This window comes from Eumetopias jubatus, unplaced genomic scaffold, assembly GCF_037043125.1.
Source record: "Eumetopias jubatus isolate StellerSeaLion01/CBP00866 unplaced genomic scaffold, mEumJub1_p1.0 scaffold_14, whole genome shotgun sequence".
Classification (NCBI taxonomy): domain Eukaryota; kingdom Metazoa; phylum Chordata; class Mammalia; order Carnivora; family Otariidae; genus Eumetopias; species Eumetopias jubatus.
The window spans coordinates 86,478,070-86,539,017 of NW_028274820.1; the positions used below are offsets into that span (position 1 = coordinate 86,478,070).

A 60,948-nucleotide genomic window follows, 5' to 3' on the forward strand; every position below is an offset into this window, starting at 1 on the left:
CCACTCTCCTCCCACCGGGGGAGCGTGAGAGGCCAATCCAGAGCTGCTCGGGCCCTTCATCTCCCCTCCCTCTCTGCCCAGGCATCAGGTGCTCCGAATCTCTGCTACCGATGAAGCCCAGGTACAGAAGGTGAAGGAGCTGGAGGACCTGGAGCACCTGAAGGTCCGAAGAAGTGGGGAGCCTTCCCCGAGGCCCCAGGGTTCCTCTCAGGCTAGCTGGACCCACCCCAGGATGCCACCCTCCCCCGGGGCCACCTGGGGCCTGGGCCCTCTCTCCTCAGCCACCCAGAAAGGACCCAGGGGACTGATCCCTGTTAAGAAATGATTTAACTCCCACCGCCCCCCCCCAAGTCCCAGAATCTTGCTGCCTTCGAGCTTCTGAGCAAAGGCGGGGGGGGCTCCTTTCCGGCACTGCTCTCTCTCCCCTGTGCTTTCTTGAGCTCCTCCATACTGCCATTTCCCCGACCACAGTGAACTCTGTCCAATGGCCATGGTTTCCCCTTCGTCCCCGGCCCCTAGCAGCCATGCTGCGGCCGCAGTTGTAGGGGACACTCTGGCCTAACACCCCCTCCCGGGCTGGCCCCTTCCCAGCTCACGGGGACAGTGCCTGCTCTCGTCCTCCCCAGCTGGACTTCTGGAGGGGCCCTGCCCAGCCTGGTTCCCCCATCGACGTCCGAGTGCCCTTCCCCAGCACCCAGGCTGTCAAAATCTTCCTGGAGGCCCATGGCATCGGGTACACGACCATGATTGAGGATGTGCAGGCCCTGCTGGACGAGGAGCAGGAGCAGATGTTCGCCTTCCGGACCGGGGCCCTTTCCACGGACACCTTTAACTACGCCACCTACCACACCCTGGAGGAGGTGAGGGACCCCTGGGGTCACTCCGTGCAAGCACTAAGCTCCGCCTCAGGCTGGCAGAATGTGGCCGACCTGGGTGTGCGGGGCGCCTGCTCTGTCCCCTAGCGGCCTGGGGGGCCGGGGTCGCGGCTCCCCTGAATCTCAGCGCTTGCAGCCAGCGGGCGAATGGAGCTGCTCCGGAGGCATCGGGTGCCTGGCAGCCACTCCAGCCGGCCTCCCCTTCTCTCCCTTCCTCAGATCTATGGCTTCATGGATATCCTTGTGGCTGAGTACCCGCAGCTTGTCAGCAAGCTCCAGATTGGCAGCAGCTACGAAGGGCGTCCCATCTACGTGCTGAAGGTAACAGGCACCTGCGTGACGTGAGAACATACCCGGCGCATATGGGAGAACGGGCAGCCCCCTGTGTGTGTTGGGCCTCGGGGGCAAGCCCACGGTCGCAGAGAACACACCGTGACGTGAACGCCCCATGCTGACATTGGGGAAGGACAGAATCTCTATGCTGGTCCAGCTGTATGCATACCTGTACACACACAATTCTTAAATTTTTAAGTGACCCGGGTATTTTTTTAAAAGATTTTTTACTTATTTATTTGAGAGAGGGAGAGAGAGCGCGCATGAGAAGGGGGAGGGTCAGAGGGAGAAGCAGACTCCCTGCTGAGCAGGGAGCCCGATGCGGGACTTGATCCCGGGACTCCAGGGTCATGACCTGAGCCAAGGGCAGTCGCTTAACCAACTGAGCCACCCAGGTGCCCGACCCGGGTATTTTCAATCAAGTGTCACATTGTGGGAAGTATCCCAGAGTCGGTGGAGTCCAGAGAAAATGTTTTATTTGTGATGCCCCACAGAGAACTGTGTATGGGCAGCAGAAGAGGGCAGGGCCCAGAGTTCTGGCTGAGGCCCATTTGCCCCAAGGCCGTATGAAGGCCGGAGGCCACGTTCTGCTGGATTCCTGTCCGGACACCCCACTCCCCACCTCACCTGAGTGATGGCCCCACAAACGGAGCCTCAACCTGACATACCCGGGGAGAAGAAGGCCTCTGGGCCGGGGTAGGCTCCCCTTCAAGGAGCCAAGACAGGATGCTAGCTGGATCTCCCTGTTCTTCTTGTCCAGTTCAGCACTGGGGGAAACAGCCGTCCTGCCATCTGGATCGACACCGGCATCCATTCCCGGGAGTGGGTCACCCAGGCCAGCGGGGTCTGGTTTGCAAAGAAGGTAAGCCTGGGGCGGTGAGCAGGGCTCTTGCCTGGTGGGGCTGGAGGTCAAGGCCCACGGGAGCCCTGGCCTCCTCTGTCCACCCAGAAGCAGTGATGCAGAGGGAGCAGGTGCTCACTGCCTCAGTGTGGCGGACGGCTGGCCTGACCCCCTCTGCCTGTCCGTCCCCTAATTCCGCACCAGATCACACAGGACTATGGCCAGGAGCCCACACTCACCGCCATTCTTGACTCCATGGACATCTTCCTGGAGATTGTCACTAACCCTGACGGCTTTGCCTTCACCCACAACAAGGTATAGGCCTTCTCCCATTCTTTGGAGGTTTAAACAGGGTGGGTCTCTGAGCCCCACGAGCTAACTCACCCCTAATCTCAACCCCCAGAAGTTGAGGGAGGGGCAAATAGACCTGTCTTCCTAGACCAGGGTTCTCATCCTCGGCATTCTTGACATTTGGGGCAGAGAATTCTTTTTCTGGGGGGGGGGGCTGTCCTGTGCCTGCAGAGTGTTTAGCATCATCCTGACCTAATACTCAGGAAATGCCAGGAGCAACCCTCTCCCTTGAGAGAGCCAAAAATGTCTTCAGACTTTGCCAAATGTCCAGGTATCGTCCCCAGGGGAGACCCACTGCCCTGGACCTTATTTCCTAGCTTTATGTTACTTTTATGGCAGGTACAGCATGCTACCAAGCTAGTGTGTGTCGTGGAGGGGGGGGGGCACGTTGTGGAGGCACCTGGTGAAATGCCATCTACTGTTGCCTCTGTTCTCCTTTAACCAAGAGCCTCCTTTGCAGACCTTCCTGACAACCAGTTGAAAGTGGTTTCTGACCCTTGCTATGTCCAGCCCAGTGTTACAGATTGGGTGCTTCGTGTTGTTTATGGCCGCTCACAGCCCACCCTGCTGTCTGCAGGCTCTGGACGCCAGCCCGGCATGGTGACAGACAAGTGTCTTGATTCCTTCCCCAGAATCGCATGTGGCGCAAGACTCGGTCCCTCACGGAGGGCTCCTCCTGTGTTGGAGCGGACCCCAACCGGAACTGGGATGCTGGCTTTGGGAGTAAGGCCCAGTGTGATATGGAAGCAGGGATGGGAAACCCAGCATGGCTTCTTCCCTTCCTGGGTCCTGTTGCCCCCTCCCCTTTCCTGCCCCAGCGGTGAGGGCGGAGTGGGGGGGGTGGGTGTCAGTGTCTCCTCTGGGGCTCTTAGTGAGGTTTTCTTGTGCCGTGTCTGTAGAACAAATCTCCCCACAGTGGAATTAAGGTCTGAAATCTATGTAGGGGTTTTCGAGGGTAGCTTCAGCTCCTTCCCTCTGTGGTCCCTTCACTACAAGAATGGGTCTTGGGGACGCCTGGGTGGCTCAAAAGCATCTGCCTTTGGCTCGGCTCATGATCCCGGGGTCCTGGGAGCGAGCCCCATGTAGGTCGTGTCGGGCTCCCTGTTCAACAGGGAGCCTGCTTCTCGCTCTCCCCCTGCTGCTCCCCCTGTTTGTGCTTGTGCATGCTCTCGCTCTCTCTCTCTGTCAAATAAATAAGATCTTAAAAAAAAAAAAGAATGGGTCTTTCTTGAGACCCTCCTGGGGCATGTCCATCCATGTTGCCTACGCCTGGCTGGGGAGGGAGGCAGGACCCCCAGGTTATAAAAGGCCTTTGGCCTTTCCTTAATCCCAGGGTAGGGGTGAGCCCTCCTGCATTCCACCTCACCCCTGCTTCCATGCGAAGAACTTGAGGCTGTAGAAGCCACGCTGCTTGGGTGTAAGGAATGCCAACGATCCTTCTTCCTCTCCCACAGGGCCTGGAGCCAGCAGCAACCCATGCACAGAGACTTACCATGGCAAGTTTGCCAATTCTGAAGTGGAGGTCAAGTCCATTGTGGACTTTGTGAAGAACCACGGGAACATCAAGGCCTTCATCTCTATCCACAGCTACTCCCAGCTCCTCCTGTATCCCTATGGCTACAAAGCAGAGGTGGCCCCTGACCAGGCTGAGCTGGTATGTGCCCATCCCCCACTTGCCCTGTGGTGCCTAGCACCCCTTTCTCCCATGGAGCCCCGATGGCTTAGGAAGACCTGCAAGGCAGACTAGCCTCGATTTCTGCCTGGAAAACTGAGGCCCAGTTGGGTTGAGTCACTCCTGTCACATGACAGAGCAAGGGGCAGGGCTAGACTTGGAGCTGGTACCACAAGCTCAGTTTGGAACTGCAGTGTGACCAAAGGGCAGTGACCGAAGTGCCAGCCAGACATCCCATGGGGTTAGAGGACCACAGGGTCACTGAACTCCTGCTCTTTGCTGGGCTACTTCCCAGCTGGAAGTTGGGCTACCCTGGCCCTCCTGTTCTGGGGGGGTCTGCTGTTGCTGCCCATAACAGGTGGTACCGCTCGGCATTTTCTCCAGGACCAGGTGGCCAAGTCTGCTGTGACAGCCCTCTCCTCTCTGTATGGCACCAAGTTCAAGTATGGCAGCATCATCAAAGCAATTTGTAAGTGGGTGCATGGTCTCTGCAGGGGCACCGGGAGTAAGCTTAGCTGGCGTTTCCTGCCTGGGGTAGTGTCCCTCCTTGGGGCAAGTGCCCAGCGGTGCTTAGATCGGGGAACACAGACGAGGAGAACAGTTCTCGGCCGTGCCTCGGTGGGCAGCGGGGCCCTTTTCTGACCTGAACTCTGCCTTCTTTGATACCTTCCGATAAAGCGTATCAGCTCCTCTGAGAACTTTGGTCCCCTTGTCTTAGGTTAAGTCCGGCTTTATGGAGGGGCTGGAGGGTTCTGCTGGCATTTCTGTATCACCAAGAAATTCAACTTAAAAAAACACTCCTCCTCTGATGTCTTTCAGTTAGAGACTAGATCCTATCTATCATCCCCAGCTTAGTTGTCCCTGCCATGCCGCTGGGAGGAGCACTGCTACATCAAAACGGAATTCAGTCAGCAAATGTTTACTGAGCACCTACTATGCATCAGGCCTTGTTTTCCGTGCTTGGGAAACAGCTGGGAATAAGCAAAGATCAGGAACCATACATTCTAGTCGGGGAGAGTGACGATAACCATGAATTAGTAAATGATACCGTATGTTAGGTGATGAAAATTCGGGAGAAAAAGAAAAGCTAGAACAGAGTAAATGGAATCAAGGGTACTGGGCATGGAAGCTGGGGAGGTGGGTGGAAGGGTAGGCCTCAGTGAGTTGGTACTATCTGGGCAAGTGTTGAAGGAAAATGAGGAAGGGAGCCAAGAGGCTATCTGTCTGGGGAAGAGCCTTCTGGGCAGAGGAACCTTCTAGAACAAAGGCCCTACCATGTGATCTGGACTGGCATGTTGGGGGAATGGCAAAACAGTGTGGAGCCCCACGTGACGGCAGCCGGCGGGTGGGGGGGGAGAGTGCACAGGGTCATAGGGAACTAGTGGGGTGGGGGCAGATGCCATAGGGCCCTGAGGAATGCAACAGGTTTGCCGGCTGACAAGAGGCAGGGGACAGGGACAGAGGTGGGGGGTCTGCACATACCCCTCACGTACCTCGTGCCCAGAGTGCCAGGTGTTAGTAGGCGAGTGGGCCACAGTCTTAGCTACAGCTGGCCTTGTTTTGGATTCCAGGCCTGGTTTGGAAGTGGTTTCAAACTGCATCAAAGTTTTCTACTTCATTCAATGTTGTCAAATTACATTCTGATATGCAGCCGCCTCCCGCACCCCGGCCCGATTCAAAAGCAACTTCGTTACCCACTGTTAACTGCAAATCTGGGCCAAGTTTCCTCCAAAAAGACAGCCAAGGGGCTTTTACTTTGCCTCTGGCTCTTTGCGCTTTCTCCTGCAGACCAGAGCCCCAGGGGACAAATCCTGGTTACTCAAGTGGGTAACTCTGGTATATTTGGACCAAAGCAGCTGTTGGAGGGAGGCGGTTTTCAGTGGGGCTTTCGCAATTGCGAGAATGTTCTTGCATCCCCCTGTGATAGGAGAACCACAGCTGGTCCCTCTCTCTGGGCCTCTTGAGCTGAGACCTTTTGGGGGAGCTTCCTGGGAGGAAGCCAGGCTGCTTGGTCAACAGCGGGCCCTTAGCAGACGCGGCCTCCCGTGAACCCTGCATGAGGCTCCGGGCTTCGGACCATTGGCCCAGCCCACATTAATGTGTCAAGAGTGATTGACCTTTGCTCTCTGGCATCTGCTCCCGCCCCAGACCAAGCCAGTGGAAACACCATTGACTGGAGCTACAGCCAAGGCATCAAGTACTCCTTCACCTTCGAGCTCCGGGACACGGGGCGCTATGGCTTCCTGCTGCCGGCCTCCCAGATCATCCCCACGGCCCAGGAGACGTGGCTGGCGCTTTGCGCCATCATGGAACACACCCTGAATCACCCCTACTGAACTGGCCCTTCGGGACCCTCCTCTTCCCCCGCCCCCTCTGGCCCCAGCCAGGCAACCAAATAAAGTCTGAGTGTCCATGGAACAGAATCTGGGGGCTGGCATGGAGGAGTGCGTCTGCCTTTGCAAGCCGGGGCAGAAGTGGTTTAGTTCCTGCAGGCCTCCCTGGGAATGTGTGGGTGGCTGGACTAGATGACCCCTAAATTCCCCTGCATTCCAAGGTCCTCTGAAGTTGGATCCAAGTGGCGTCGGTTTTAATTAGAGCACCCCGCGCTCAGCTCATCAGTGCGGTGGTTCGTTCATACCTGAGTAGCCAGCGGCCGCCCGCTGCAGCTGCTAACCAAATGCCAGGCACCCTGCAGGGGTGAGGAATTCAGCCTGCACAATAGTAGAGCTAGTTGGGTCCGTTTATCTACAGGAGCAATCACTGAGTATGGACTAGAATAATCTTGGTGGCCGCTGCTGTCCCAAATAGACATTGCAGCAGGCAGAGCAAATTTAATTAAGTCGGAAGAAAACAACTGGGTTCAATGAAAAATTTACTGGAGATAAAGAACAAACACCAATCCCAGGACATTTTATTAACTGTAGTACACCACGAAGACTTTGCTTTTAGGGACAGAAGTAGCCTTATTTTCATATGCCACATCCTTTCTAGCATCCTTTGACACATGGTCTCCACTTCCTCTCCTGTTTTACCCACCACCACTCCCTTACCATTTGCAAAATTTCTCAAATATAAGGCCCTCCCTCTGATACTGTCCAGAGCTCCTAAAACTCACTGGCTTTCCTCCTTTGGCTCGGTGGTTCTGATGGCTGTGACAGAGCACGGAGCGCTAGCACCACAATACATTGGGCATCTCAGCTTTTTTCAAAGCAAGAATCTACCCGGTGTTTCTTCCAAATCTCTTCAGATGCAAACGTGGAGCAGGGGGTTATTCTCACAGCAGTCACTGGGAAGGGAGTGAGGGTGGATTGGTAGCTCCCCAAAGAGGGAAGCTGCGGGGTAAAGATGGCAGCTTTCCCCGTGTGAGCCAGGCGAGGTGTTACAGCACCTCCAGCTCCAAGGATGTAAAAGTCTTATCTTTTCCACGGGTCAAATGCTCTATTTTTGTTGTTTGTTTTGCTACCAAACATTCCAGAAAACAAAAAGTATGAGGCAGACTATACATACAGTATATATAAACTTACATATATGTAGGTTTATGAGGCCAGGTAAAATGGCATTTCAGTCTTTTTTAAAGATTTCATTTATTTGAGACAGAGAGCGAGAGCGTGTGCACACACACGTGCGTGACTGGAGGAGGAGGGAGAAGCAGACTGAGCGCAGAGCCTGATGCGGGGCTCGATCCCAGGACTCAGAGATCATGACCTGAGCCGGAGGCAGCCGTTTAACTGACTGAGCCACCCAGGCACCCCAATATTTCAGTCTTTCCAGAAAAATGACCTAAAGATTTTATAACACTTCCTTCAAGTTATCTTTTGGGAAACACTTCCATTCAATCTGTGTAGATGAGCTGAAACCCATTTTGATGGCTCAGTTTGGACAAGTGAAAAGCTGATCTTATTTTTTTGCTTAAGATGGATAAGCAAAAAAATATTAAGTTTGCAAGGACACTATATCTTACAAAATCGGATTACTTAGACTTCAAGGATAGAATTGCTTAATTTAAAATAATAGTGCTTCTGGATAGCAGGCACCACTTTGTTTGGCATTCAGTCTCCAAAACCACAAATAGTAGTTGACGTATAGATGCCCAACAAATATTTGTTGAGCGAATGTTCTCTAGGTTTGCTAATGAATGAACTCATGAATTTTGTAATCTGTACAGTGTAGGCTTGTGAGTTATTTTGAGTTCCCTGAGTTGTAGTTTAGAAAGTGAGGCTCTGAGCAAGTAAGAGTCTTAAGACACCTGACAAGATAAGGAACGAACCCCAGAATGAAAATTCCATGAGGGCAGAGTTTGCATTGTTTTTTCAACACGTAATCCCTACTGGTTGGCCAAATACATGGCACATAGTAGGCACTTAATAAATACTTGTTAAATGGAGACATGGAACTTGTTAATACTATTTTTTTTTTTTTGTATTTCCAAGTGTAGGAAGGGGTTTCCATCTTATTGGCAGATACATATTTTTACAAATCTGTATAAATTTTACTTTATAAATAAAAATATAAAGCAAAAAGGGAAATGATAATTTTAGAAAATAGTGCAGCATATATGAGAAAGTATTAAAAACCTTGAGGGGAAAAGAGTTCTTAGAAGTAAAAGGGGTTAAATAAAAAGGACTACCATTTCCAAAGAAAGATAAGCAATTCCCAAAAGAAGAAACAGAAAAAGCCAATAAATGTATGAGAGATACTGATCCTCTGAGTGATTTTTTTGTACATTAAAGAAAAGCAAAGGAATCATTTTTCTCCCATCAGATTGACAAAGAAAAAAAAAAAAGACTGACAACTCAGTGTTATCAAGGGTATGAAGAAATAAGACCTGTCATATACTACTGGTGTGAAGATAGATTTATGCCACCTTCCTGGGGGTGGCAGCGGGGAGGGGGGTGCAATATAAATCAAAATTTCAAATGTATTGTTGCTTTAACCCAGAAAGTGCACTTGGAGAAATTTATTTTATAAAAATATTCAGACAAGTTCAAAGATATGTATGTACAAGGCTGTAATAATACAAAATTAAATAAAAAGCTAAAGAACTACCTAGGTACCAGTATTGATACCCATATGACATGTTTAAACAATGGAGTATCGCGAGGCCAGTGCAGACCGTGTTGACATGGGGAAATGGGTCACAAAATACTAAGTGAAAGAAGCCAGCCACATAATGAAAATGTTCTAAAACAGGATTGTGGTAATGGTTGCACAACTCTGTAAATTTGCTGAACATCACTGAATTGTACACTTAAAAATGCGGATTTTAGAGGATGGAATTTATACTTCCATACAGCTGTTTAAAAATATAAGAAGTTGGTTACAAATTAGTATGTCGAGTATGAATCTCAGTTTTGTTTGAAACACACATACACATACTATGCCAGGAAGGGTATATTCCCCAGTAATAATGGAGGTCACCCTGGGTAGTGGTGGTGGTGGTTTTCCCTCTTTTCTGAATTTCTTGCAATAAGCTTGTAGAATCAGGAAAAAACACAACTATTTCAAACACACCAAATAACCTGTGGGTAAAGTATAATCTGGAATCAACTTAATATCAACATCAAACATTTCATGGCCATCTTAATTTGTGCCAGATTCTTTTTTATAATTTGCCTCAAATCTCTTCTGCTCTGGCATCCTATTTCACCATCTTGCCCAGAACAACGTATCTTATCTTTGGAAAAATTTATACTCCAGATAGAGCTGGAAGCAGTAGTGTTTCTACCCAGGGAAGGGGTTTCTCCCGCTCCCAGTTGGGAGCTTTTCCCTACGCAGTCTGCCATAGCTCACATGAAAATCCCCAAGAGCCCTTTCTGCTCACATTCGGTTTCTGTAGCAATCTGGGGAATTGATTATGCTCATGCCTATTCTCCAGGGCTTTTCAAAAATCTTTATTTTTAAATGAACTCATTTGGCTTTTTCCTTACACCATTATATATGGTTCTCAATGTGGCCTGTGGGTCATTGGTGGTCCGTGAGAATCCTTAGGGTGGCCTCTTGAATTAACACTCAGATATGCACGTGTAGCTTTTCTGGTTTTGGCTTGAAGTTAAATTTGAAATGTCACTGAATACAATCCAGATATGACCTCACTGGTCCCTCATCCAGTACAGTGGTATTCATCATCTCAGTGAGTGTTTTGCAAGGGCAAGTGGGGCCAGGTGGGTTTGAGGCTGCAGAAGGACTCTTGCTGTAAGGACTTTAAGGACAGAAACATCATTCTGCGAACATACTCAGACCCACGTGCCACTTACAGGAAACCGGTATGACCAGCCATCACATTCAAAGTGGCCACATGAAGGAAGAACTCTGAGAAAGAGGCACAGAGGACCCGTCAAATCTGAAAAACTGTCACAGGGTAATGAATTTTCCCCAAAGCTTTCAGGATCTGCACTAATGTGGCAACTCACATCGCGAGCATCACCTAACAACTGCAGAGACAGAGACTGCCAAATGTTTATGGCCAGACGCAAAGAAGAAAATGCAAAGTGTCCTGCTCCACCGCAGGAGTGGCATTCTGCTACATCTTGGGGAGACTGCAGGGGAGCAAATACTCCATGGACATGGATGGAGGCAGAGGTTTGCCCCTGCTTCCTCCCATGAGACCCAGGTCTGTGGCCAGGAGCCGATTCACGCAATTTATGTCTCAGCCTAAATCAAAGACATCACCCCAAAGGAAAGGAGAGACCGGACACAAATCCTATCAATATGGTTTATTAAATGAACAGTTCAATGTACGAAGACAGCTTACTTCTTTTCCAACAGTCAGGTTAGAAGTTGGTAACTCCTGTTCCTTCAGGGAGACCTCATTCGTGTTCTTTCGGACACAAAACAAATCTCAGAAAGCCTGGCGCACCTGCCCTCAGGACAGGTCGAGAGACCCAGACAGTGGATCTGTGGAAATACATGCTTCCGGGAGCAGATGTGCAGTCTCTGAATTCCTGTCGCCTTTCGTGCAGGCTGAGGAGGAGGGAAGGGAGGCCAGCACCCGAGGGAAAGTTACATTCAAGTTGGTAAATCGGGGGCGTCACCAAGGGAGAGCGTGGCTGCGCCCAGCCGGCGTGGGAAGCACAGAGCAGAGTGGAGGATGAACTTGATCGGAAGCCACGGTTCTCAGGCCGGCTCCCGGCTTCTCAACCTTTAGCTCAGTGGCTCAGGGGCTCCAGGCGAGTTGCTTGCTTAATTTCCACCTGCTCCTCCGTCTCCTCACCTGAGAATGGGGCACCCATCCCATGGGACCGTTGTGAGAACTGATGGGAGTCAAAACACATCTGGAAGAGTCTAGAACACTGTCGAACACAGAGTAAGCTCTTCACACATTTGCTAGGATCGCTATCTGGAGAGCTTCAAGATTTGGAACAAAAGAGAAAAAGAACCCACTCTCAGCTGGGGATGGTGTGCAACCTGTGTTTGATGAATTCTGAAGGCTACTTTGAGCCTGAGGGGACCATGAAAACAGGCGTGGCAGACTGCAGACAGCCGGGGTAATAACGCCCCTAACAGCTCCCAGGGTGCCCCCTGCAGCGGGTAATCTAAAAATCGCAGGCTTGTGAATGCCACTCCTACAAAAGCAGGATGTACACAGGGACAAAAGATTAACGAGCTTGCCGGGGTCTCCAGGACGGCAGGACAGCATTGAGCGGCGAGCGTCACGGGCACTGCATCTCAGATTGCAGTCATGACAGCTTCAATTCACTTACTCACGCATGCTTACTAAAGGTCACTGTCCTATCGCTGGTGATTTTCACCCTCTGGGAGCTTATAGTCAAAATAATGTCGAATAGAAGACGTATTTGCATCCTTTAAAAAAGGTAGTCCATCAGTTAGGAGCATTTAATATGTGGCCTCTGTTTGCCACGGGTTTTACCAGATGCCTCAAAATGTTACACAGGCGGAGAGAATTTGCTTCTACGTTCGGAACAAAGGAGGATCAGCATCAGAGAGTGAGACCGTCAGGGGATCGTGGCGTGACAAATACAATTTTGTAAACACACATAAAATCATGCACTGAATCCTGTTTTGTCAGAATTCAATTCTGACAAATGTCCATCTTTATATTTTCCGTGCTATCACTGACCTATGTATGAATTTAAGGACACCACAATAACAACGTCAATAGTTACCATAATTTCAGGAAGGTATTACTACCCAAATGTATTCTGAGCACTCTGGAAGCACAGGGTGTCTTATTTCCTGTTTTTTTTTTTTATAGGAAAAAATACATTTGTTAATAAAATTAGTTGACCTGCATATAAGCATATCATCATGCACACATTATTAAAAGGATGAATTATTACCTATGTTTCTGATGCTTCTTGTAAAAAAAAGGAAAAGTATTATGGGAATTGTGTCTTTGAAAGAATTGTGATGAATCTAAACTCACATGAAAGACACTGACAACGTTCTGTGACCGGGGAAAGGAAGGTTCTCAGTGATAATCATCGGGGTATGGCAAGAGTCGTGGATGTAAATCCAGGGGAACAGAAATTAATTATACCCCCCCACCAAAATGTCGGATAACATAAAGACAGAATCTATAACCAATATGTAACATGACAGAAACCAAAAGCAGCACAAGAAAAATTACCTACATCTTTCTTCCTAGCCGAGCACTCTGATTTCACTGATATTCCACCAGGGAATTAGGGAAAAGAAGGTTTTTGTTTTGTTCGGTTTTCTTGGTGAGTGGCCTAGAGTCTTAAGAATTTTTGTATAATCTCGATAGCTCCACAGGAAAAAAAAAATCCCTCAGCAACTAATGAACACTGCTATTCTCGTATAATTCAGATTTACACCAAGTCCAATATGACTGTGCTGATTCTGGTGTTCCACTAAAGGTAAAAAATAAAATTACTTTTAGACCATTTGCATCATTCTATACTTTTCAATAGATTAAACCTGGCATTATTACAGCCCAAGATGTGCTTTTCATTTTCGAGTGAGTAATGTAGCTCCCCTTCCTCCCCACTGCCCCTCACTTCTTTTCTTCCTTCTTTGCTTTTCTCCTTTCTTCCTTAAAGAAGACACACCTCTTTAAAGCACGAAACATATTATTGAGACTTTGGCCATCACCGCTCTCAGGTGGGGCTGCAATTGTCCATCATTAAAGCACCTGCCATTGCGGGGGGGCGGGGGGGGTCACATGTTCCCAGACAAGGGCAGCCATCAACCCCCCCCCAACACTGACAAGGAAGTCCTGCTGTGAGGTGCTTCAGGAACAATCAGTCCCTGCCTGAGCATGAGGAGAAACCCAGGCCTTCTGTCTAGAGAGCTAAGGTCCCTTATCCTGGTTGGAATGATGTCCTGATTTTCTTTACACAAAGAATATGTGCCAGGGCGCCTGGGTGGCTCAGTCGTTGGGCGTCTGCTTTCGGCTTGGGTCATGGTCCCAGGGTCCTGGGATCAGGCCCTGCGTCGGGCTCCCTGCTCCGCGGGAAGCCTGCTTCTCCCTCTCCCACTCCCCCTGCTTGTGTTCCCTCTTTCACTGTGTCTCTCCCTGTCAAATAAATAAATAACATCTTTAAAAAAAAACAAAAAACAAACAAAGAATATGTGCCTTCTTGGGAGATGCCACGAAAAGAGGTATGCTTTCAAATCACCTCAGTCTTGTGGCTCCCCCAGATCATCTCAACAGAGAGGAAGAGAGAAGTTGGCAGATCTCAGCATATGAATAGCAAACAACAAATTAATAACCATGTACTTTAATCTTCAGCATTCATAATTGCACAAAGTACCACTGATCACTTAAATAATACATGTCAGTTAATCCAATGAAGAAACTAGCAAAGTAGAATGTTTGAAGCAATAACTTGAGCATGTTAAAACCTGTCTGCGAGTGGACATTTAACACATAAAGAGCAGAATCAGAACAGGTCTTTGAGGAGCAGTGATTTAAAATCCTTTCCAACAGGCAAAGCACTATGGAGAAACACACATAAATATATTCAACCTGCCAGATGTCTCAGCTAAATGCACAGCGATTCCAAGAGGTTTGGCTACAGTGACTTTCCATATATATATGTATATATACACACACACACACATAGTAGGTTCTAACACTCTAGGGGTGTTTGGTGATCGGAATGCAGAGTAGGAACAAAGGGGGACTACCATTACTTTCAAAGTAGAATCGAGTGGGGAAATCGAAACTCCTGACTAGTCAACTTTAAAATGGCATAAACAGAACTTTGTTACAGAGAGAGATTTTTTTTCCCTTGAAAATGTATATGTGTCATAAATGGCTGAAAATCTTGTCCATGCTAGGGGAAAGTTGAGTGTGGAAAAATTTGCATTTTTTAAAATCTACACTGTAAAGAAAATAAAAAGCCAGAGCATTCTGGCATTAGCAAAAGGCTGAACTAAGTTCTCAGGCAATAAATTTATGGGGAAACATGACAGGCTCCTCATTAAAGCTATGTGTACATTGGCTGCATTTTATACAAGATTCTTGAATCTTGTGGAAAATTGGGCACGGCTTGACATCTGAACAATGTCCCTGGTTTGTTTGATTTCTAAAGCATCGGAATATGTTGCACTTTGGAAATCAAGTAGAGAAGAATAAACACACTAAAACAGAACTGGGCTGAATCTGAAAGTTATTTTTCCATATGTCTCTATGAGATATTTATTACCTTTCTCTTACAAACACAGCCGCCCCCTCCCCCCCCCCCCCCGGCCCCCACTAGAAATACTGCGGTACTTTTTCTTTTCTCTTTTTTTTTTTTTGGTGGCAAGAAAATAGTCCCGGTAAGGCAAATCTTACCCGGCAGCAGGAACCACCTAAGGATAGGCAATTTTCAGTTGGCTTTTCAGAAGCTGGTTGCCATGACAAAGAGCACAATTTATTCCTTGGTCCCTTATCACAGCTACAGATCACAGACCATAAAAATTAACAAGGCTCTCTCCCTTTGCCTGATGATTTCGGAGTCCCTCATCCTTACCTGAGGTCTTTTGTTCCCCCAATTAAATGGAATGAATGTCAGTCACCTAGCAATTCAGTTAATGCTGATTCAAAATTCTGGCCCAAACCAGAATCTATAATCACAACCTCCTAATCACAGCTCAGTCATGAGAATGAAAAGTAAGCAGGAAATTGCACTAATTACTCAATTAGACTAATACTGTATTTTTAAGCTAGGGCTTAAAGGGGCTGTCAGCCCTGACAAAGGACAGCGGAGCTGTCCTCACCTTGTGTGCCTGAGGTTGCCCAATTGAAGCTGCTTTTTCAAGTGGCCATAATTTCTATCCATCTAAGATGGACTGGCCCGAGCTGGGGAGTGGAAACTTATGAAGGAGAAACCGACCACCAATGGGGAGGCCGGTCGGGGTGGGCAGCGGGGGTGCGTCAGTGGCCCTTAACACAGGCCCCTACGGTGGCCAGGGCTTCTCTGCGAGGAGCCCTCAGGCCCCGGGGTGAAGGCAGCTGAGCGCACATCGTCACGGGGCTGGTTCCAGGAAAACATCCGGTGAGGAGGAACACTCAGGGAGCGCGAGGGTGGCTCTACCAAACCTTAAAACTGAGCACAGCTCCAGGTGCCAGCCTCCCAACTCCTGACGGAGCCTGCGGCGGGCGCTGGGCAGACAGCTCCTCGGCCAGTGGGCCCACGCCTGGGGGTGGCTGAGGGGTAAGAAGCATCCACCCCCCACTCCCGAGACGGCTGCTGCAGAGCCCACCTGGAGAACCTTAATGAAATCAAGACCAGTGAGTGAAAAGGAAGTGGCTGGGAAGAACATACCAGATGGGGCTGAAGAATTTACAAAACGATGCAGGATATGACCCAATACAAGCTGGACCTTATTTGAAAGAAAAAGGGGCCTCAAAAATTAGACTCTTTTTTCCTACTCAGTTTCAGAAACTGAAATATTCTGTAAACAATAGGGAGGACACTAGAGCCTGTCACGCCTCTGGTTTTTGTAACCCCCTCCCCACCCGCCTGCCCCGCCAGCTGGATGCAGGCGAGGAGCGGACCCCAGGCGGAGGGAAGAGGGCCTGTCACACATGGCAGGGTCTTTCCTCTGCAGCAGTTTCTGAAAATGACCAACTTGGGAACTGCTCAGGGGTTCCGAAAGGAGAAAAAGTATTTATTCGACTAAGACGGACAAAGTTTTTACTTCCAGGGTTTGCCTTGCAGGTGGCTGCTGCTGAGTGAGCGGGGGTTTGGGGGGCCAGCAGGGCCCCCGGCGGGCAGGTTCTGACTGCCGCGGGCGCCTGGAACCTTGGAGTCTCTTCCAGCGGCGTTCGCTTGGCTCAGCCGGCCTGAAGGGAGCGAGAAAGCAGGGAGCAGAGCTGTAAGAATGACTCCGGGCGCCATCTGCCAAGTATACTTTTAAGTTAATGAAGTCTTAGGGTACAACCACTTTTAAGCTAATGAAGTCCTATTCATTGTCTACTTTAGGCTAAAACCTACTCTTCATCCTTGAGATCAACTTGAAGATGGGGAAGGGGCAGGGACGAAAGGAAGCCCAGTGACCTTTTGTTTTCTTCCTCTCCGTTATCCCCAACCAACCTAGCCTGGCCTTCATTCCTTCTTGGGAGAAATGGGTACAGGAGGGATTAGGGGAAAGAGAAGAGAAAGTAGTGTGCTCAAGGGAAGGTTGAGCAGGGTTTCAAGGTGCCCAGAAGCCACAGAGGGAAACAAAACACATCGGAGAGGGAATCCTAGCGCCTCAGCTGAGCCCCTCCACTCCGCCTGAAATACATGTTATCTGACTGATAAATCCTTTCTCCTTCTCTGTCTATATGCAATGTCTAATTCTTCCCACAACCTGGGATCAGCACCCCTTGCCCCCCGCTTCCCCACACAGCACCCTTACACTCCCCATCCCCTACAGATATTTTAAGACTCTGAATATAAGAGATCACACTTTTCACACAATGAGGTCATTTTCAAAGCTCTACAGAAAACATGATCTCTAAAGGTCAAAGTAGCTTACTGGGATTGTCCGCAGGACCCTGATCCTCTTCCAGGTAATATTCTATCTTTTTTAAGTCTTCTGGGGTAAACCTCCATTTATTCTCAGCTGGTGGGGGCGGCACTTTGGGGCTGGATCGCTTCCGGGCAGAGCCAGGAGGAAGGGCCTGCTGGCAAGATGCTGGCAGGGAACCTGTAATCAGTCCTTCTGGGAATTTCTGAGCTAAGACTTTTAGACCTAGGTGTGGAAGAGCATCAGAAAAAGCAGCGTTAACATGGTGAGGCGACGGCAAGACCTGGAAAGGTGGCTGCATGTCTCCTAATCTGGCCTTCCAGTCTGAGCCAACACAAGGACATGACATCTTAATTGCTTCACCATGAAGCAAATTATACCAGAAAATGTCGGTGGTTAGGCGGGGGATTCTGAGAATTCCACCAGAAATCCTTTTGCTCCAGTCTTCAGCAGTAAGGCTTTCTCACAGAGCCTGAAAGCAACAGCGTTATTTCAGGAATTAAAAACAAGTGCTGACGGAGCTAACGGAAGTTTCACAGAACTCCTGACCCCTTGCAGCCAGCATGGTTCTCTCTCCTTCTTCCAGGATTCTAAATTCTGAACGTGGACAGGAAAAGGGTTGATAGGGGAGGGGCTGAAGGGTTGTGAGTCCCAGAGAGCTGTGTTTTCAGTCCCAAGCAGAGGCAGCCCACTCACCTCCGGAAAGCATGAAGAGGTTCTCAAAGCCCCGCTCGCACATGGTGGTGGCCGCCTGGCTGGCCAGCCTCTCGTCATCGTCGTACAGAATGATGACCTTGCCGTGGGCATTTTTCTAAGAGTCACAGGAGTTAAGGTTCGCCCGCACTGGAACTACTGAGAAACTCCCAGGGAACAAGGAACGGTCTAGGTTCACCTTCCTGAGCTGGTATTCTTTTTTTTTTTTTTTTAATAAATGAATATCACTGTGGTCCAAGACAGCACTAGCTCCACACCTTATACCCTTTAGCTCTTTTATCCTCATGGCCCTGAAAGGTCTGACAAACTCCATTTCACAGGTGAGGACATAGGAAACCTCTCTGTCCCATGTGTCCACTGCAGTCTTATTTATGATAGTAAAAAAATGGAGACCCACCTAAAGGCCCATTAGAGAGGAAGAGTTTTTAGTAAATCACAGTATAGTATATAGTAAGATGAGATAATGCACTGCATCAAAAATGGAATTTACAAAGAGCTTGTGTTAGCATGGAGAAATACACTGTACTATGAACTGAGGGCAAGTTAAAATACTAAATTATATCTACAGTATGATTTCTACTTTGTTAAAAAAGAATACAGAGAAGACAATTGGAAATAAAATATGCAAAAAACATAATCAGAGTCATTCAATTGTATGATTATCAATCTTTTTTACATTTTTCAGTGCTTAAATTATTTCCTATTTGTGTAATTTTTATGAGCCAAAAAAGAAAGATTTTAAGATGGAAAAAATTTAAAACAGAAAGAAAAAATTTACTCTTAGATTTCACTTGGGCAAGCTTTCTGGCGGGGAGAAAGGTCTTAGGACTAACTCTCAACAGATCACAGCCTTTAACCTAATGTTTTTTGGCCCACTGCAGGATGGCTTGGAAGCATCTGCCAAGATGGTCAGGATACTCAGCAACAGCGAAGAATCCAAATTCTAAAATATGCTAAGTAAGCTAATTAATATCAAAGGTCCTTACAGAGGTTTTTTCCCTAGGAGCATGATTCATGATAAGTTTGACTCTTACAGTCCTCAAACCACCCAACTCCTTAAAATGCAACAAAGGATACATATTCAAGAATGTCATTTGAATAAGGGTTCATCGTTCTAGACAGAGTTGCAATTGGGTAACTATAAGCTGCAAAGAGAAGAAAAAGCTTAAGAAGTTTGTGGCTGTCAGTACAACTTGGCCCCAAATTCCCAGCTGGCTTAAAGTCTAAAAGCTCAAAGAACCATATTTGCAAAATCAACGAGCCATAAACCTAAATACTTTTTTGAGAGAAGAGAAACAGGTCACTATGAACACAACAGGAAGTTTCATGTCACCATTTCGGACATTTAGCCCCGGGTCCCAGAGCCATCCGAGATTGTCATCAGCCTCTCTCAGAGCATTATGGCAGAGCCAACTTCCAGATTCCCATGATGGATCCAGTTAACAAAAAATTTCCTTAACTGCTGACCCTGGGGTGCGGCTCAAGCCTGCCTAGACTCCGGAACGGGCTCTGTTCTTGGGAGTGAGACACGAAAACGCCTTCACTCTCTTACCTCCAATAATGTGGCACTGCTGGTAAGAATCTCTGTCTCGCACATCTAGTAGCAGGAAGGGGCAGTCGGGATAAGGTTTGTCTTTGGTGTTGGACTCTGCTTTCTTCACTAGCCCTTTGTCTAGATCCAGTTCCCCAACACCACTGATGACGCTGCAAGTGAAAAGTAGGTCGGCAGAAACTAGTCAGGGGTGAATGGCTTCAAGGTCAAATGCGTTTCTTCAGAATAGCCAGAGAGGGCTCAGTGTCTTTTCAAAGGGCACTTCAAAGAAAAAGGAAAATGGACATGATGTCTCAGTTCTGCCTCTGAATGCACGACCGTATGGATTCCCATTCTATCACACTGGACCCTGAGGAAGGGACCCAACGTGTCCACCCATACTCAGCTTCAGAGAATGCATGTTAGGTCATTAGCATGGCTGAGGGGGCAGAAATCACAGGGCACGTTGCTGCCTCCAGCAACAAGGGCAGCGTTCAGAGAAAGAAAGGGGCCAACAGTTAATCTAAGGGAACTGTAAGAAGCGTAAGAAAGCAGACCAAAATGGGAAAGAATACGGTTGGTAGGACAGGAAAAATGAAGGCTTTCTATGTACATTAGATGTAACATAAACCAACATCGATTGAATGTATCTCATCTCCTTACACAGCGACCTATCCGATAGGTATTTTGAATCTTAATGTTTTCAAGAGCTATCTGTGCTTACTCCCAGTTTATAGGTGACAGTGTTGAGGTTGAAGAGGCTTTTAGATTTGGTGGCATTCAAATAATGAGACAGAGGAAACACTAGGATTAAATGAATGAGCTTGCTATTGACAGTTCTGTTTCTAAGGTCATAAAACTGGTCTCCATATTAAGATTACAGACAAAATGTGGTAAAAAATATGAATCAAAGGCTTAAGAGGAATGGCTGTTAGGAACAAAATGGCGAGGGGTGAAATATCTGTAGTGGAATGTAAGAGGACGCCTTTCGCAGGCGACTATGAAGACGTGTGTGCTGGACCACACACGAGTATGGCCTAATGGCTCCTCTCCCAGCGTGGCAAATCAAATCCTGCACTTAGACCCGATAAATGCTGTAACTAGATGCCACAGAGGGCATAGGAGAAGAAGAAAATCTATTTCCTATGAAACTGCATCCTCAATGGAAGTCTTATTGGTCTGTGTCGCTAATTCCAATTTTAGAGCTCTTGCTGAAAGTAGTTATAAAAAAGACAAGAGTAGTACTGGGGGCGCCTGGGTGGCTCAGTCGGTTAAGCGTCTGCCTTCCGCTCAGGTCATGGTCTCAGGGTCCTGGGATCCAGCCCCGGAGCCTGCTTCTCCCTCTGCCCCGCCCCTCCCCCCACTCGTGTGCGGGCGCGCGCGTTCTCCCTCCCTGGTAAATAAATAAAATCTTAAAAAAAGTAACAGTGGTACTGATGATAGCAATTCTTTTTCTAGCAGACCTAGTTTCTCTGGAACAACTGTTTTGCTAGTCGTGCGCCGAAAATCAGCACCATCTTATAATCAACACCTAATATCTGCGAGAAAGCGTTGCATCATAGTCTTCGCAGAAAGAAGGACCAGTCCCGTGCAGTTTGAGAACTGACTCCAAAGGCTGCTTTCATGCTCCTTTGCACCTGTGTTAATATCAGAGCACCGCGAGTGGCACTCTATTTTTCTTCTGATTGCAGACAGGGTAATTATAAGCTGCAGCAGACAGAAAAGGGGGCAGGAGTGGGAATCAAAAGATAGTAGTTGTAAAGCTAAGTCCTAATAGCAAACCTGCATCCAGGAAGGCTGTGAGAAGGATGGAATTCAGGAGTGAAAATTAATGCTCTCCTATCAATATACTCTTACCTTCACTAAGATGCTGTGAAAAGAGTCAGGCGGTGGCATTCATATCAAGAGAAAATTAGAAGAGCTGGGGTGAAAATGTGGGACTTGACTACTGCCAGTGTGTTTCTCCAGTGATTAAATCACCGAAACTGGTATCCAAAGGAGTATGAAGTAAAATTCAGGGAAAACATGGATCCGACGAGCGTACCTCTGCAGAGTGGAGCGATTGGAGTCCCCGGGTCCCGCGCTCGTTATGAACTGCATGGGGCTTGGCGACTGTTCCCCCGGGCTCCCCTTTCCGTTGGTCCTGGCACCGATCTCCCCATCGGGCTCTGAAGTCGTCGAAGAGCCATTGTCTAAGATTTGCAGAGGGATAAATAAGTAAAGTTGACCTCCGAGTTTATTCTCGGCAGTCCCATTGAAATTAGGTCAAGACGAGGAAATCCTATCACAATTATTAAACTGTCCTGGAAGTTCTACCACGTAGGACCCCAGGAGTCCCCGAGACCCTGTCAGGGGGACCCGCAAGGTCTCTTCTACTGTGTTGATATTTGCACGAATGGTGCCAAAGCAATGGGGGCTAAAACTGTGAGCGCCTGAGCAACAATTGGGGCAGAGGCCCCGAGTTTTATTAGTGAGCGTCGTATTTTTCACCAACATGAACGTGCTCGGTTAATAAATACGGCAGTCACGTTTTAAAAAGTCCCCAGTGGAGCCATAATCATAATTCTATTAAATCTCATCTTTAAGTACACACCTTTGGAATATTCTGTGTGATGATATAGGGAGTCCGCATATAGCAAGTCGGCTCCACACCAACATAGCATGGTTGTCTCAAGGGAAAGTATTAGTGTGATTAGGGCTGCTTTTGCCCTGAACACCATTTTTACTTGGAAGGAAAACTGACAGAGAAATTATAGTTACTTAGACTTGTGAATGTGGCAGACATTTTCTCAAAAATGATCTAAGCGAACTGTCATTTCAAGGAAAACAACTGATGGTATCTGTTGTAAAGATTCAATTTTGACCAAAAATCAGAATTTTAGAAATCGTGTTCTCCATCAGGAGCCTGACTGCCTCCTTGTACTTAATGACTTTTCCGATAAGATAGATGGTGAGATTAATAACTATGATTTTTTTTTGATATTGTGTAATGAATGAAATTTGTCAATGTTTGGAAGATCTTCATAACTCTGTGAATCGATCTTTTCCAAATGACCGATGAATGATGTTATAAAATCATGCATGGGTAAGAAGATTAATTCAAAGTGCAAGACAGACCAGTGGGTTTAATGGAACAGAGTACTAAACATGCATTGATATGGTTTCAGATTCCACATTACAACTAACCTTTAACTAACCTTTAAGAAGCTACCAGTCGTCAAGTTTTGGTATGGTGTCAAAGATATGTATCCGCAATTATCTGAAAGGGTTATTAAAAGAGTCTCCCTTTTTCAACTACAGGTCCGTGTGAGGCTAGATTTCCTTCATGTACTTCAACCCAAAGAGCATATTGCAACAGATTGAATGCAGAAGCCATGACAATCAGCTGTCTACTATTGAATCAGACACAGAGACTTAAAAAAAAAAAAAAAAGTAAAACAATGCCATGCTCAGTAAACTTTTTGTTTTGGAAATACAGCTATTTTGCATAAAAATGTTATTTATGTTTGCAATGGGTTCAGTATCACTGTTTGTAAAATGAAATGCTAAATAAATATTTTTAAGTTCTCAGTTAAAATTTTTAATATCCTAAATATTAATAGGTATAATGCACATAAACCAAAATTCTTTGAGGTCCTCAGTTTTAAGAGTGCGGAGGAGGACTGTACCAAAAAGTCTGGGAATTTGCTATTCTGACTAGTACAATGAGAGAAGAAATAGAAATAAGAAGCCTAGTTATTAAAGAGGACACTAATATTTATTTTGCATATGACATATATATACCTAGAAACTTCAGAAGAATCCTATGAGAATAAGGGAAATAAGTATGTGGTTAGCTTAAAAAAAGAAATACTAACAAACTACTTTTCTTATATGCCAATTAGAAAGGAATATGACGGGCATCTCATTTACAGTAACAACTGCAAATGTAAGATATGCTCTCCTCGAAAATAAGCCTATTAAGACATGTAAAGGGCCCACAAAAACTTACATCCTTTCTAGGTCTCCTAAAAATTTTACTTAAGAGACATTAAAAACAACCCGAATGAAGACAGTGATGTACTTTCACATTCCTGACTGGGTGACTAAAAGTGAAATGATGTTAATCCTTTCCAAACTTGATTTTTAGCCCTAAACCAATCCCAATGGGATTTTTGGAAAGCTTAAAAGGATTTTAAAGATGAGAATGAAAAAAATTTATATATATATAATATTGTATATGTATATAAATATTGTATATTTATATACACACACACAGACACACATACATACATATGGGTAATTTAGAAAATATGCCTTAGCGAATAGTAACATATATTGCAAAGATAAATGATCAAAACAGTGCTGAACCACAAACCAGAACAATGGAATATGAGAACACAGAAACAAATCCCAGAATATATATAAAAAGCTAATATAAATGTTAAAGGTAACATCACAAACCAGTGGGTAAAGGGAAAACGAGTGAATAAATGGTGGTGGGATATTGTGCCAACTATCTAGAAAAATCGAATTTAGAAAACCCCCTCACATCATATACCAAAATATTAACAAATAGATTGATGTAGGAAAACAAACAAACAAAAAACAAAACCACCAAGCAAGCTAATAGAAGAAAATATAGGTGAATAGTTTATCTTATTTTGGATTTTATGAGCCTAAGGCAATAAAAGAAAATACAACATGAAAGGCTAATAGATAAAATCTCGTAAAAATGCAAACCTTGTGTATGTCAAAAACCAACATGAAGAAAATTAAAAGGTGAGTAACAAATTAGGAAAAATATCTATGACCTAGATGCATGAGGAAAGGTTAATACACTTAATTCACAAAGCATTTTTTAATTAACTAGTGCTTTAATTGAAAAAAGATCCTGTGCACAAGGTAAAAATGCAAACAAGATAAAACTGTTAATACAGAAAGGAAGTCCCTTCCCACTGCAGACCCGTAGGCCCTCAGGCCACCTCTCCCAAGGGAACTACCTTCACAGATTTATATCTTCTTCCAGAAATAAAGCAACTACAGACTTTTGCATCTATTTTATTTCTTCCCCTTTTTACATATCAGGAGAATGCCATTCATACTGCTCTGCGCTTTGGTTTTTTGTTTTGTTGTTTTATTTTTACTTAATGATACAGCTTGAAAACTGTTCCAAATCATTAAGTAAAGCTTTTTCTCATTCATTTTCAAGGCTGTACTGGTTTCCAATGTTTAAAGATATCCTAATACACAGAACTTTTACAAATCAGTAAAAGATGAACATTCCATGAGGGAAAAAAAATGGGGAAGGACATGTAATGTTCTCAGAAGAAATAGGTATGACCAATAAACAGACACATACACAAAGCTCAATTTCATGATCAGAGAGATTCAAAGGAAAATTATTAGATACTACTTTTCATCTATCAAACTGGCAAATGTTTGCAAAAATGATAATTATTCAGCATTGCCTAGGATGAAGAGAAACAGGTCTTCTCATTTATTTGTTGGGAATGCAAACAGGAAGAACCATTCTGGAGATAATGTGGAATCAGCATCGAGCATCTTAAAATGGTTCCACCCTTCAACCATCTGCAGCAATTTATCTCCAGGGAATAATCAGACGCACACAAACGTTTATGTATTTACATTACAGCATTGTTTTATAAAAGTGAAAAATTAGAAAAACCGTAATGTCCAATAGGAGAATAATTAAGTAAATTATGGTAGAGCCACAGGACAGGCATTATATGACAAAACAACCTTCACAATTCAGCTTTTGAAGTCCATTTAATGACTTACGATAGTATGCATGATAAAATGTTAATTTGAAACAGCACAATTCAAAAGTATACACAAAGAGTACGGATTTGGGTGGGCAGTTAGGTAGGGGGAAGATAGAGCAAAATGTTAGCAGGGATTATTATTTTAATTTTCTTTATATATTTTTTTTGCAGTTTTCTAATTTTCTAGAAATACACTTTTAAGTCAGGAAAAAACAGTAAACGTTACAAAAGGAGATTTTTTATTCCTTCAAAAATAGCCAATATGCATACAATCTGTTCTACAGGCATTCCTGAGTGAGTTATTATTCTGTGTAGAGCACTAGAAAAACACTAATATTACTCACACATTATGGTGTCCTACTTTATAAGAGCCTATTTTGCTGTGCAAATTCATCGCAGAAGAGAAAATTGCATGTGCCCATATGTTCCGGTGCTGCAATTGCAATGAATTAAAGGACCAAATCCAGGTACTTATATAACCCGGTTAAAACTGGGAGTACTTCTATGAGGAGACTCAATTATCTCTGTTACAAAGAGCCCTTATTTCTCTGCCGTGAGAGGCATCTGTCAAAGATAAATTCCTGTCTTTGTCAGATGCTCTTTATCCTCCCTAACAAAAACAAGTCCGGGGAGATGACAGTTAAGTTGCACAAAACCAGGGCTTGGACTTCCTGAGAAACTTGTCTTGAAATCAGAAGTCAAAGTCCTGGCCTACATCAACCTTCACAGAACACATTTCCCTTCAGTAAACAGCCACACATTGATGGTTGAGTACCTCAGGATAAAATAAAGACTGTAACTCTGTGTATTCTTTTCATGACAGTACAACTAAGAGGTTTTATTTTCGACTCGGCATTTCAGAAAGGAAACCTGGAGCTAGAAGCCTATCTTCCTAGCCCTATCTCCAACCCAGCACCCATGCCTCCCCCAGACGGCTTGCCAGGCCGGATGACACATTCCTCAAACTCGCTCGGAGCTTCTCATTCTCCGCATGCCTTTGCTCAGGTTGCAAGAACCTCACCCTTAACTTGCACCTGTGAGATTCTACCCTCCTTTATGGCCCAGTTCAAAAGCTTTCAGAAAGTCTACCTCAGTTTTCTAACTGCAAAGTACGTTTCCTTCTTCAGAACTCCCACAGCAAAGACACTGGTTGTTACCAGACACTCGTAGATCGGTAACCCGCGCCCATTCCCTACTGGCTGTCTCACCTTAAGCAAGTAATTTAACCTCTGAGGCTTGGGCTTCTCATCTCTAAAGTGTACCCACCCCCTAGAGTTTTTGATAAGATTAAATAAGAAAACTTAAGTGAAGTACTTAGCAATATATATTCAACAAATGATGGCTTCTCCCCAGTCCTCCATCATGAATTTCTGCCACGTTTGTGATTTTGTGCTTCTGTTATCACTCTCCTCATCCAACACGCATACGAGTGTGCGCGTGCGCACATGTGGCTACCAACTCTTCGCAAGCAGAGCTGGGCGTTACCCATCTTTGTAGTCTCCTAGCACCTAATACTGAGACCTGTGCATATACAGACGGCACTAAAAATACTTGTGGGAAAAAAAGTAATTAGTATATTAAACACATCAAAAACTACAAATGTTAGAGCCAGAAAACCAGATGGCTTTTCAAAAGAAATAAGAATTAATAATTAAAGCACCAGGTACCATTTCTCAGAGAGTAACAGTCTGATTGCAAATAGATCCATCAAAGTCCCAGTTCCCTGTGAACACAACAGCAAAGGCAGACAGGGTGAGTACCTTAAGTCAAATGGTCAATCGTTTATTTGCCCCACATCCTCAATTCTCATTACCTTCTAGCCTTTGAATCTCTTCAGCTGTCACTTCCAGTGTTTGATCAGATAGGGAAGCAACTTGGATGACCTGAGAGAAGAAAGAATGAAATGTATAGATGCCTGTATGTTTGTCTTTAAACAGAGGCAATTCTGTCTTTTATAAAAGATGAGGAAACATCAAACATCAAAGATCTCTTGGTTTAAGGAACTGTCAAGTGTCCTCCACTGGAAACTAAATCTCAGGCCTCCTCATTTTGGGAATGGTAATCATACCGCAGATGATAGTTCCAGAAAAAAAAAAAAGATTCATTTAAAACATCACATAATAAACTTAAAAGACCAAAAGGACAATTTAGAACACGAAACGTGAATAAATAATCATATATATTTCAGTCTCAACACGCAGTACTTACAGTGACAGAATTGAATCAACAATTCTACATGCAACCAAGAAATAAATGTAACTATGAATATATGTATTACAACGCTGTATACCTACACACAGTTTTTAAAGCGCTTTTCACAGCTCAGCTCCTAAGACCCAAGATCCACCTTGAGGTACATCAATGAAACTCATGTTTGGGGGCCAGAGAGACACTTTGCCCCTAATTTTCAAATGAAAGAAGAAAGTGACTTTCCCAAAGTAACAAAATAGCCCATGGCAATCACCTGGTGTCAGGGAGAAAAATGTCCAAACAATCCAGAGACCAGAATTCTAGATTCTAAATATTAAGTTAAAGCGTGCAAGGAAAAAAATAAAACCTAAACCATAAGTGTGATGATTTAAAGGTGGAATGTACACTTTCCTTTATAAAATTCTTATCAAAGAAGACTTGAATGAACAAACACACCACGCATCAATCCTCCCATAGGTGAAATGTAAAGAATCAGAAGAAACCCTTCTGCAAACATTACTTAGCCGTGGAATTTAGAAATACTCACATAAACCAGCACAAATTAGAGTCTTGGCTCCAATGGAGGATCGTTCAACTTACCAGCTGGGCAAAAGTTGTAACTTTTAGTCTCTTGAAAAGCTCATCCTTTTTGTATCTATAATCTGAAAAGCAGGAGAGGACAAATAATTTTCTAGGTATGTTTTTCTTTCTTAGAGGTACTCATTCTTTCTATTCATCAAGTTATGTGGTATGATTTTCAAGTGATTTATATGCTTTTCCATATATTATCTCATATACGATCCTCATGGTATGGTCAAAATTGAGTGTGCCACACATTCTTATCACTCCTTTATTCCCCTTCCCCCCCACCCCGTGCTTTGGCTGGTAGGCAGCCTACAGTTGAATTTACAAGCCATCCTTTTGTGTCTTGTGACTTTACCCCTTGCATTTATTCTATCCGCTTACCCTTTTTCCCTTTTACTCTGCTTTCTTTTGACCACCATTTTTGTAAGCCACTTTAAATCCTTTTCAGAACAAAGCAGGGAATAAACGTCTGCATTTTGCAAATGAGGACAGAGACCCAGAGAAGCTCAGTTGCCCCAGGTCAAACAGCTGGTAGGGCATTCACACACTCTGCCCTGAAGGGAGACCGGTTCTGTTCCTGAGGTTACAAATTATGCTGGAGACATAGGACACTCCCCCCGCCCCGGGGTACCATGCTGGGCATAAAGTTAGGCCTGGTCCTGATAATCTATTCTATCAGTTTCTCCGCAACTTCACTTCAGTAAAAATCCACCTACTCAGTGTTCCAAGATGAAAAAGTTCCCGAGATCTGTTGTGCAGCAGTGTCACATTTAAAAATGGTGAAGATGGTAAATTTGATGTTACGGTTTTTTTTTTTTACCACAATTAAAAAAAATCATTCTGAAACATCAATATTTATTCAGCACTATCTTGACAGTCCTGAGACATGACTCAAATGGGGGCACTTCTACGCCTGTTTGTTATTAACAGTTCTTGATATCACATTGACCAGTCTTTTAAAATTTAGCCAATCTCACATGACCCAGTACCTGTCCCCCAGAGGCATGCTAAAAGTCAGCTTCCTTAAAATTTCCTGAAGATGACTGCCAATTCTGAGTTTTCAGCATCCAACCCCCACCCACCCTTAGCGCTTCCCTTCACTTCTACATTTTTATATTGGCGCCCATGATTCCTTAAGTACTTCCTCATTATTTCCGAATTACTAAAGGTTAGGTGGATAATTACTACGGCCTTCACAGCATAGAAGTCGCATAAACCGAGAATCCTAGCAACAAAGGAAAGGATTAAAGGTATTTAAAAGTATTTACCTGGTGTTCCTAATCACTTCCATGAATTTTCCAAAAACCAACACAGAACGAATCCTTTGGAGGATAACGTTAGCTTGGTTGACCAAACACCTTACGACTCAGAGTCAGGAAATAATAGTACTTTAAAAACTAGACTTGTCACTATATCGAGACTCCCGTTAACAATGAATTCAAGCTTCTCTGTTCTCCATGTCTCAAAGAGAGCCATCTGGCTAATAACTAACCATTACTTCTAGAAAATTCTCAGAATAGCTTCTTCTGGATACAACAAGGTAACAAACCTAAATGCAAAGGAGCTTCTAAGACCTGCCAGGATGCAGACCCAAGAGGCTGGGCAGAAGCTTTCAAAAGTACAGCTCAGCTGAATAACCACAGTCTCCTCTCAATTGCCACCAATCTGCCCACCAAAAGTCATTTATATAAATCACAATGGCAATAAATCAGCCAACAAAAAGAGTCAACAGCTTTCAAGTAGCTTGCACTGTGACATTTCTCCATTGATATTCTTTTGGTATAGTTACACAGTTTGAAATACTTCTCCACTTCTTCACATTCCCAGTACAAAATGTACACATTCAAATCCCCTTTGACTAAGTAGAAATGATCTCAAACGAAAAACAGGCTCTACTATATTCTACGGATTGGCATTTCTAGTATCCTCATAGGTGCTCGGCATCCCACTGCACATTGGAGCCTGAACTCTACATACCTGGTTCTTGTTTAGAAGGACAGCCATCCGTAGGACTTTCTGACATGATTACTCAGAGATAAAAGATCAAACTAGATGTTTTACTAGTAAGTTTTAAAGTTTATAAAAAAGGCTGACTTGGAAAGCTCTGTCGTTCTGTCCTTGCAAGGGCGAACAGAACTTTAAGGATGGAGCTTCTGCTACGGTTGCTTCTCCCAAACTCCGGGATGGAGACAAAAAAATCCTAGTTTCAGATACGTTATCAAGTGCTGCTTCTCCGGTAAGTCTGGAGTCTCAGAATGCCTCTCTCGAGTTACTGGAAGGACAGAGACCTGACTATCTAGGATGCTTCACACTGGGTCCAGCTAGTGTCATCTAACCACCAGAAGCCAAGAATAGGCTTTGTGAGCAGTCAATAGACACAGAGTGTCTATTTTCCCGAGACAGAGTAGAAAGAATATTCAGATTACAAAGGAATTCTGCGTTTTCAGGGTTCTGTTAAAACGCGTTACTAGCAAAGGGAAGTTGGGCTCACAGTGGAAGACAAATCAAAGGAAGTGACAGAACAAGGTTTGTGATTTCACAGAAAGACATGGCATCTAAGGTAATCCACGAAAAGTGATGGGTCTAGGGTGTCACGAAACAAGGCAATATTCTCCTCCCTTTTGACCCAAAAGAACATCTACAACAGAAAATAGGAAAAGAGAAGGAAATAGCTTCCAAAATGTAGATCTCAAATCAGAATCTGAAGTAATTCTAGTCAGGGAATCAGGACAAAGTGTGTGAAACAAGGTGAGAGGAGCCTCCTGTCTTACTAAAAGGAAGTCCAAAACTTCTAAAGAGGGAAGCAAACATTTTCAAGGACTCTATTCTAGAGGTATTTGGGGGGGGGGGCAGTGGAGGAGGGGAGACCAGTTCCATCTAGAATTCAGATATTAGAGAAATCACATTGTGCTTTTAAGAAATGTTTTAAAAGGGTTCAGCAATCTGGGTGGAACGGGACATTTTCAGGGGACAAATCTTGGTGTGGACATGTGAGCTTACACTAAGCTACGAATGGATAGGAGGCAAAAGGAGATTGCAAGCCCAACCAGAAGCAAGCCAGCTGAATTTTACCTGCTGTGGATGAACTAAGGATGACACAGTGAAGCACAGGTGAGTAAACGAGATTTTTTTCCAACAGTTTAAAACGGTAATATATACTTAAAGAATATATACTTAGGTAATGTAAAATATAATAAAGGCACAAAATCTGATATAAAGGATCGAAGAAGAAAAGGATGGTGTGACACTACCCATGAAAAAAACAAACGTCTGTAACATTAGCCCTTATAGCTGAACACGGTTAACTATCAAGAGTCAGCATAAAGCTATTCCTGAGTCCACACTATTGGCTGGGGTTTCTTAATACCGTGGCAATTCAAAAGAAGCAGAAACATTATCATTTAAATTAAAAGGCCTGTGTTATAAAAACAGAAGTTCTGGCGAATTCTGGGTTTGTAATATTCTCTTCCCGAAGGATGTGTATTACCAGAGTGAAGTTCTGAACTATGAACCGTCAGAGTGCCTCTTTACTACCATTAGCTAACTACTCCCCTGGCACTGGGTTCCTCTACTGAGGAGATGAACAAATCCATCTTAGGAAATAGATGTTCCCACTTCTTTAATTGTGGCCTTGGTGTGTACTCTTTCCATCCATTTTGGACACAGGTTGAGAAATTATGATTTTGTGCAAGGGCGACGCACTCGGTGACTAGTAGCTTATCTTTGAAGCAGATTAGTTTGTAAAAAGGACGTGCATGAAATATGATTTTTAATTAAAGGAAAGCAGACTGCAATGAATTCATAAGGCATAGCACCACTTTAAGCTTGTTCTCTCTTACGTCTTGATGTCTTTCATGAATAACTGACTAATTTATACGCAAAAGGAGGTTATGAAAGAAGAGATATTATTCCTATCTCGGGCATAGAGAAAACGAAGAAGGTAGGAAAGATCATGACCTTGAAAAAGGTTGTGGAGACTACAGTACAATGAAACCAGAAGCTCGGACTCTCGCTGCCTAACTAGAGAGCTCATTCTGCATTTTCAACACTGACATCTCTGGTGGGATGTCAGTTGGGCAGAACTCGGCCCTCAGGCGACAACCTCAGCAGCTGGCTGGGATGGTACACGGTGTTTCCCACATCCTCCTTGGCACCTGCCAGGCTCGCCCGCCTCCCATAGATCTCTGAGCCTGTCAGCTGTAGGATGGGGCTAAGGTTGTTAATAACCAACTTCTAGAACTTCAGGGCTCTATTTTCCCAAACCGTCAATAGCGTTACTCACTTTTTTTGATCTCTTCTAGCTTCTCAATGTATTTAGTCATACTGTTACCTAAAAAGAGAATATGATAGGCTTTTAATGGAAGAAAATGAGTTAACACTGTAAAAACAGAATGGAGTACAAGTACTCCCCAAGCCTTCCTATCTAGTTCTTATGGAATCATAGTAGGTAAATGGGCCTCATTAACACTCTTTTGGATTATACAGCCTCAATAAACGATGAGGAATCAAGGGGAAAGTATTGGCCAAATGTATTGAACGTGTACATACCCAATAAACACTAGGAAGCCCCAGGCCATACAGATGATCACTTTATATAATCTTTTTTTTTTTTTCCTTTTTGAGTCAAGGCTTTTCTCCTCCTTTTATTTCCCCATAATCTTTCTGTGGGGAAGATGTGCCAAGGAGAAAGAAAGAAGCAATGATCTCTGAATGTCTAAAATGTGCCGCTGTGGCTACCCAAGCAAGCCCTTGCTCTCTGCTTAGTCTTTGCGGTTTCCCTCACTTTCCTGAACATGGTCTTCAACTATTTGTGCTGATGCTGCAGCCCAAACTAGACCACACAGTCTGTGCGCTAGTATTCACCATGGATTCCCACCAGCGTGGAGAGCACCAAGCCCTCGTGTTCTGCAGCCTGGTTCTACAATACCAGGGGCTAGCCAAGGTGGTTTGGAGGGTTTCCATACACTAAAACGGGGCCAGGATCCTTTGGTTTCTGAACGAACTAAGGTCTAGTTCCCAAGCCACAGGCTATTATTTTTTACTGGGCATGCTTCAATTTGATTCAACACGGCAAGCTCTGCCTGGCATTCAAAAGATACAGCAAAAAAGGGGAAAACTGTTTCAAAGTTTCTCATTTCTAAAATTGTGCTCCTAACCTTTAAGCCTTGGGAGGAGCTAGTCAGATTCAGTCCCAACTTCAGATAAAAGAAATGCTTCCAATTAATGGCATGAACTGATGTTTTTTTAGGACTAGCCTGAGCTTTTCTTCATGTTTTAGGTCAGAAGTAGAGAGAGAAAATTCTTGCTCTGAAACCCAAAATACATTTTCCAAAACACAACTTACATCATGTTATTATTAAATCTTTACTTACGAATTCATCAGGGAATAAAATTCCACTGAGTCAAAAACATTTATTTTCTTCCACCTGAAGACACACACTCTCCGGATCAGGATGAGACAGTGGGACACAGTATAGGCCTAGAGCCAGACTGTGGCCTTCCAAAAGCTCAGAGAGACATGACAGCAGTCAGGGAGGCTGAAAGGCCTGAGCCTTCTCAGGAGAGACACTGAAAATGGCTAAGAGGTCCAAATAGCACCACAGACCAAGAGTAGAATCAAATATGATCTTTTCTAGGTTCTTCAGGCTGGAAGTGACCTGAGCTTCCTGACCTGACCTCCGGATCTCCGGAGCGGGAACCACGAATTCTTCCTCAGGGCACACCTTTCTCCCCTGCAACTCTGACCTCAGGCGGGAACCCACTGGCCAGTACAACGGGGGAAGAAGACAGGGCAAACACTGGGCTTGCTCTTCAGGGTCCTGCTGTCTTACTCTGAAGCTATTTTATATAATAGCTTTTGGTTACAAGTGTTCCTGAGTCCCCTATATTTGCATGTTGCTGACCCGGCAGTTTGCTTCTTTTGGCGGGGCAGCTTCGGGCAGTCTCGTCAGAAAGCTGAGGTACAAAAAGGATCACCGATTTGTTCACTGACACGGCAAATTAGTAACTAAGCCGGGCTGAATGTTCCCAACCTCCTGGTTTGTAACATGGCTCACAAAAACATACTTGTGCTGTTTTAAAAAACACAATTTCACTGTGAGGTAAATACGTAGGAAGTGTGACTTCCCTAATAGTAGCAGGTGGGACCCATTTTACGCTTCAAATTCCCCGAGGCACACCACACATGGAAGACAATAGCCAGCCTTATTATATGGTCTTTATTATTAAAAACATTGCATTTCCATTCTACAGCGGTTTCCACTAGCAAAGTGTCTGAAGCCCATTTCTTAATCAATCTTAATCAGCATTTTCCGAGTATTTACACAGCACTTCATCTTTGTACCAGCAGGGCCTCACACCAACCCTGTGAGGTAGGCCGGCGCTCCTACTGTCTGTTCCTCCCACTAAAGGAGAAAGGCAGGCAAGCGCAGTCTTTTGCAGAGGTATGCAAATACTTGGCAAAATTAAGCACAAATCTGAGAGGGCGACCGATAAGAAGGTCTTTTCATTATAGACATTCATTCTATCCAAGCAGGGGGGGAAAAGAGAAAATGGAGGATTTCTGCATTGTTTCAGCTGGAGAAAGACACTAGGAATAGCTGACACAAAAGATCCTTAAAAATGATTTTAGAAAGTATGAAATGTAGTATTGTACCCCACTTCATAGAACGCTTATATCTTAACTATGCAGCTTATCTTACTGGATCTAATTGCATCTGAAAATAGGCTTTTGACTACCTTTTTTAAAAAGACTAGAAATGAATCAATTCTATAATTGGCTTATTTATAAATGCAGCTTTGTTTCATACAAAAGGAGCTTAAAAGATTACCAGCAGACCAGTTTTTTTTTTAACTGAAATTACACATTACTGCTAGATAAATTTTCAGAGACTAGACTTTGATTAAAAAAAAAAAATGTCAGTGGCTCCCCATTGCTTCCTGACTAAAGTTTAAACTCCTTGTTCTAGAGCTGAAAGCGCCCAACGTCTTACCTGCCTCTTCAATCTTGCCTTAATTACTAAACTTGACAAACTCTCCGTTGGTCTTCTGTTCTCTAACATGTCATCTTGTCCATGTAATCATAATAGCTCACCCAGCTGGAAGTGACCTTTCCCTCCTCTGAACTTCGACAGCACTCAGCTCACCACTCACAAGGCATTTATCATTATACCGCCTTATTTGTGTGCCGGTCTTACCTACCTTCTGATACTGAAAGCCAAAGACTATTTACACACACACACACACACACACACACACACACACACACACACAGAATCTTTATCTCTTCCATTGTCTAGCATAAAAGGTACTTGGAATTATTTGCTAAGTGAAATATACTCTGAAGATCTACTATCTGAAGAATCCTTATAACAAATTATTTTATAACACAAATTATCATGCCCCAATTTGGCTTGAGTTTTTGGACACCTGATTTTCTTTAAACTATGCACGACTTGATTATTATTTCAGTATATGTCATAAACTACCTATGTAACACCCATATTATTTCAAGACCCGGGTAACCTCGAAATGTATAAGGTGGTATTTAGCTTCTACTTAGTTTATAATTTAAATTGCAAAAAAGATATATCTGTATATTTATTTATATATATACTTATATATATATATATATATATATAAAAGTTTTGCAATTAGAATCAAGAGAAAGAGACAACCCAACTCTATCAATAGTGCTATGCAAGAGAGAGCACAATCGATAAACAGAGTGACTCGTTCGTTAGATTTTTTTCCCTTTGTTTTCCTATAATTTAATAACATTATTTGCACTGAGCCAGTAAGGAAAGCAAGTGATTTTGAGCAGCAGTAATCTAAAGTGGGCAAGATTTATAAGGCACGAACAGAGTTGCTAAGAGACAACTCCATTGCTTTATTTTTGTTCAATATTTCCCTCCTCTACGGAGAAGTTCTTTTGGCTCAGAAGGAGCAGAAAGCGTGAAAAGAGGCACAGTGGTCCTTTGTTAATCTCAATAAGTTATATGAGTGTATAGTGCTTTCTGGTTTATAAAAGGCTTTCACATACATTTCTTCCTCTGACATAAAAAACAGAATTAAATATCAAATAAAAGTGAAGAGTACCTAGTCTGTAATGAGTTTGAGTGCTTAAGATCAAGGCTATTAGCAAATATTCAGACACAGTAGAGACTAAAGAAGAAAAAAGGACATGACTAGTTTGTGTGGCAATAACAAGAGTAATCTGAGTTTTTAAAAAATTAAAAGTAAGGCTAGAAGAGACGCAGTGGAGAAAAATCTACAGAATTTTAGAAAACTGGACATTTGAAATTAGATTGGATAGAGATTGAAATGAGAGGCTAATGCAGGCGATGAAAGAGTGCAGGACACTGACAAAGGGAGAGCCCTGTGGTTTGGAAAGTGTCCCTTCATCAGCCTGTGGTGCTACGGAGCGGAAACCCAGAGAGGGTGCTTGAGAATACGTAAGAACCCTGCGGTGGAGACCCAACAAAACGCCGTCAGGGATTTCGTCAGAAGCATAATCCATTCATGGCACAGTCTGGCAAGGCTGGGGAGCTGGTAAGGGACACCCAGGCACCTATGGAACAAAAGAAATATTTGAAGTTCAAATTGATTCTGGTATTTCTAGCTGTGGCTATACAGCAGTGTGTGAGTTTATGGGAGAAGTAGAGTCAGAAGCATAGAAATCAAAAATAATCTTTACCCAGGAAGAAGACAGCAGTCTTTGAAGAACTCAGGAGGTGATGTGGGTGAAGACTGGAGATACCACGCAATTCTTGATTTCTTGTGATTAACTCTGAATTGCTCACTGTTTGGTAAGAAAAGATTAAAGACCCATCTATTTAGCCTAGAAATGAGGAATGCTCACTCATACCTGTGCTTATTTTCACTGCTCTGACTGCAGAGCTTAAAAACAGACCATAGACAAGGGCTCCTTACTCTCACGGGGCTATAAGGTTACTCTTGTGCTCTCTTAACCAGGACTCCTCACCCTTTGCACCTGTTGGCACACATATAAATGATAATATTTGAACAAAATGCTGGTGTAAATGCTGGCTGCCCCAGGCCCCAATGGCTACCCAGAGACCTAACGGGACATGTATCCTGGCACATAACCAACAGGCCACGGCACACCAAGTGGAAACGTTCTCTGAATACACAGGGAGAGAAGTCACAAAAATGCATAGAAAAAAAAACATTAACATCCTCCCCCGAAATTGGGGCTCCTGGGTGGCTCAGTCGTTAGGCGTCTGCCTTTGGCTCAGGTCATGATCCCAGGGTCCTGGGATCGAGCCCCGCATCGGGCTCCCTGCTCAGCGGGAAGCCTGCTCCTCCCTCTCCCACTCCCCCTGCTTGTGTTCCCTCTCTCGCTGTGTCTCTCTCTCTCTGTCAAATAAATAAATAAAATCTTTAAAAAAAAAATCCTCCCCTGAAATTGACTTTAAAATAATTTCTAAGTTTTAAACAACAAAAAAAATCAAACACTAGGATAGCCCCACACTGACTTTAAAATAGTTTTAAGCAATGAAGTACACTTTGGCCCTTCCAAAAGCTATTATAAAACTAGTTTGGGAGACTTCTTACTCCAGGAAGATGAGGTAGATGTATTTTACTCCTCCAGCTAAGTACAACAAAAACACTGGACAACACACAAAATGGGAGAAAGTATTTGCAAATCATATTTCTGATAAGGGTCTAGTATCCAGTATATGTAAAAGAACTCTTATAACACAGCAATAGAAAAAAAAACAACAACAAGTACAAACTAGGCCAATGATTTGAATAGGTATTTCTCTATAGGAGATACACAAATGCCAATAAGCACATAAAAAGGTGCTCAACATCATTAGTCATTAGGAAAATGCAAATCAAAACCACAATGCGATACCACTTCATATCCGCAAAGATGACTATAATCAAAATGATGGACAGTAACAAGCATCATCAAGGATGTGGAGAAAAAGAGCCCTCCTACATTACTGGTGAGAATGCAAAGTAGTGCAGCTGCTTTGGAAAACAGTTTGGCAATTCCTCAAAAAATTAAACACAGAGTTACCACATACGGTCCTATATGACTCTTATGTATATAACCAAGAGAATTAAAAGCATATATTCACACAAAAATTTGTACATTAACGTTTATAGCAGCATTATGGCCAAAAAGTATAAACAACCCAAATGTCCATTAATTGATGAGTGGATAAACAAAATGTAGAATATATTTATACAATAGAATATTATTTGGCAGTAAAAAATAATGAAGTATTGATACATGTTGCAACATAGACAGACCTGGGACCCATTATGGGAAGTGAAAGAAGCCAGACACAAAAGGCCACATATTACATGATTCCATTTATGTGAAATGTTCAGAATAGGCAAACTCACAGAGACAGAAAGTAGGTTAGTGGTTATCAGGGGCTGAAAAAAGTAAGGGATGGGAAGTGATCACTCTTGGATACTGGCTTTCTTTTGGGGATGACAAAAATGCTCTGCAATTAGAATGATGATGGTGTCACAAGTTTGTGAATGTACTAAAAACTTCTCAACTGCTTAAAAGGTTAACAGTGTGAATTTTATGGTATGTAAATTATATTTCAATTTAAGAAAATAACATATCAATTATAAAAAAAGATTGATTAAAAAGAAAAACCCTGGACATTATGTATAAAATAGAAAAGAAGACTTGATAGTTGGAGAGAGGAAGGCAGACTGGGTAGGGACCTCAGGGCCCAAGAAATGGCATGATAGTTGGGTTACTTGGCTTTTTGTGTTATCTGTCTGTCTGTTTGCCTCATGTATCTTAGACTTGGAGCTAAAGAAGCCAGGATCCAGAAACACCAATGCAGAGAGGGAAAAAAAATCCCTAACAAAAGCCTGCTCTCCCCACCCAAAGGCCTAGGGAAGGGGCAGCCTAGCAAGTCAGAAAACTGTCAGACAATAACTGCTTTACTCCAACCAAACACCACCCTCACCTGTCAGCAAAGGTTAGGGCGGGGGAGGGGGGTGCGGGCTTGATTTCTCTCCTTGCTGGGCTTTGATGAGGTGACATCAAAGCACCAGAAAGAGGATCAAGGAGGTGGGGATGGGAAAGTACTCAAAGATATAATGGCTGAAGACTTCCCACATTTGACAAGAAACATAAATCTATAGATGTACGTAGAAGCCCAGTGAATGCCAAACAGGATAAACCCAAAGAAACCCACATCAAGATACATCATAATCAAACTTCTGAAAACTAAAGAAAAAAAGAACCTTGAAAGCAGCAAGAGGAAAAAACGACACCTTACCTCTATGGGAAAAACAGTTCAACTGATAGTGGATTCTTCATGAGAAATCATGGCAGCCAGAAGAAAGTGGAACAATATTGCTCAAGTGCTTAAAGAAAGTAATTGTCAACCTAGGCTCCCACACTCAGAGAAAATACCCTTCAGGAATGAAAGGAAATCAATACATTTTGCAGATGAAGGGAAACTCAGAGGTTTTACCTTTAGGGTAGGGTTCTTTAGGGTAGGTCTTACCAGCAGACCTACCCTAAAAGAATGGCTAAAGAAAGTTCTCTAATCAAAAAGGAAAAGTAGGGGTACTGGGCTGGTTCAGTCAGTGGAGTGTGTGACTCTTGATTTTGGGGTTGTGAGTTTGAGCCCCACACTGGGTGTAGAGATTATATAAAATAAAATCTTAAAAAAAAAGTATTAAAAAAAAAGAAAGGAAAAGGAAAAGAAGGAACCTTGAAACCTCAGGAAAGAAGAATACAGAAAGCAAAAATACACATATGTACATTTTTTCAAGTGCCTATGGAATATATGCCAAGATAGACCATATCCTGAGCAATAAAATGAACATCAATGCATTTTTAAAGGTATTTTTAAAAGATTTTATTTATTTAATTGAGAGAGAGAGAGCACGAGCAGGGGGAGGGGCAGACTCCCCGCTGAGCAGAGAGCCTGACATGGGGCTCAATCCCAGGACCCGGGATCATGACCTGAGCCGAAGGCAGACGCTTAACTGACTGAGCCATCAGGCGCCCCTAAAGGTCACCATTTTAAAGTGTATAATTCATAATACACAATCTCTTCCCGAAAACAGAACAAGAGGAAATACTTTCCAGCCCATTTTATGATGCTGCTGTTACCCTGCTACTAAAACTAGACAAAGACAGTCCCCCCGCCACAAAAAAAATTACAAACCAATGTACCTCATTAATATAGACACAAAAATCTTTAGCCAAATAATAAATAGAATTGAGCAATATATAACAAGAGTTACACACCATGACTAATTGAGGTTTAGTCCATAGATGCAGCAATAGTACAATATTTGCAAATCAAGGTAATCCACCATATAAACCAGCTAAAGACAAAATCATATAATTATATCAATCGATGCAGTAAAACCATTTGTTAAAATTCAACAGTCATTCATGATGGAAAATTCTCAGAAAAACAGGAATAGGAGGAAACTTCCTCAATCAGGTACAGCTAACATTGTACTTGATCATGAAAGACTGAATGTGTGTTCCCCCTAAGATCAGGAAAAAGGCAAGGATATTCACTCTTATCTCTCTTATTTGACATAGTTCTGGAAGTCCTAGCCAGTGCAATATAAGGCAATAAAAGGAAATAAAAGACATACACGGACCGGAAAGGAATAAATAAAACTTCTTTTCTGTAAATGACATTGCTGTCTACAGAGAAAAGCCAAAGGAATCTATGAGAAAAACCCAAGGAATCTACAAAAAACAAAAAACAAAAAACAACCCAAAACCCCAACAAACAAACAAACTCCTCTTGTACCTAATAAGTGAATCTAGCAAAGTCCCAGGATTCAGGGGAAACATACAAAAATCAGCTGTATTTCTATACATTAGCAACGAACACAATGACACCAAAATTAAAAAGACAATACCATTTACCATTGCTAAACAAAAAATGAAATACTTAGGTGTAAATCTAACAAAACATGTACAGGATACTTATGCTGCAAACTATACAGTGTTAATGAAAGAAACCAAAGAAGATCTAAACACATGGAGAGACATACAACAGTCCCCCCCTTTATCCTCAAGGGATATATATTCCAAGATCCCCCCCATGGACACCTGCAACCACAGATAGTACCAAACCCTGTATGTACCGTGTTTTTCCTAAACATACATACCTATGATAAAGTTTAATTTATAAATTAGGCACAGTAAGAGATTAACAACAATAACTAATAATAAAAAAGAACAATTATAATATATACTACAACAAAAGTTATGTGAAAGCGGTCTCTCTGTTTCCCAAAACATCTTCTACCCTTCTTCTTGTGATGGTGTGAGATAATAAAATGCCTGCGTGATGAGAAGTGAGGTGAATGACACAGGCATTGTGATGTAGCGTGAAACGACTTTTGACCTTCTGAGATACATCAGGAGGAGGAGTGTCTGTTTCCGGACTGTGGATGACCGTGGGTAATTGAAACTGGAAAGTGAAATCCCAGATGCGGGGTAGAGGTGACTACTGTACTATAGTAATGGGTTGGAAAACTCGACGTAGTAAAGATGTCAATTTTTCCTAAATTGATATATGGGTTCAGTGCAACGCCTATCAAAATCAGAGCAATGCTTTTTTCATAAATGTAAATGAGATTATTCTAAAACTTACATGGATTCCAAAGGAATTGGAATAGCTAAAATAATTTGTAAAGAAAAATAAAGTGGGAGTAATCAGTCTAACCAATTTTAATCAAGCCTGTGAGATGTTGGCAGAGGGATAGACACATGGATCAATGGAACAGAAGAGAGAACCCAGAAATGGATCCACATAAATACGCCAAACTGTTTTTTGACAAAGGTGAATGTGCAAAATTCAGTGGAGGAAAGGCAGGCTTTTAACAAATGGTGCTAGAGCAACTGGACATCCATAAGCAAAAAGTTAACTCTGATCTAAGTTGCATAAGCAAAAAGTTAACTCTGATCTAAGCCACATATCTTGTACAGAAATTACCTCAAAATGTATTGTTTTCTCTCTTTTTAAAAAATATTTTTATTATTTATTTATTTGAGAGAGAGAGAAAGCAGGAGCAGAGGGGAGGAGCAGAGGGAGAGGGAGAAGCAGACTCCCCGCTGAGCAGGGAGCCCGACACGGGGCTTGATCCTGGGACTCTGGGATCATGACCTGAGCCAAAGGCAGATGCTTAACTGACTGAGCCACCCAGGTGCCCCCAGCCTTTTTTCCCTTAATTTTTAAATTTATTTATCGAAGTGTATTGTTGACTTAAATGTAAAACCTAAAACTATGAAACTTTTAGGAAAAAACCTTGATAGAAAATTTCTGGGTCTAGTCTCGGCAAAGAGTTCTTAGACTTAACAGCAAAAGCATGATCCAGAAAAGGAAACACGGATACACTGGACTTCACCACAGTTAAAAACTTAGGCTCTTCAAAAGACCCTGTCAGGAGAATGAAAAGATAAGCTACAGACTGGAGAAAATATTAGCAAACCATGCATCCAACAAAGGACTGGTAGCTAGAATATATAAGGAACACTCCACACTCAAGTTAAAAAGGAAACAATCCAATTAGAACACAGGCAAAAGACATGAAGGGATACTTCACTGAGTCAGATATACAGATGGCAAATAAGCACACAAAGACCTGTTCAACATCATTAGCCATCAGGGAAACACACATCAAAACTGCAATGAGATGCCACTACTCATCTATCCGAATGGCTAAAATTAAAAATGGCAACACCGCCAAATGCCTGTGAGGATGTGGGGAAACTGGAGCATTCATTCATTTCTGGTAGGAATGTAAAATGGTCTAGCTACTCTGGAAAACAGTTTGGCAGTTCTCAAAAAACTGCAAATGCAACTATCATATGACCCAGTAATTGCACTTCTGGGCATTTATCTGGGAGAAATGAAGGCTTCAATTCAAACAAAAATCAAAACATGAATGTTTATAGCACCTATATTTGTAATAGTTAACAAGTGGAAACAATCCAGATGTCCTTCAACAGATAAATGGTTAAACTGTAGCACTTCCATGCCATGGAATACTACTCGGTAAATAAAAAAGTATCAACTAACAAATGTAACAACCTGAATGAATCTCCAGAGAATTATGCTGAGTGCAAGGCCAATTCAAAAAAAGTTGCATATTGTATGATTCCACTGATACAGCATCAGTGAAATGACAAAATTATAGAATTGAAGAACAGATCAGTGGTTGTCAGGGGTTAAGGAGAGGGTAAGGGTAGAAAGTGGATGTGCCTTTAAAAGGACAGCATGAGGGATCCTTGCAAGCTGGAAATGTTCTCTATCTAGACTTGTATGTATCAATGTCAGTACCATGGTTATGATACTGTATAGTTTCCATAATATGTTACTGTGGGAAACTGGGTAACAGGGTACATGGACTCTCTCTGTATGATTTCTTAAAATTGTGACTCTACAATTACTTCAAAATAAAAAGTTTAATTAGGAAAACACTAGTTTAAAAATCTGAGGATATAAAAGGCTATAGGCAATTACTATGAATTATAAAAAGCAGACTTAAGTATCTCAATATAAAAAAAGTTGAAATTAATTTCAGGTACTATTTATTATTAAGGCAAATTTTGGTCATGAATTGAGGAATGGAAGGGAAAGAAATGGGTTTTTGTTCACAAATCCCAATTCAATTTCCAGGAGAAAAATCTATGAAGATACAGACAAAACTATGTATCCGAAATAAACCTCAGCTCTTTTATTTATTTATTTATTTTAAGATTTTATTTATTTGACAGAAAGAGCACAAGCAGAAGGAGAGAGAGGGAGAAGCAGGCTCCCTGCTGAGCAAGGAGCCCGATGTGGGACTCGATCCCAGGACCCTGGGATCATGACCTGAGCCAAAGGCAGATGCTTAACCGACTGAGCCACCCAGGCGTCCCATAAACCTCAGCTCTTAAAAATTTTCATTTTAAGAAGGCTCTAAGAGAAATGCATTCCTTTATAGTTGTCTTTTAAATGTTATCTGGACCCCTCAGAAAAAATATATGGTATTTTTAATCAAAGTGCTTCCTTCACAGAATAGCTTATTCCAGAAGAGTGGGTCACAGGTGCAGTTGGGGGGGGGGCGGGGAGCTAGAGATGGAGGAGTTGAAGGCATTTGTGGTAGAAGGAATGAGGCTGGCAGAAAAGCTGGGACAGGTGGCCAAAGAGACAGTGGCCAGGCTTCACACCAGGTCTCTTGGTGCGTCATCGACTTCTTCACCCTGCGTTCAAATCTCGTTCTGTCTCCTTCTATTGAACTTCAAGTAAATCACCACAATCTCTGTGCCACAATTTCCTCCTCCTCAAAAACGGAGATAAAATTTTCTACCTCCTGTCAAACAGGATATTTGCAAGGATAAATATCTGTACAGCTTGGAAATGTTTGAAAGAAAGGTCCCAAGAAATTATATCTGCAAAGGTGGTTCATTTAAAACATTCAATTGAAGTTCATTTTATATGAGCAAACTTGCATAATGGAACACAGTAATTTCAAAGGAGACTGGAGGAAAGAAAGACAAAATGAATGAGATTTAATCCAAGTCAGTATCTCGTCTGTATCTTCTCAGTTGTCCTCAGGTTACTGGTGGCAAATTCAGCATTGCCAAAGGCATGTGGTGCCCCAATCCACTAGCAAAACCATCTCAGTAGAATAGATTCGCCACAGCAGACTTTAAATGGTTGAAAAACGAAACGAATAAGAAATCAAAATCTCACAAGCCTGCAAATCCATAGGGACCTGGGGAGTGGTCTGCATCATGACAGTGAAGAATGTTAAGCGCTTGGAAATAAGCAATGCGACTCTTAAATTTCATTTTACCTCAACTGAAGCACGGATTGAGTTTTCTCTGATATTTTAGTTACTCATTCAGGTCTGTCTGCCTGCACTTGAATCTAAGCTCTTTGACTGCAAAAGTCACAATTCACACTCATCTTTCTATGTCCCCTAGTCCATAACTTTGCATGTAGTTGGCACTCTGCAAATATTGAACTGAACAAATGTGTACAAATATTATCTATTACTCAGAGTTTAAAGGAATATATTTAAGGTGCTCCAAAAGAGAGGTCCACTCCCCCACCCCCGGATATTTATTTAGCCTCAGCCTTGTAACCTATTGAACAAGGCTTTCATCAGTTTCTCAATTTATAAGAAGCTAAGTTATGTAAATGGAAACTTTTCTGATAATCTGAAAAGAAAAAGCTTTCAAAGATAAAGCCTGAGGGGCGCCTGGGTGGCTCAGTCGTTAAGCGTCTGCCTTCGGCTCAGGTTACGATCCCAGGACCCCTGGGATCGAGCCCCACAACGGGCTCCCTCCTCCGCGGGAAGCCTGCTTCTCCCTCTCCCGCTTCCCCTGCTTGTGTTCCCTCTCTCGCTGTCTCTCTTTCTGTCAAATACATAAATAAATAAAAATCTTTAAAAAAAAAAAAGATAAATCCTGAGCCTGGAAGGCAAGGGGGCTAGAACGTGAGAAACTTTGAGCTTTGATTGACAGCAGGCTTAACAGCCTGCTTCTTGCCAGTAATTCGTTATTGGATTTTTTTTTTAAGTTTTAATTTTCTAATATTTACTCACCAGTATCCAGTCTTGACTTGATATGCTGATACCTTGGGTTTTGTGGTATTCTTTTGGTCAGATACTAAAAAATAAGAAAATTCACAATTAATTGAGTTAATGTAAAAATAAGGGTGACAAAGGTGGGAAAGAATCAGATATTTAAAAAATAGAACAGATGCTAAAATTTCATCCAATTTAAAGAAGGAAGGCGCTCTAGAGGCCCAACTGTCCCTTCAAGCGAAGACTCTTCAGCATTTCCACAGGTGAAGATGGTTATCTTGTTTCTGTCAAAATATTTTCATTTTTTGTCAAAATAATCTCATAGCTCTATGTAATTCGGGGGAAAAAAACTCTTAAAAAAATTATTTCTGACATTGAGCCAAATTAGTCTCCCTCTAAGTTCCATCCAATCCACTGTGACAACCCAGAATAAGCCCCCCCACACACACACCCCTGCCTCAAGAAATCTGTGAAAATACCTAAAGACAGCTCTCTCACCCTTCTTTTTAGTTTTACTCTTTGTACAACGATTTCTAGGCCATCTCCTCTGGACACGCTCTAGATTTTATCCACATCTGCCCTGAAAAGTAGCACTTGGACCCAGACCTGAGCACCGTGCCCAGATGCCGCCGGGCCAGGACCTGGTTTGGCAGTCCTCCCCTGCTGCTTGCCTGGAATCTGAGGCTCCACAGATGTCACTATGATGGCATCTGCTCTTGGGGCAGCTGAGGCTCATCACAGGCCCAGGGTGAGTTTGTGGTCATCAAAAGATGGCTACGTCAGGTCTTCCTTGTCCTGTACTCGGGGAGTGAACTCTTAAGTCCAAGCACAAGACATTTATGCATGTTAAGTTTCAGGGGCATTGGCGAAAGCCATTCAAGTGAGGGAAGGCTGGTGAATTGACATTTCAAGATACAGCTTTCTTGCTCAGGCCTTTTCTGGCCTACAAGTATCAACATCATACGCTCAGTCACAGGCAGCTGCAGAATATGAAATTAAACCTGGCCAATACATTTCTGGCTTCATCTTCCGCCCCTCACACACATGTTCCCATGTTGACGTTGCCCGCGTGCTTCCCTAACTTGCTGCGCTCACTCAAGTCTCCAAGGCTTAGCAAATGTCTGCCTAGAATGCCTTTCCTTGACTTGTCCTTGGGCAGAACCTTACTTTCTCTGTAAGCTGTCCAAGGTGGAATCAGGCATTTCTTCTCCCTGGCTCCCAGAGTACCCTGTACCATTGTTTCCACCCCGAGCTTCTTCTCTGTATTTCCTCGAAGGCAGGGACAATGACTTATGCAAATCTGTATTCACCCAGGACCTAGTACGTGGTAGGCACATTTACTGATATGGAGTCAACAAATGAGTATCTAGAATGCAGAGTATAGGGGTACCTGGGTGGTTTCAGTCGGTTAAAGGGTCTGCCTTCAGCTCAGGTCATGATCCCAGAGTCCTGGGATCAAGCCCCGAATTAGGCTCCCTGCTCAGCAGGGAACCTGCTTCTCCCTCTGCCTGCTGAGCTCTCTCTCTGACAAATAAATAAATAAAATCTTTAAAAAAAAAAATAGAGTGCAGAGTATCTTATAGTAATTACCTGGTTCCTTGGAAGAGAACACCAAACTTTATTATTATTTTTAAAAATTATTTTTATTTATTTATTAACTAATCTCTATACCCAATGTGGGGCTTGAACTCAGAGATTAAGAGTAGTTTGCTCTACCGGCTGAAAGAAAGAAGAAAAAAAAATCAGGTGGAGAACACCAAACTTCTAAAACCCGTGTCATTTGCCCTTGAAAACACAGTTAACTACAGCATGTCCTGCTGGCCAGAGTTTTAGATTTCAGAGACCAGGAGGAATTTTTTAAAACTGGGGGCACCTATAGAGAAAAACCAACTTTTAATTTTGCCAAGAAAGGACATTAAAAAAAAAAAAAAGCACAAAACCTCGTAACTACCACCTGCCATTTTAATACCTAAAAAGTAAGGAAGAAAAAAAAAATCCCAGAATAAAAAGATTGGTCCTTTAGTGTTATTAAAAAACTCACGACATTGTCTGTGTTTTCCATTTCACTCCAGGCAAGTGAACACTTAGCATTGGGCTGCAGAGGTGTGTGTGTATGTGTGTGGAAACCCTGAGCTATTTTATTCCTAGAGAAAGACTGGAAAACTCCGGTCTCCATCTGATCAGTAACCGGCTGTCTTTAAGAGAAATCGACTCTAACATCAATTCCAACTCCTTCCTAGATGGAGACAGAAGATTCTTAAGTGAGAGAGGGAAATATTTAAAGACTGAAAAGGGGAACTTTAGAATAAGATCCCACAGAGGAAGACAGTATCATAGCAAAACAAATCTAAAAAACCCAAAAATGCAAACAAAAAAAACAGGGAAAACATGCATCTGGTAAACTGAGTCAAGAAAAGCTAATAGTAGAATTCTGTTATCTTAGGCTAAGGGATTTAAAATTTTTTTTGTACTCTGTATTTTCATAATTTCTATATGCTACTTCCTGTTTTTACTTTTGTTTTGTTTTGTTTTCCACTAGTTTCCTAGCAAAGTGTCTTTTGAAAAACTCCAGGCTAGTCTCTGCTGAACCAAGGGGATTTGTCCATACCTAAGCCAACATAGCTAAGAAGTGAGGATGTCTCTGGGGACCAGGTGTGGTGGCAGCAGAATGATGGGGGGAGAGTGTGTGGACAGCTGCAGTCGCTGGGCCCTTCCTGCCCCTGGTTTTCCCTTACAGAGACTAATGAGAAATCCATATGCTGCAAGTAGAAAAATGCAGTGTCTCTTTTCCATTTTCCCATTTTGGACCCATTTCTTGTTCCTGACTTTCTAGTGCCAACCACAACGTAAAACTTGGTGCTTCACTCTAAGCAGACTACCACAGATTTTATGGAACTGCCATACATTTTTCCTTAAAATTCTTGCTTTGGGGGTGACTGTTTCTTGACCTACTGACCAACTGGCTTTTTTCAATTACATAAACAGGATGGAATGGTGGAAAGTGAAAGAGCTGAGAAAAGAAGCTGTTTCAAGGACTATTCATTCATTCAACAAAGCCTTATTGAGCACTAACCATTCAGGCAACATTTACTGGAGGAGTGAGCCACTGTGCTGAGGACACACAGCCATCCAGCTCTCGGTGGTACTGGGAAGGAAGACAAGCCAACAAAGAGATACCTCACTGCATGATGAAAAGGAGAGGGAAGCAGGGAGTGCAACAGGAGCTTGTGGGATCGGCACCTGATCCTGAGTAAAAGAGTCAAGAACTATGTCCTGAGCACTGACTTCTGGGCCGAAGTCTGATGGCGAAGAGAATTAGTCAGGCTAAAGGAGTAATGGGTAGAAGCGGCAGGGTTTCTGGGTAGACCTGGAGCATAGGGGGCATCATGGGGTCAGATGAGGCTGAAGAGGCAGGGAGGGCAGTTCCTAAGGGGCCTTGTATCCACACTAAGAAACCAGGATTTTTTTCCCTGTAGATGGTAATTTTGCTTCCCCTGCTCCCAGAGATAACTGTCAATGTCTGCAGACATTCTAGGTTGTCAGAACTGGGTGGTGGTAGTGGGGATGCTACTGGTATCCAGTGAGTAGAGGCCGGGGATTCTGTGAAACATCCTACAATGACAGGGAAGTCCCCCACAGCAAAGAATGAGCTGGCCCCAAATGTCAATAGTGCCGAAGTTGAGAAACCCTAGTGCAGATGATTGGGGAGTCATTGAAGAAAGTTTAAGGAGAAGTGATGGGATTATCTTCCCATTTTAGAGAGCTCACTCTGGCAGCATTCTGGAGAACTAATACGATCATCGTCAAGGATGGAGGCACGATCAGTTAAGAGGTAGTTGTGCTAAGAAACATCTGTGGTGCTAAGGAAGTGACAGTAGACATGAGGAAGAAGAGACAGTCTCAAGAAATCTTTAAAGATGTAAAATCAATATGATTGAAAACTGACTGGTAGAACAGGGGGAGGACAGTGATATCATTCCCCAAAAAAGGGACTTAAGGAGGAAGCATCAGTTGAAAAACATAATGTTTTTCATGTTGAGGCATGTTGAGTATGTGCTATCTGCGGGTTGTCCAAAATGGAAGTGGTGAGCTGGCTGTATGGGTCTGAGATCAGGAGAGAAATCTGGGGTTGCAGAAATAAGATTTGGGGGTTGTTGGACAAAATCACCATCAGAGATGGTGTAAGACAGAGAAGAAAAAACCCCAGCACTTAAGGTCAGGTAGAGAAAAGCACTGTGCATGAGACTCACGAGAGGCCAAAAGAAAGCGGGTTATGAAAATTAAAGAAGAGTTTCAGGAAGAAGGGAGTGGTCAACAGTGATCAATGCTGTCAAGTCTGAGAACAAGAGGTCAAACATGAACAAGCGAGCAAGAATGCAGGTCAACTAAGAGCATAACAAAGCAAGTTTGGATTGAACAAAGCAGGACATTGTTGACGACCCTGGTGGATGAGGTTACAGCAAATTGACAGAAGCAGAAGCAAAAACAGCAGGTTGTATGAGATGGAGAGGGAGGAAAGAAGATAGTAGCCAGATGGCCTTTTTTTTCCTTGAGAGTTGCTAAGGAATTAGTTTTTGTTGTTGCTTTGTTTTGTTTTGGAAGAAAGAGATTTGAGGATGTTTAGAGGCTCGATAGGAGGGGTCGGAGATGAAGCAGGAAGGTACGGAAAGGAGCGGGTGGGAGAGGATGCGGCCCAGAGCCCAGGTGGAAGGTTCAGCTTTGGATATGTATTTAAGGTGAAGATTTCAGATAGGTGGTCAAGATGAGGTTTATCAGGAGGAGGGAGGAGGCTGAGAAGGTTCATGTCTGCGGTATTATCAGTGAGCGATGAAAAATGTCAAAGACCCTTTGAGGGTTTACATCCCTAGAAAGGGTACAAAGATAATGTCTTCCCTGTCTACCCATGACATCCCAGCAACTTCACTTCTACTCGGCTTTCAAGACCCAGCACAGACACACCTTCCGAGAAGACTCCTGTGAAGGCCCCAGGCAGATGGAAATCTCTTTCCTGCCCGGACTATCACAGCACTCTGTACAAATCACACTCTTCACTTCCTGCGCTTGGGACATGGCTCGACCTCCTGGATCGCTCTACCTGCTGCAGGACCTCCCACCAGCGTGAGCAGTAAGGACAGCCTAAAGGGTGAAGATGGCTCTGAGCCCTGAGCAGCACACATTGCGCACGCCGGCACCATGGGATGCTCTAGGAATCTGAAGCATAGGGAGCATTCATACACCGGGGGTGATATGGGAGACTTTATGGATGAAATGGCATTGGAGTTGGGTTTTAAGGGTTGAGCTTCTATGGATAAAGATAGGGGAAAAGGATGGAAAAAGTATTTCAAGTGGAGAAAATTATAATGGTGAAGCCACTTTAAAAGCATGTTGAAAGAACCCCACGTTTTTCGATTGGCTAGAGAAGGTACAACAACAATAATGAAGATAATCCCTGCTAATATTTACTGAGCACTTAACCATGTTGTCAGGCACTCAACTAAGCATTTTACCTACATTATCTCATTTAACCCTCACAACCACCCCTGATGCAGATATTAGTAATATCTTCATTCAGCATATTAGGAAACAGGGGCACAGAGATGGGGTGACTTCCCGATGCTAGTCAGCTGGTGAGAAGGGTAGAACCTGGAATGAAACTGGGTAGTCTGCCTCTAGAGCTTGCCCCCTTCCACACATCTGAATACCAGATCCACCAATGGGTTTTAGATGGCCCATGAGTCCTGTGAAACTATGAAAAATTTTGTGTATGTGCATTTTTCTGAGGAAAGGGGTCTGTGATTTTCACCAAATTTTCAAAGGGGTTTATAACCCAAAAAAGGTTAAGAACCATGGGTATATGAAATCCTGTACTGCATGGTAGGACATGGACACGTAGGCTCCAAGTAGAGAAGTCTGAATGTACACTGAGGGTCTGGAGGAGGCCATGAGGACAACAGAAGGTAACAAAAACACTGAGCTGTGGGCCATATCATTGCAAGAGTATTTTGGCAGATTACTAACATACGCAAAGTAAGACTGGGCTTTATTGAATACATGCATGTCGGAGAGGGGAGAAGAAGGAGAAGTCAACAATGGGATTTTTCTGAAAGCAAATCACTAAAAAATGAATGAGATAGTCTGAATCTCAAATTGATCAAACATGAATGTGCTTTTCTGACTTCCCACCTCTCTCAAAATGAAACTCCCAAGGTTGGTTGTATTTCAACTGCAACATCTATGATAAGATTTACATTTAAAGGATTTTTAAAAATACCATTATACATTTTGTTCAGAATTTCCCTACTTATCTCCTTTGTATAGACAGGAGGTCCATAAAATGAAGGAAATGAATTCAATCTTGAAAAGAGTCTCATTTAAGGCAATCTTACATTTAACATAGGTCTTTGAAAGGAGAACATTTTTTTTTTAAATGGCAGTTTTTATCTGGTCCAATTCTACTGATCTCAAACACCAACCTTGACCCTGTATGCACATGTAGCAGCCCCTACTTCGCTAGCAGCTACTACCTCTGGCTGACTGTATTTTTCAAGATGTTTGCAAGAGAATTTCCCATCTCACTTATGCTGTGATGTTGAAACTCCTCCCACAGGGGCCAATGCCCCCCCCCCCCCAACACACACACCCCTTGCTTGAATCTGGATGAAAGTGCTGCCTTATGACTTCTGAGGCTAGATCATAAAGGGCAATACAGCTTCCACCTGGTTCTCCTGGGACACTTGTTCTTGGAACTCAGCTACCATGTTGTGAGGAAGGCCAAGCCACATGGAAAAGGCCATTTGTAGGTGGTATGGCTGACAGCCCCAGCTGAGGTCCTTGCCAACAGGATGTATCAATGGCCTTGAAGATGTGTTCAAGATAACTCTAGCCCCAGCTTCTGTCTGCCTGCAAAACCACATGAGATCCCAAATAAGCAGCACCTAACTGAGCCTGGTCAACCTTCAGAACCATAGAGATCATAATAAAATGACTATTATTTTAAGTCACTAAACATGAGGTGATTCGTGATGAATCAATATATAACTGGAATATATTTTCTAATATATAATTGGAATGCCTTCCGGGTATCTGCACTTTACTCCTCAATCCACTGCAACATGGCTACTGTCCCCACCATTCTACTATGGTTCCTGTGGCAGCTCGCCAACATCAGAGATCCCCTAATTGCTGAATATAATGGTGACGTTCCATTCTTTAACTCACTTCACCTTTCTGTACCTTTTGACACTGTTATACAGTCCCCCCTTCTTCAGTTTCCACTCCCTTGGCTTTAGTGATATCTCTCTCCCCTGATTCTCCAATGACACATGGATCATTTCTGTCAGCTGCTTAAACACTGCGTTCCCCAGGATTCCATCTTCTCAATCTCTAGGTTCTCTGAGAGCCACACACACTTAGGTTTAATTCCATTTATATGCTTGATATCCAAGTAAGGAACTATGGCCTGACTCCCAGCTCAGGCATATATTCATTTACTCATTCAACAGATGTTTACTGCATGCCAGGCCAGTGGGACAATACATACAAGGACCCTAGTTTATGTTCTTGTAAGTATGCCAGAAATAAACAAATAATTATAGATTACAAATAAAATAATTACAGATCATGATCTACTGGGTGAAGACAGCATATTGAACACATGCATTTAATTTCACTTCCTTCCCAAACCTCAGTTTTGTCTTCTATTTTAAGGACATAGAGTTCAAAAAACCAGAGAGAGCGGGAGAAGTGACAGCAATAGATTTTTTAATTCTAGAAAGCAGATCAACAGTGAAAATGACTTGACTGACTCAAGAAAGTCAAAGGGAAAGCCAAGAACAATTCTTAAAAGGCTTAGGAATCGACAGCCTCCAGCACCTCCAGGAGCAGGGAGCAAAAGGAGTGGCTGAAATAAGGAAGATTGTTTGAAGGCGATGAGAAGCAACTTGATCTCCACATCCCTGTCCCGTGGGCTACTGGGTGACTGCCCCTCCCCCACCACGGTAGCTCTCTACAGATTTATTCCCTGAGAAGAATTTCTGGACTGGGAGGTCTCTAGACAGAGAAAGGTAGAGATATCATTACTGAAAACAGGGGTATTAAGTGAATGATGCAAACTAATGTTGAGATTTAGCTCCTAGCCCTAATTCCTCCAGGAATTCAGCTAGGCTTTTACTCTCAGGAGAATGAGGGAATTCTCTGAGGAAAATCACCAGCCTAAGAGAAAAGAGCTGAAGGTATAGATTTGGGAGGATAGCCGCCCAAATCATGGCCCAGTGAGATCTTCCTGTAATTAGGCTCACCATCAGCAAGCCCCTCTCAGATATACAGATCCCAATCACCTGTTTAAGTTTCTAACTCAAAAACATAAATTAATAATTTAGGATTAAATGAAGCCTCAGAACACTGCTGTGAATTTTGGGGGCACACAAAGCCCTAATCTCCAGTGTAACTGTATTTGGAGACAGGGCCTTTAGGAGGTAATTAAGGTTAAAGAAGATCATAAGGGTGGGGCACAAGTGTAATAGGATTAGTGTCCTTACAAAAAGAGACACCAAAGAGCTTCCGCCTCTTTACAAGTACACACAGAAAGAAATCTAGGAATACACAATGAGAAGGCAGCCATCTGCAAGGCAAGAGAGACCTCTCACCGGAAACTAAACTGGCCAGCACCTTGATCTTGAACTTTCCAGTACTCCAAAACTGCCAGAAATAAATTTGTTGTTTAAAGCAACCCAGTCTGTGACATTTTGTTATGGCAGCCTGAGTTAACTAATACTAATCTCCAACAAAACAAAAAGAAAAAATAGCAATAGGAAGGAAATAGACTATGCAGGAGAAAAAAATATTTCAAAAAACTATCGTTAGAGAAACAAAAATACACATACACAAAAACTTGTCCATGAATATTCATAGTAGCATCATTCATTACAGCTCCAAAGTAGAAACAACGCAAATGTCCATCAGAAAGAACAAATAAAATATGTATGTCTATGTCAAGGAATATCATTCAGTAGTAGAAAGGAATGAAGTACGAATACATGATATAACATGGATGAACCTTTAAAACATTATTCTAAGTTAATTAAAGAAGCCAGTCACAAAAGACCACATTTTGCATGACTCCATTTATATGAAATGTAGACAACAAGCAAATATAGAGACAAAGTAGATTAGTGATTGTCAAGACTGGATGGGGGAGACAATGGGAAAATTGGGGAATGATAGCTAAAGGTTACAGAATTTCTTTTTGGTGTAATGAAAATTAGTGATGATTGCACAACTCTGTGATATATTAAAACCATTGAACTGTATACTTTAGATGGGTGAATTATATCTCATAATGCTGTTAGTAAAAACATTAAAATTTAACAAGTAACAAAAATAAAAAAAAAAACAACTTTTGCTCTACAACCAGACCAAGTACTTATGTAAGAGTTAAAAGAATTAAGTTGACCTATATTTGTCTGACATGGAAAGATCTCCAAGACTTATTGTTAAGTACAAAGAGCAAGCCAAAAAGTCATATATATAATGTTATAATATTAGGGTAAAAGAAAACCGCAAGATAAAACTCTCTCTACACACACAAGTGCGCACATACACACACACAAGTACACAGAGAACATTTTTGGAAAAGCTAACTGGAAACAAATGATAAATAGTGATGTAGGAAAATTTTCCTACATTGTTTATAAAAATTTAGAAATAGTATAGAATAAAAATAAAGGTAGATAGGAATTCCAGGAAAAACAAAAAGTAATAAGAAAGAAAATGTAACTGTAATGATCATTGCTTTGGCAATAATCAATATTTACACAGTCACAAACACACAAAAACAACAGTAAAAAAATCCAGTTAGAAATTAGGCAAAAGATACAAAGAGATATTTTTTTTTTAAGAGGATATATGAATGGCAAATAAGCACATGAAAAAATTTAAGATGTTCAACCTCGGTATCCATTGGGGAAATACAAGTTCAGACCATTATGAGACGTCACAGTGTACCTATTTAAACAACTAAAATCGGGGCGTCTGGGTGGCTCAGTCAGTTAAGCGTCCAACTCTTGATTCTGGCTCGGGTCATGATCTCAGGGTCATCAGATCAAGCCCCACACCACACTGGGCTCTGTGCTGGGCGTGGAGCCTGCTTGACATTCTCTCTTCCTCTACCTCTGCCCCTCCCTCCCTCCTCCTCGCTCCCTCTCTAAAAACAAACACACACACACACACAAAAAACCCCCACAAAACAAAAAAACTCAACTAAAATAAAAATACCGACAATACCAGATGTTGCCAAGAATGTGCAAAAACTCATCTCTCATTCACTGGTGAGGAGAATGTAAAATGGTACAGTCACTCTGGAAAATAGTTTGGCAGTTTCTAAAAAACTAAATGTAAGCTCACATACAACCCAGCAACTACACTCCCAGGCATCTATCCCAGAGAAATGAAAATTGACATCCATAAAAACAGCTGTACCCAAAAGTTCATATCTTTATTCATAATAGCCCCAAACTGAAAACAACCAAAATATCCTATAATAGTTCAATGGTTAAACAAACTGTTATATATATATACTGCAGAATACTAATCAGCAATAAAAGGAATGAACTATTGCTATAGGCAACAACTTGAATGTGTCTCAAGGACATTATTCTGAGTGAAAAAAGCCAGTCTCAAAAGGTCACATATCATGTGATTCCATTTATGTAACATTTCCAACTGACAAAATTACAGAAATGGAGAACACATTAGTGGTTGCCAGGGGTTAGGATGGTGAGGCAGAGGAAAGTGGAAATGACTAGGAAGGGGTAGTATGAGGGAGATATTTGTGGTGATGGAATAGTTCTGTATTTTGATTATGAATCTAAACACATGCAATCTTGATTATATTAAATCTACACATGTGAAAAAATGGCCTAGAATTATACACACATTTTACAAATGTCAATTTGTACAAATTTATGGCTTTGATATTATATTATACTTACATAAAATATAATCAATGGGGGAAACTGGGTGAAGGTACATGGGCCTGTACTATTTTTGCAACTTCTTGTGAATCTATAGTTATTTCAAAATAAAATGTTTTTTCTTTTTTTTAAAAAGATTTTATTTATTTATTTGACAAAGAAAGACACAACGAAAGAGGGAACACAAGCAGGGGGAGTGGGAGAGGGAGAAGCAGGCTTTCCGCAGAGCAGGGAGCCTGATTCGGGGCTCAATTCCAGGACCCTGGGATCATGACCTGAACCGAAGGTAGACGCTTAACGACTGAGCCACCCAGGTGCCCCATCAAAATAAAATGTTTTTTTAAAAGGACATCAGAGTCCAAAACAGAGGTCTTTTTTTTTTTAAAGATTTTATTTATTTATTTGAGAGAGAGAGAATGAGAGATAGAGAGCACGAGAGGGAAGAGGGTCAGAGGGAGAAGCAGACTCCCCGCTGAGCAGGGAGCCTGATGTGGGACTCGATCCCAGGACTCCAGGATCATGACCTGAGCCGAAGGCAGTCGCCCAACCAACTGAGCCACCCAGGCGCCCCCCAAAACAGAGGTCTTAAGAATTAAAAACACAGGGGCACCTGGCTGGCTCAGTTGGTTAAGCGACTGCCTTCGGCTCAGGTCATGATCCTGGAGTCCCGGGATGGAGTCCGGGATCAGGCTCCCTGCTCAGTGGGGAGCCTGCTTCTCCCTCTGACCCTACCCCCTCTCGTGCACTCTCTCTCTCTCTGTCTCTCTCTCTCGCAAATAAATAAAATCTTTAAAAAAAAAGAATTAAAAACACAACAGCAGAAATTAAATAGGATTAGAAGATAAAGTTAAATAAACCTCCGAAAGAGAGCAAAAAGACAAAGGTGTGGAAAACAGGAAATAAAGTTTAAGAAAATTAGAGAACCAGTCTTATAGAAGCAACATGAAAATGAATTCAAGAAAAAGAGGACGGAGAAACTAGGAAGGAGAAGTCAACAACAAAATAATTCAACAAAATTTCACAGAATAGAAAGACATGAATTTCTGGTGCCCACCAAAATGAGTGAAAAGAGAGCCACAGCAAGGAATATCTTCGTGAAACACAACACTAGTAACATAGAGAAGATTTTACAAGCTTCTAAAAAGGAAAAATCAAGTCAAGGTACAGCATGGCTTTGGACTTCACAGCAACACTGGATGCTAGAAAACTTTAATGCAATGTTTTCAAAATGCTGATGGTTTCCAACCAAGAATTCTATACTCCACCAAACTTGCAGGCAAATAAATGTGAAGGCAGAATAACAGCATTTTCAGACATGCCTAACATTTTAGATATAAATAAAAAAGTTATTTCTCACGCACTCTTTTTCAAGAAATTACTGGAAAATGTGCTCCACTAAAGCAAGAAAGTTGGACATCTTCCTCTAGGACACAAATGTATGACCACACAGAGCATCCCAGCTCCTATCGCCCTATACTCCTCTTTCTCCCACATTCCCGATCTCATTAATGACATGGGCACCGATGAGTAGCCCAAGCTGGGAAACTAAGTCATCCATTCCAATCTCATTTCTCAAAGCTAATCATGAAGTCTTAATGATTTAATTACCTAAATATTTCTCATTTCTGTCCCATGTTCCATGACCTTCCTTTAGGTCTATATCGTAAATACCACCTACCCAATCTGCCTACCTCCAGTCCTGGCCTCCTCCTTTCTCCACAACGTGGCTACAGCCCTCTGCCTAAAATGGAAATCTGACCACATCACTCAGTTACTTAAAACTCCTCAAAAGCTTCTTAAATTCAGATCAGCAGGCAAGATAAATACGTGGCAAACTGCCACTCTCCACACCTACCTCCCCCACCTTCATGGTAGAGATTATATTTGATCATGGTACTCTCCTGCAGAGCCTCACAGTTTTCCTCAACATAGCACATAGACATCCACCATGAAATGAAATAATTTGCAACTCCTGTTCGATATAAAGGCCAAGTACTTTGGCAAGGCACAGAAGGCCCTTCCAGGCTTTACTCCAGCTTCTCTAGGGGGAACTGTCCACTCCGACGTTTCACACCTCCTCATCTTTGCTCATGCTGTTCTCTACTTGAGACGCTTCCTCACCTGGCTAGTCACCTTGCCATTTCAGGCCATCTCCAGGACCCTTCCCTCGCTTCCTTGAGTCCAATCTTTCCTCTGTGCTCTCTCAACTTGTCCCCCAACCACACTGCATTCAAATTCTGTTCCCAAGTCTCCCTCACTAGACTGAACTTATTAAAGGACAAATGCCTCGTCTTACTCTGTGTTTCTAGCACCTACCGCAGTGTAAGAGGCCAATAAACATTTGTTGAAATTAAATGGCCACAAATGCAGCCGGGCCCTAGGGGTGAAACGGACAAGGAAATGGTCCTATCGGGAAGAGGGTAAACTAAGGTCATATTTTGCGTCCTTTCCCAATGGCTTGATCTGCTTATTCCTACTCTTCCCGTATCCCCATAATCAGAAATGATGGCTCCTTTTGATTTTGCTCCTTTAGTGTTCGGGGCGTTCATGCATATGTTCGTTATGTTGTGTAACTGCCACGCCCAGACTGTAAGCCCTTTGAGGGAAGGGACTGTGTCTTCGTGCACTTGGCTCCTCTGGGCGACAAATGCCAGGCCACAGCGAGCATGTGCGTGAGAGTGGCCGGCCTCTCACCACTGGATAACGGCCTCGGCTCCGAGTCCCCCAGGCCCGCCCCGCCTCCCTCCGCTCTCCAGACCCCTCCTCACGCCGGCCGCTTCCCGCCTTCCGGCCGGCGGAAGTCACTAGCTGCTCTTCCCTGCCTACGTGGAGCCTTTTCCGGTGCGCCCGCCCCCTCCGGCTCCCGGATCCGGACCTGGCCCTCACCTCAGGATTCCCAATGTGCCTCCGGACAGACATATTTGCTCCAACCGGCCACGCGGGGTTTCTAGCCTCACCGGTAGCCTCTAACCCTAGCTTCCTACCCCTACAACCTCTCTCGGCCGCCTCCTTACAACCTCTACTCTGATTGGCCTCCCTTCTCCGGCTAGCCAATGGAGGCCCTTTTTACTCTCTCATTGTAGGGTCAAGGGAGAGCGAGACGCCGCTCAATGGTTGCCACAGGCAACGGGGGGACGCCAGCTTCCGAGGCCTTTTGTGCTCCCGGCAGGGCCCCGCCGGCTGCTGCCCGAGCGCGGGAAGAGGGGCGCGGGGGAGGGGCAGGCTAGCGCCTGCGCGTGAGCCGATGCGCAGAGCCCAGGGAGGGGGAAGGGCCGGAGAGCCGACGGCGGTGGAGGGGGACTTCAAGGGGGAAACAGGTCTTTCTAGCTAATGTGCAGGCACGTATATGACACAGGGGGCACCCTCCCCTCCTAAGGCCATCTTAAGCAAACATCTGGGCTACTTCTACAATAGGGTAAAGATGCGAGACAGGGTGGTTCAGCAAGAATGGGAATCTGTAGTTTATTATTTTCGGGTTAAGTTAATATGCAAATTATGCAAAATATCATGGGTAAGTACAGTAATTATTGTAGCTTTAAAAGCTTTTTAGCTAGCTAGAGAACGGCCGCCTTAATTGCAAAGCGCACACACTATTCTGTGATTCATCATTCATTTAACAAATATTTAATAAGCACCTTATGAGAAAAGCTGCAGTAGGTTTTGTGGAGGATGGGAGGATGACTAAGATCCAGTCCCGTTGTCATGGAAACCATTGTGACTCCTGCCATCAGCTGCCACCTGTTCTTATTCCAGATCTGAAAATTAAGTCCTAGCACCTTTACAAGACAATCACACACACAGTTTGACTTTGGCTCCAAAATGTCCCACCAAATTCATCAAAATTATTTACTCTTACATGGGAGAACAACACAATAACCCTTTGTCCTTTGGTCTAAGTTGTTTTTCCAGGAATGGAGAAAGGTTGCTCTGAACTGATCATGTTCACTGGCTCTCTACTTGTGAATAATAGCATGCAGCTGAGCTACTTCAGGGTCTGTGCGGATGACCCATTCAACAACATGGCCTCACATGCCCTTGTCCTCTCAGACACTTCAGCATCCCACCCAGAGGGCCACACCTTAAATAGTGTTGCTTGACCTCCAGGAGCTGAAACTGACCACAGCTGTCTCTTGCACATTCATGCCCACTGAGTTTGTCTGAATTTCTCTAGTGTTCTCCAGTCCTTTAATCCCTCTCAAATTCCCAGCTTTCACCCCTCCACTAGAATGAGCAGGAGTTTGGGGGCAGCAAAAAAAATGGGAAGGGGGCTGGTGGGGAGGATATCTTACTATGCAGAGGCTTGTGGACACATTGCTACTTAGAACGAATGCTTACTGGTGTGGTGTGGAGGTTGGGTGGTGATGGAGATTATGGGTAGAATAAATAGAAGAAAGAGGAGAGAGTGAGAATAAGAGACTAAACCAAAAGGTGATAAAAAGAGAAAGAGTCTTCAAGACATTTGTAGGTTAAAGGAACAGTTATGTACATGCGAAGAAGTAAGGAGTGCAAGGAATTGGAAGGCATCACGGATGGCTATAATTTTTCCAACTTGGGGGATCAAGTAGATGAGTGATAATGCATGAATCAAGTTAAAGAACAATGGAGGTCAATAAATCAAAAGAACAGAAAGTA

At 43.2% G+C, this 60,948-nt stretch overlaps 2 protein-coding genes across 2 annotated transcripts in view; one reads left to right on the plus strand and one right to left on the minus strand.

The window, feature by feature from the left end:
* Positions 1 to 6,408, plus strand: part of CPA1 (carboxypeptidase A1) — a 6,854-nt gene extending 446 nt beyond the window's left edge. The window contains exons 2-10 of the mRNA XM_028106298.2: positions 82 to 163; positions 627 to 860; positions 1,095 to 1,196; positions 1,969 to 2,070; positions 2,254 to 2,364; positions 3,033 to 3,123; positions 3,855 to 4,054; positions 4,457 to 4,541; positions 6,221 to 6,408. Coding sequence (XP_027962099.2) covers positions 82 to 163; positions 627 to 860; positions 1,095 to 1,196; positions 1,969 to 2,070; positions 2,254 to 2,364; positions 3,033 to 3,123; positions 3,855 to 4,054; positions 4,457 to 4,541; positions 6,221 to 6,408 — 1,195 coding nt within the window. The remainder of the gene's footprint in view (positions 1 to 81; positions 164 to 626; positions 861 to 1,094; positions 1,197 to 1,968; positions 2,071 to 2,253; positions 2,365 to 3,032; positions 3,124 to 3,854; positions 4,055 to 4,456; positions 4,542 to 6,220) is intronic.
* Positions 6,409 to 14,768: 8,360 nt separating this feature from the next.
* Positions 14,769 to 59,307, minus strand: CEP41 (centrosomal protein 41). The gene is made up of 11 exons (XM_028106443.2): positions 59,203 to 59,307; positions 45,365 to 45,428; positions 32,064 to 32,111; positions 27,797 to 27,858; positions 26,820 to 26,889; positions 21,286 to 21,433; positions 19,263 to 19,414; positions 18,788 to 18,855; positions 17,693 to 17,807; positions 17,006 to 17,221; positions 14,769 to 16,328 (listed from the first exon to the last, which is right to left on the minus strand). The coding sequence occupies exons 1-11, from the start codon at positions 59,233 to 59,235 to the stop codon at positions 16,180 to 16,182; spliced, it is 1,125 nt and encodes a 374-aa protein (XP_027962244.1). The 5' UTR covers positions 59,236 to 59,307; the 3' UTR covers positions 14,769 to 16,179.
* Between the last annotated feature and the right edge of the window lie 1,641 nt (positions 59,308 to 60,948).

What these genes read in the sequence shown, in the direction of transcription:
- CEP41 (XM_028106443.2), bottom strand. Translation starts at nt 59,235, where the DNA reads ATGTCTGTCCGGAGGCACATTGGGAATCCTGAG. An exon ending in GGCACATTGGGAATCCTGAG is followed by an intron (nt 45,429 to 59,202) that starts GTGAGGGCCAGG and finishes CTTATTTTTTAG; the next exon opens with TATCTGACCAAAAGAATACC. An exon ending in GCTAGAAGAGATCAAAAAAA is followed by an intron (nt 27,859 to 32,063) that starts GTGAGTAACGCT and finishes CCTGCTTTTCAG; the next exon opens with ATTATAGATACAAAAAGGAT.